Raw genomic sequence first — 72089 nt, forward strand, 5'->3', positions numbered from 1 at the left:
CGACGATGATTCGGAGGAATCCGAGGAAGACGCGAACCCTCGTCATAGGGCGAAAGGGAAGCGTAAAGAAACGGATTCCCAACCGAGAAGGCGTTTTGGAGAAGCATTCAGTCCAATAAACGTGGGCAACAGCCCACGGGACTTCTCCAAAACATTCACGCCAACTGCGGCAAGGGCGGGAATGTCCAAATTCGCAAGGGACATTGCGGAAGCAATCGCCCCAAGAAGTGCCAAACAAATGTCCAACATAGGCACGTACGATGGTATTTCTGACCCTGACGATCACTTGAACAGATTCATCGCGGGGGCGACCGTCAGTAACTGGACGGAACCCACGTGGTGTTATATGTTCCAAATGACGCTGGTCGGGGCAGCTAGAGCGTGGTTCGACCGTCTGCCGGTCCACCACATCTACGACTGGGCAGACTTCCAACAGAAGTTCAGCCAACACTTTAGTCAGCAAAGAAAGTACACTGAGGAGCAGTGGACAATCCTCAAGTGCGTCCGAAAGGAGGAAGAATCTTTGCCTGACTTCATCACTCGCTTCAACTCGAAGAAGCTAAGCCTGGGCAACGTTAGCGAAAATCTCGTTCGCGCCGCTTTCATCCAGGGCGCAAACGACCCGGAACTCATCCGCACCCTAACGGGCAAAGATGGCATGCCATCCACATGGGATGCCATCATGACCGCAGCTAAACGCTTTGCGGAAACTGAGAGGCAACTGGGCAGAGATCTTCCGCAGAGCACGAACCTCTACACCCAGAAGACGAGGGAAAACAATGTCCTTACTGCCCGATTGAACAAAAAACGGAAGCTGGGCATTTGGCAGTCAAGGGTAAACTTTGACACCCCGTCCGGCTTCCAACATCGGTTGGGCGGAAGAGATAACGTGAAACCGGAGAAGAACTCCAGGTGGACGCCACTCACAAAGAGTGTGTCCGAGATATTCGCCACGGAGGAGCTCCCGTGGCCAAAGGCTCCGTTTATCCGACATCGCCACAATGCTGACCGGAGAAAGTATTGTGATTTTCACAAAACCAAAGGTCACAACACTGAAGAATGCCTAGATGTAAAGGACTTGGTCGAAGCATTTGTTAAGGATGGGACACTCGCGCACCTTGTGGCGAAGTGAGCGTCGAGCAGGCTGATGCGTGAACCCCAGCTGGGGAAACGCACGAATAAAATCGCAGCTTCAACGGAGACTACATACTGCGTAAACAACGAGATCCCGAACAAGATACATGTCGGCTCGATGATGCTCCCATCCAAGCCACGTCTAATGGGAACTCAATTACACAGTTTATGTAGATCAATTCCAAATTTGTAAAGAAAAGGCCTAGAGCCACTTCTAATGGAAACGATTCTCCTTCAAATTGAAGCTGATGATTTTACATTTTTATTTTATGAACTTTGCACATGGAGATGCCGGTATCCGCCGCATCAAGTGTAGAATCGTTGCGCAGGGAAGGCGGCAAAACCCGCACAAACCCAAAAGCATCAAACCTTCACGCAGGTTAGTTAATGGGGAAAGGTTCAGCCATCCCACTATGTGAAAGTGCCGGTATATCCGCATGAATCCTGGTAGAGGAAGCTGAACACTAACCTATTAACAACCACGCGTTGAACGGTCGATTCAAACACTAATGCCGGTAGTCATCGCATCAAGTAAACAGTCGTTGCGTGGGGAAGGCGGCAAAACCCGCATAAACCCAAAAAACGACAGGACCTTCACGCAGGTTAGTTAAAGGGGAAAGGTTCAGCCATCCCACTATGTGAAAGTGCCGGTATATCCGCATGAATCCTGGTAGAGGAAGCTGAACACTAACCTATTAACTACCACGCGTTGAACGGTCGATTCGAACACTAATGCCGGTATTCACCGCATCAAGTGAAGAATCGTTGCGTGGGGAATAGGATTTTAATTACTACTTTAAATTTGGGCTGTAAACGAGCCGAACCAGGGTGGGATTTGGCTTGGGTATTTTAATGAGCTGAAATGCTGAGTCGGGCTTGTGTATTTTAACGAGCTGTAAGGTTGAAATTGAGCTAGCTTGTGACTTATGAAGCTGGCTCAATAAGTTGTCTTTTTTACACATATTGATTGTTGATTCGTACAAAAGCTAAATATAATATGTATAACATATACATAATACAAAATTTACAAACTACAGAATTCATAATTTGTGTGTGTATGTACTATGTAGTAGATTAGAATTTGAGTTATAGTTGCTGGCTGTAAATTTTATATATTAAAATTTGGGCTTTACTTTTAAACAAACTGACGAGGGCGAGCCACGAGCAAAGCTGACGTTGACCCGGGTTCTGCATTTTTACAAACAACACAAACTTTTCGAAGAGCTTTTGTACTACAGTGCAAGATTATGTTGATGAGTTCATATTGTTTGCTAATGTGGTCGTGTTTTGATTGCAGAGTGTGTGTTATTGCTGGAAATATAACTCCAATAGACGTGATAACTCATGTTCCAATCCTATGTGAGGAGGCCGACATACCTTATGTTTATGTTACATCAAAAGAAGTAAGTTTGATGTTTCTTCATCACCATGTTATTGCTGCAATTTGATGAAAACTAATGAGGCTGATGGCAAATGGCTATTGCAGGATCTTGCAAATGTGGGTGCAACCAAGAGGCCGACATGTTGTGTTATGGTTCTCCCCAAACCGACTAAGGGAGAACTTGCAGAGGAAGACAAGGAAAAACTGAAAACCGAATATGATCAGGTTGCTACAGAAATCACTTCACTTGCTGCTTCCATGTTTTGAACACAATTGTTTGTATTCATGTACTTCATATTGTTTTAAGTTTATTAGCAGTCTATCATGGTGTTTTTTTTTCTTCCAAACTGTTAAAAAAGTCTATCCAATGTCTTCGTTACTAGATGTCACAAAATGGGCATGGAACCGATGATTAGTAACTTAGATAATTGAAATAAATGAACTGAGTTGGCTCAACGTCATCCAAAATCAACGGGTTGGTTTTATGTTTTACAAAAACCAAATGTATCGTTCGGTGTTGGTTTTGTATGCACTAAAAACCGGAAATACTAAACTGAAATGTAAAATTCAAACCAAGGAAGCACTTTTGTTACATTTGCTCTATTTTTTGTTTTTAAATATCGTGTTTTATGTAATTATAGATTCTAATTAATTTTGAATGTTGAGTAATTTATAAAGAAACTAGGCTATTGACCGGTGTACGACACGGGTAGAAATATATAAATTATGTAACAATCACACGTAATATGAAAGTGGAAAATAAAATGTCATATATACTTGGGAAGATGGCAACATGATTTATAGTTATTAATAATACCGGTAACAAAATAAAAGATTATTAATTAAACGTAAGTTCCAACGAAAATAACATCCATTTTACAATTATTAGATAAACAATTAAAACTTCAAAATGAGGATTTCATAAACTACTAAGTAGTTACTTATAAAACACATTTGTAGTTTTATTTATAACTTTACATTCCTTGTCTAATTAAGCATAACACCGTCTCTATTTTTCACTCGTGATAAGTCCTGTTAAGGCATTTAACCTTATGAGAACACGTTAAGGTGGATTTGAGGAAGTTAACGACAGATCGTGAGAACTTCAACATAGAAATTAATGCTTTCGTTGAAGAGTATTGATGCTAAAACGACCGTACGTTGCTTGTTTTTAAAAGAAAGAGTTTCTAGCTAACATTTGATGAGTCTTTTAGCGCTGAAAATGGCAACCTCGAGTCCTCGATAATGACCACAATTGCTCAATTCCTCCGGTCTAATGGGTAAGTTAGATTTGAACCCACCACTCACATTTTTTGAGAAACAAACACCATACCACGATATGCATATCAATGCATTTACTAAAAAGAACAAATTAAATACACTAATATTCATATATAAAATGATCAAATAGTCTGCTCTTATCCAACTCTATTCATTGATAATAAAAAAAAAAAAAAATTGCTCTATGCATTGAATATTCTAAAACTCCAAAACTGCAAATCCTACAACTAGAGAGAAATATATGAAACTTGTTCAAATTACTTGATGCGCCTTGCCATAATACCTATTTATGAATGGTTCCTGCACACGAATCTCAGTTTCAAAATGGATCCAAATAGGTGACTTCAAAGTAAATGTAAAGAAACACAAAAAGTTTAATAAAAGAAAAATAAGCGAACCTTGACACCGGAGATATCTGGTGTATCAGGTGTGGCAACAGGATAGAAATTATAAAACCTCATGTTCTGAAATGCAGCCACTCTCTCTTCACCGAGTTCTTCTCGCGCCCTCTTTTTGTTTTCCGTTTCCTATACACATTCCCTTAATTTATAAACCACGTCTTCTCATATATGTAAATGTAATACTCCCTCCGTCCCATTATAAGTGTCCAGGTTTGAAAAACACAAAGTTTAAGATGGATTGAATGATTACTTTTTTTTCTTATCATATGACAATAATGCCCTTGAAAAGTGGATCCATCAATATTGTTTATTAATGTTAGTTGTTTGTGTTTAAGGGTAAACTTGAAAATTGACTAATAAATTTTGAAAGTAGACACTTGTAATGGGACCAAATAAAAAAAGAAACGTGGACCCTTATAATGGGACGGAGGGATATTGAATTAGACAAACTACCTCACGGTTAGCTCTCTTTCTTTCTCTCACCCTTTCCTTCACAAATTCCTACATAAAAAAAAGGAAGAAATGTTAATGAAGATAACAAAGTTTTAACTACTCATTTGAGCTTTACCTTGAAGCCATCCTTTTGATCTTCAGGCAAGATTTCCTCAGAAATAAGATTATTAGTGAACTCCTACAATAGATAAAAGTTTTCATGTTTACAAGTAAAACTATACTTAATAAAGCGATAGAAATCATATAAAGAGAATGAGGGCTCACCTCAAGATCATCAAATTCCCAATCAAACTGACAGACAACCTATATAAGTTCATGAAAAGAAAAAAAAAAGAATCAAACATTATGGTATGAATGCAAGGAAAGATAAACAACTAAACAACCGCTTACAGGTGCTGGTTCGGCTGGATACATAATATGCTCAACAGTATCCGGTTCAGCCTCATCTTCCGCTAAGGGATTATGAATGTCTGGCAAGAAAAGAAACACTTGTAAGAAGATGATTTCACCTTCCAAAACATATGTTCCATATTGCAGGGTATAATGTGCAAATTGTATAGTAAAAGTATTTGTCTGCATATGTACTTACACGGCACGCAGTATCCAAACTGCTTGACTCGCTCTAGCTTCAAATGTTTTAAACCAGCCCTGTACCACATCAGATAGTCAACAACATTATCTTCGAAACTGCAAACAAGCATTAAGATGGATCGAATACCTTCTTTGGACACAGTTAAATACAAAGATTTGGGTTTCAAGTCTTTCAGCTGAACGATCCCTGTAAACATAGATTTATATTAATGATGATCTTATTGGAATATGTCAAAAACGGCTTTCAATATGAAAGAAAATGACTACCGTTTTCCTAGTGGAATGTATGGAACCCAATCCATTTTCATCTTCTTCATGTCAACAATTTCTTCACGTGCCATTTGTATGGAGGTATATACAATCTTATCAGAAGGAGGAATACAATCTTATCAGAAGGAGGAAACGGCGACACAACCTGTTTATTGTACAAAGAAAAAAAAATTTAAATACAAAACTAAAAAACGTATAATGAAAATAATATTCTGTTGTACGTAGTACATACCGCAACAATTACAGGTATGTAGGGTATTTTTGAAACATCCTGCAAATGGATCAATTGTGCTGCAACAAAGAAAAAACAAGTCACATATATAGAACCCCATAACAAAGAAAAAAATAATTGATTACTTACGCTCGGTACACTTGAAGATGTATACTTTCTTCCGGTGTAATATCCCACCCTCTTCAAATGCATCCTGGATGATTTGAATAATAATATTTTTTTAACAACGCGACGGTGAAACAAACATTTAAAAATAATGCAATGCGACTGACTTCGAGGTTTGAGAAATTCCAGTTGAATTCAGAGAGGGAGTCCATGTTTTCCCACTGTCAAGATTGATATCAATGAGTGGTTAATTAATATAATATAAACGAATCAATCGACAATAAACACATATATACATACATACATACCTCGGTTCCAACAGGGAAGGCCTGCTTCCATAAATCCTCCTGCAAAACAAACATATTATATTATTTGACATGGATATTATCATATTATATATATAGTTCACTAAGAAACTGATTGAAAAAGATTATATATGGCTGAAAGATAAAGCTGCAAACAAAGCTTACACATCTGCATGCACAAATACAATTACACGTACGCCGTGGGATCGAAAGACTTACCAATTGACGTTGATCTTGGAAGAACTGGGGCTCCGATTCAGGTCTTGAACGTTTGGGTCTCCTACCAGCATCAGCATCATCATTAGCATTACGGCGTTTGGTCATTGTGCGTAAATCTGAGGCTGTGCAAATCAAGCAAAGATTGAATGAATTTATAGGCATAGTTGGTTCTTTGGCGGGGACCGATATTTTTGGTTATGGAGCTTAAACTATACGCTATGATATAAATCGCCTGCGGTGTTACGTATGTGTACCAGCAATGGTACGTATATGTACATATATATATATGTACCAACGATGATATGAACCACCGCCATGCATGTTTGAAAACAGATTCCAACAAACAATAAAATATATATATATATATATATATATATATATATATATATATATTGATAATAAAAGGAAAGATGAGTGAAGAGGTAAGGAATTACCGATTGGGTTTTAGAGACGAGAAATTATAAACGATCGACAAAAGTATGAGCACGACTTAGGGATTAATTAAACGATGAATGGCTATGATGATATTAAACAATTAGGTTAGGTTTTATTTGTGGATTGAGATAAATTACATATATATAAACCCTTTATCAATAAAAGAAAAACAAATTCATCAAATTTTATGATTGGTAGATTTAAAAAAATCTTGATCAAATTTGACTATTCATCACTTCAAAATTCAAACAGCAAATGAATGAAAGTGTGTTACTTGCTATATATTATTGTACAAAATATTTTGTGATTTGAATTTTTTTATTAAATCGAGTAACAAAAATAATGAATAAAATAAAAAAAAATCATTAAGATTAATAATTTGAAAAAAAAAAAACTTTACAACTTTTAATGACTTTTTTCACCATAGGGCTTGTGAGTTTCACATGAGGCCACGGGAAGGAATTACCAGTTACATCAAATTTGCAAGATTCAGTATTCAAAGTTTTATTAGGTATATTCTTCCAATAATTCATATGTTAAATTTTTACTCTAATTATAAGAAATCAAAATTAAAAAATTATGCCAACATTAACGGGCTAAATGGTAGCACCTCCTTTCCTTTTGTAGAAACTAATAATTATGATCAAACAAAATTAGGAAATTATAAACTAGTACTCAAATTTTTAAGCAGACAATATACCGAATCAAATAAGCAAATTAGGAAATCGCATCATCCAAAGTTGTGTGATTAGTATGTCGTCAATTATAATCAAACATGGAAATTAACATATATAATATAAAGGAGGGAATTGTGTTGTACCGGTTAATAAAAAGCTAAGGAATAGGGAAGAATAAGTTTTAGAAACAAAATTAAAGAACAGATGCATGTGTAATCGGAGAAGGAAGAAGGCAAATAGCAATTAGGTTATGTAGCCAGGAGTCGAAGAATTGATATGCAATGGCTTATGTGTTTTATAATCAATTACTTACCGAGTTTAGACTGGGAAGGTTGGTACAGGTTTAACTTTGTTAATTTTTCTTTGTTAGCTCTATCGTGTAACTTTGTTACATTGTTGGGGGTGGGAGTGGGGGTGGGGGTGGGGTGGGGGGGGGGGTTAAGCAATTAAAATCGAAGCACATATCTCCTTTTGATGAACGACCCAAAAATTCAATAATAATATTTTTTAGATTTTGAGACGTTGTAACACAAATTGACAAAAAAATCATACATCATATGCTAGGGGTTTACTTGATTTATAAAATAAAGCTTTCTTTGTTACTATATGCTGTTATATTTTTCAGGGACAAATTCACCTGATTCTTTACACATTATATCATACATGAGTCAGTGTGCTCCCAACATCCTGTTGGGTGTTTTTTATTTGAAAACTTTCACAAGAGGTGGTTACTTTTCCTTTACTTTTGGGAATACAAAGTCCTACACAACAAGAACCCTAACCCACCGATCGCCAACGCTGCAATAATCGGAACTCCAATCGACTCGATCTCGGTGAATCGGTTGGTCTTGTCTGACCGGTCAACGTGGTCCTTTTCGGTCACATAATCACGTAACAGGTTACTTAAGTTGTCCAGTTGATGCATTAGTTGGCGTTGTCCCCTTGCGATTAACAGCACCTGTTTCAAGAAAATTTTAAATATTTGAATAAAAACGACTGAAAATTGGCGTTTGCTCGTCTGGCCCGTTTCAACTGAAGTATATTTGACCCGTTTGAGATTTAACATGACCCAAATTGACCTCATTAATATGTTAATGTGTTGCAACTGTCATATTTGACTGCAAGAAAAGCTAAGGAAATTGGAAAAAGTAGAGTTTTGACTTTTGACCCATTTCAACCCAAGTAGATTTGACCCGTTTAAGATTTAACATCAACACAAGTAGATTTGACCCATTTCAACGCAAGTGGATTTGACCCGTTTACGGCTTAACATCAAGCCAGATAGATTTAACCCATTTCAACCCAAGTAGATTTGCCCGTTTGAGATTTAACATCAACCCAAATAGATTTGACCCATTTGAGATATAGAAAATACTCATTTTTTTTTCTAATAAAATGATTTTAAAGACTGTATGCACTGAAAATAGACTTTTGTCCATTTGATCCATTTCAACTCAAGTAGATTTGACCTGTTTGAAATTTAACATCAACCCAAGTCGAGTTGACCCGCTAGATATATAAAATACTCCTTTTTTTTTAATAAAAATAATTTAAAGATTGTATGCGCTGACAATAGACCTTCGCCCATTTGAACCATTTCAACCCAAGTAGATTTGACCGTTTGGGATAGATTTGACCGATTTGTGATACATAACATGACAAGCAAATGAAATTGGAGAAAAGATGAATGGTGCACCTCTTCCATGAGGGGGGTCTCTCGTGCCAACTGGTGAGAAGAAGCGGAATTAGGCAGTAGTTGACCAGTCAATGACCCGTTTCCTAAACCAGTCATGAACAATGAAGTTGCAGAGCCGTTGCAAGATTCCGCCTGGCCTGCCATGTTTTGAAGGCTCGGTACTTTTCTTTGTGAAAATTTTGATGTCAGCTCTTCAATTCGAGTAGTAAAATCATCCATCCTTTCATTTAGAGTTGAAATTTGTTCTGATAAGTGAGTAATCACTCCCTATAATAACCAAACCGAGTGCTAAATAATGGGAAATAATTAAACCAAAATAAAAATTAGAAATAAAAAGAGATATGGTGGCTTTACTTGGTTTACAACCGTTGCTGGTGAATCTGGGGTCCTCCCATCAAATCGCTTACTATTAATGGAAAGTTTTGTCAACTTTGATAAATTCTTTTCACGGGTTGAAAATGAGTGAGCACCACCCCTGTTCATTTATAACTCACATTTAAAAACCTAGCAAATCAAAGATGCTTAACGGGTCCTAAAATTAAAACTTAAAAATATGTCTATAAAACAATTACATTTAAGTTTACAACATTCGATGTCAATTTCAATTTTAGTTTTTAAATTTTGATATACAATCCCCAATCATCATAAGTTATGACATAATAACACATTTAAAAAAATTAAAAAAATGAAACAGGTCAACCTACGAACCCACTCGTTTAGTTCAACGTGTCCGTGGGTTAGACCCAAACCCACATAAGACTAAAATCCCAAAGCCTCAAATTTTGTGCTAGGTACGGGTTGTGTTTCTATGTCCTGCTAGAAATTCACACTTCTAGCCAAATGGGCAGGTTGGGTCAAAATGGGTATTTGACTGATATGAGTCAGGTTAACCCAAAAACTTTTTACCAAAATTTTGAATAGAAATTATATCGTTTCCCCAATAGTTTTATGAACAAAACAATTATGCACAATTGGGTCTGATTTTCGAGTTCCAACTCGTTTGACCAAAAGGTCAAAATTGCCATTGATGCATACCTGTTAAGGTATTTGGATCTTCTATCAGCAGAAGCACGCGATAAAGCTTCTTTAGGGCTTGAAACCAAATCATCATCTATACTGAGTTTTGTTTTTAGATCATCTGGCAACGCCTGTAAGATTATTATTTGACCAAATCAAGACCATAATAAACAACCACTTATTTAATGTTTGCTATGAAATAATATAAAAACATACCATCACATCGTTTACAGCTTTTTCTAACTGTATTTGTTCTATGTAGGTTCTAGGAACATATGTACCATCTAACTCCAACTGCTCTGCAATATATTTCACATACAAACGATCTCTTCCTTGCACCTTTTAGCCAATTGGATTATACCAAATTAAAATGAGGGAATTAAAAATTAGGATATCGGGCAATTTCATATATGCCCCTAAAAACTTGTATTATATAATATTTACTCAATTGAAAAGTGTAATATCAAGTATATCCATTCAAGATAAATAAAATGCCATATTTTGATAATGGCCATTATATCCTTATTTTCACATTACACCCCAAACTCACATGATGCAAATTTTACAGAAAGGGTATAAATGTCATAAATTTGCAAATGATATACTTGACATTCTGTTCGATAAAAAATATGATATTATCCCAAGTTTGAAGGGGATATGTGAAATTAACTAGGGATGTAAACGAGCCAAGTTGCTTAAGGTCGGCTCTCTAAAATCTCGAGCTTCATTTATTGAGCTCAAGCTGGCTCGCGAGCCTAAACAAGACTATTATTTATATGATTTCTATTTAATAAATTTAATTTACATTTATATGACAATAATTAATTAATTATTACATATAATTATGATAATAACAACTAAATAATACATATATATTATCTATATATAAACTTTTAACTTTTAACATATACAAAAAGTAATTTCAAAAAGTATATAAAAATTTTATATATAAAGCAAGAGCCGAGCTAAAGCTTGAAGAAGCTACTGACAAGCCGAGCTCGAGCTCGAGCGCCCATAAGTTAAACGAGCCGGGCTCAAGCTTATGCGATCTCAGGCTTGGCTCATCTCGTTTGCACCCCTAAAATTATCCCTTATTATTTAAATGACAAGATGGTGCTTAAATAATATACCTGTACATAGGTGCGGTTGAGTTGCTCTAACCAATCGGTTTTCACACACACCTTTTCATCAAAGAAAACATGGCTGCTTCTTTTGAGTATGGCAGCAATTGTGTACCCTAATGCCATTAGCCCGCCAAGAAGACGTACGCTCACTTCAAAGGTGATTCTGGGTGATATAATGAACGGGCTATCCGTCACCCACTCCTAAAAATGCAATATAACACATGTAAATCTATCTATTACATAACATGATTCTGATAAAATGTTAGGTGGAAGCTTTAGATTACAAACGAGCTCAACATGGGTAAAATAAAGGTCTGTTATTGTAATAAATTAATTTTTGTAATGATATGTTAACATTAATTATTTAATGCTTTAACTTTTGGTCGGTCATTGGTCACCGGCCAACCAAACCCAATCAGAACCAACAAATTGTCTATTTTGACCCGTTAACCCCTTTTGCTACATCTAATAAAGATGCATACCTCAAACATAAGGTTTTAATAATTTAGTTTTTGTAATAATATATAAAAACGATCAACCAAACCCAATCAGAACCACCAAACTGTCTATCTTGACCCGTTAACCCCTTCCGCTACATCTAATAAGAATGCATGCCTCAAACATAAGGCTGTAACAATTTAGTTTTTGTAATTATATATAAAACATTATTTATTTATAACTTTTATTTATGGTGGGTCAGCGGTTGATCCAACCCAATCTGACAAGAAGTTGTCCATTTTGACCCGTTAAAATCCCTTTTGCTAAATCTAATAAAGGTGCATAACTCAAACATAAGGTTGAAATAATTTAGTTTTTGTAATCATGAGTACAGCATCAATTGTTTAAAGTTTGATGAGGGTCAACCCGACCCAGCCATTTAAACCCGTTAATCCGTTTTGCTACCTCTAATAAAGATACATACCTCAAACATAAAGCTGTAATAATTTAATTTTTGTAAACATATGTATAACATTAATTATTTATAGCTTTTATTTTTGGAACCCCATCCGACAACAAATTATCCATTTCGACCTGTTAATCCATGCCTCAAACATAAGGTTATAATAATGTAATTTTTGTAATCATATGTAAACATTAATTACTTATAGTTTCACGGTGGGTCAACCCAACTCGGACAAAAAACTTGACCATCTTGACCTGTTAATCCATTTTGCATACCTCAAACATAAGGTTGTACTTGCCATCACGGTTCCTCATCCTGAGATACGATTGACAAGCTTCCGGATCCTCGCCAGGTGGCAGAAGATATATATCATAAGTTTCTTCTTTTCTTTCTTCATGTTCTGGAGATAGAACCGCCTTCAATTGCTCTGGGGTCACAGTCTTTTTAGACTACAGTAAAAACATAAACAAATATTAATTAATTTTAAAACAAGTTTCCTTTTAACAAAAATTAAAGATCAGATAATTAACCTTCAGAATATAACTCGGATTCTGGAATCCAGAGAACGGATTGAACTTGTTGATAATCTTTATATGTGCAGTTTGTAGATCTGGCTCGATAAAAGCTTTGTACATAGGATATACCTGTAAATGTATATTATGATTAACCCAGTAGTGACATTTTTGACCCATTTACTTGTAAACGGGCCAATTTAAAAACGGATCACAAAAAGAAAAATAGTTCGAAGGGTAACAGGCCAAAAGGTTGAAATTGATATATGCTTTGTGAAAACCAATAATATGTTTGTAACTGTAACTAACACGTTAACATTATCCAAGTAGGGGATGGAGAATACAGTTTCAGAGATTTGATGAATAATTTCTTCAGGTTCTTGTCCAACGCGTTGAATGTCTCTCAAAACCCGTTTGACCAGGTCAAAGTGTACCCCACCAGTGACGGAGACACGGAGATCTAAAAGTGGTCTTAGTTTTTCACTGAGTGCATAAATCCCTTCAATAATCACTATGCGAGACGAAGGAACCTCAACTGTTCTGTTATACATAATACAACTAGAATAAATAGAGACACAAATATATAGATATTCGTGTGTGTGTAATGGATCATTAGTAAATAGTAACCTGTAACCAACTCTTGAACTTGTTTTAAAATCATAAATTGGAACTTGAACGGGTCTCCCTTCTTTAAGGCCATGTATGTTTTCAAGCAATGTGTCATAATCTGTCAGCCTTGGATCTGCAATCAAGCAAACAAGGGTCAAAGTCAAAACGTATCGTATCTACATATTTTAACATCAACGAGGACTTTTAACCACAGTTACCAAACTGACTCTCTTTTTCTCACAATATCATCTTTTCTGCCCATTTTATTAATTAGTTATTAGCCAATCAGAATTTGTTAGATATCTAGATTATGATCAATGCGTATCAAATAATCACTTCGAGTTTCAAAACGCACATCCAAACAACCTGTAATAGGATTAATTAGTAATTACAATTACTGAGTACGCTTAATGTTGTAAACGAACTGAAACTTCTGCAAACCGTTTGGTGGGAAGTTCGTTTACATCCGTCCATTTAATAAATAATAAATGAACGAACATGAAAAGAGGTCATGCTCGTGAACGTTCAGTAATGTGTTCGTTCATTTTGCATTCGCTCATGTTTGTTCGTTGACGTTCATTAATGCCCGTTCATTTACATTCGTTCATGTTTATTTCTTTACGCGTCATTAAAGGTATTTTAAATTATTTAATTATTAGTTTATTACGTATTAAAAGATTATTATGTCAAGTACTAAACTTTATATTTATTTTGGGTTATTTTGTGTAATGCTTGAGTTTAAGAATGTTGATATATAATTTTCTAATAAATATATATGTTTGTTTGGGTTCGTTTGTGTTCATTTTTTTTGTTTTATAGAATTAATGAATGAACACGAACAAAATCATTTCCTTCATGGACTGTCCATGTGTCCGATAAATGCTTAATGCACAAATATGAACAAGGACTCTGTCGGTTTGGTTCGTTTTCAAAACTAAATCATGGAAGAATAAATCAAGACTAATTACCATCAAAATTGCCATCAACAATACGAGTTGCATCATTGTAATTATCCATTGTTATGACAGCAATGCTGGGCATAAAATTGAGAACTTTATCTGTAAACACAGTTTTTCCAGCCCCAGATGGTCCAGCTACACCAACCAATAGAATCCCCTCATTCTTTTGAACCAATAACTGGCATGCTCTAATCACTACAAAGAAACCCTTCTCAAACGATAGAGTATCTTGAATCGGTGCAATCTCATAACGTGATGAATCTTTCTTTTTAACCAATTGAACTTGATCTCTTAACAAACCAGACCGCCTTCTAGGTGACTCAATCATGGAAGAATTGTCTTGAGACATGTTTAACACGTAGATTTATGCTGCAAAAGAAATTTTTTTAAAAATTTTAGCAGCATGAAAACTAGCTATATAATAATGAAAACCTTGTAAGATATTTTGTAAATTTAATCAACTATATATGTGTATAGTGAAAATAATTACAAGGAAACCTACTCTAATCACATTTCATCCTAATTATGGTATGAATAATTACAATAAACCCTAATTAATATCCCCTAACACTACTTTTTGATTGAATTGTTAAGGTGAAACCGAATCGGTAGCACACCGACTAGCGATTATGCAGTAGTAAATAATCAACTGTATATATAGATACAATTAGGATGACTAAAAAGTAAAAAGGAAGCCTAATCTGATCATATATCCGTCCTAATTATGATATAGATAATTACAATATATCCATCCTAGCATTAGTTTTGATTGAATTGCACATATAATTTGGAACAGGCATATGAGTGTTTAGATGCTGAAATAATAATGAGATTAAAACTGGAAATTGGAAATAGTATTTGATCTACCTTACAAATTAGCCTGCAGTAAAATAAAAAGCCCTAGAATTCCAGAAACTCGAAAACTAATAAAATTTAACCTAATTTTGAAGCAGTGAGTGAAACGAATAATAATTGAACAGGAATTAAAGTGAAGGATCGCACAGAGAAGTAGCAAAGCACGCAATTGAAGCAAAATAATGATAAAAAGTTGTAGGATAATATTAGTATAAGAAGAAGGAACCTGAATAGCAGATGAAGGATTTGTTGAGCTGAGAGAAGAATAATGAAGAATGTAAAGGAGTGATCTAGAACTTGAAGAATAAGCGTGTGGGGTTGAAGAGAGACAGGTGGTGAGAAGACAAGTTTGTTATGGGCAGGTCAGAAGGCAGTTGAATAGTGTGACTCAAAAGCTGGATGTTGATGGAACAACATATTATTATCATTCTGCGGCAGCCAAATTATTAGTAGTAGCTGGATTATAATAATTCAAATTATTTCGGATATTCTTTTCTCTCTCTTTGATGATTCCTGTATTATAATAATCTAAATCCTAGCTAACTGACGTAACCTAATAGTAAATAACGATCTTATACGTTTGCGATCTCTGATAGTGATGGGTAGATCAAACCCACCACCTTATATTTCAAGAAAACCATGACGGTTAAGGCTCATTACGATAAAAAAGTGTACCAACGTATTTGATCTGCAACGGTCATATTCAACATATACTATTTGAAATGACAGGCCTCACATATCGTAGAGCCGTCATTTGGTGGCATATGGTGGTCAAATTGGCGTAGCATGAGATGGTTGGATATGTCATTACTAATGAAGGATCGTAAATTTTTTACATTAGTTCCCAGGGCAGACCATAAGGGGGCGGGGTGGTCGACCGCCCCTGACTAGACACTCTGCTATGTTCGAATTATATATATATATATTTAAATTATTTTTACGTAAACAAATATGTAATTTTAATATTTAAACGCAACTACACAATCACTAGTTTTGTGTAGCAGTAAATGTACCAAAAGGTTGTTTGTTTAAATCTCATGAAACACAATTTTTTTAACAACCCAAATCATAACCATGTAAGCCCATTTAAAAGTTTAAATATATATAAAAAAAAACAAAAAAAAACCCTTTACTTAAGGCCTAAATCATTATTTTGCCTTTAAACCCCCCACCCCCCAAAAAAAAAGAATAATACATAATAGAGATGGCCCTGTTAATTCCGCCACTTCAAATGACGAAACAACTTTGAATTTTTCAACCCATTAAACAAAGCTGACATGCTTTGTTAACTTTTATGATCCGTCATTACTAATGTCACCACCTAAATTTAATCTCAAAATTTTCTATTTTGAAAAAAATTCTCACTCATGATATGAATCTATGATAGTTAAAAAAAGGCTCAGGGTTATACACACGGAAGGTTATTCACTCACCATGAAAGCCTATACGACTCGTATATGCTCTATACGAGTCGTATAAATGCATAGTCAAGTCATTTTCGTTTATGAGTGTTAAGTTTTATTCTCTTGTACCGTATAGCCCCTATACGAGCCGTATAGGACTATACTACTCGTATAGAGGCTGTTTGACTAGTATAGGTTTTTTTTGGATAACATTAAGATTACTTTAAATATTAAATATAAATTTGAGTTGGTTATAAACTAGAAACATGTTATTTAAAAGTAAATATTTTGCTCCATACCAATCAAACAACTTTCTATATAAGATCATAAATCATCAGACAAATCTATCATGTTTTAGGCTTATATCCGAATATTACAATCAGCCAAACAACTTTTCGTATAATCTTATCAAGCAACACACAAATCTTTAATGCCTGGAGCATGAAAAACTTATACCTAGCATGTACGGGTCGTATATCATCTATACAGCTCGTATAAACCAGAAAATAATTATAAATTTCCTGTCAAAGTACGGGCTCATGCTATCTATAGAGTCGTATAACCCTATACGGTTCGTATAGGTCAAATGATGTAAGTGGGCTATACGAGCCAGAAAACCTATACGGCTCGTATAAATTGTAAAAAGTTGTCGCACTGTCACTTCCGTACGAATGTCAATAACTTACGGACTCAACGCCTTAACCAATTCCACTGCCGAATCTGCTTCCTTTAATTGATCACGCCATAATTCAAGTGAAGGTTAGTGCTGATTATTATGTTAATGCTGTTTCCTTGCTGTCCAAATGTTCGTGGCCCGCTGGCTCAAAAATAGCTCCAATTTAAACAAGCCGGCTCGAGCCATGGTTGGCTCGGCTCGTTTAGATTAAACCATAAATTTTAATAAATGATAAAAATAATAATAAATTTAATAAATGAAAATAGCTACATGAGATCGCTCGCTAAAAGTTCGAATCGACCCTAGCTTAAATGAGCTCGACTCTAAATATAAGCTTAGGTTGGTAATTCAGTAAATGAACTGAATATGCAGTGAACTGTTAGGTGGTAAGTCCGTTTGTTTAATAAACGAACATGAACAAAAAGCCTTGCTCATTTAGTTTAACGAACGAGCATGAACACTTGTATTGTTTGTGCATTTATGTTTGCGAACGTTCGTTTACCTTGGTTCATTTAAGTTTATGTTTGTTCAAGTTCGTTCGTTAATATTTCATTAAAAACTTTTAAGCTCATTACAATATAATTTAGTTTTAATAACTTTCTAGGCCCAACACTAACTTTCTAGGCCCAACACATTGTTGTTCGCATTTACTTTTAATTGGTTTTAGCTCAGTTTTGTTCATTCATTTATGTTTATTCGTTTACATTTGTGAACCTTTTGTTTATTCTGTTAATGAACGAAAGTTAACGAACACGAACATGTTCATTTTCTTAGCGAACAAACACGAACATGCTCCGTTCGTGTTCATTTGGTTTATTTACATCATTGCATGCCTGCTTATCAAGCTCGAGCTGGGCTCGCAAGCCTAAAGTAGCCTATTATTTATATAGTTTTTTTCTTTAATGTATTAAATTTCTATTCATATAATACTTATTATGTATATAATTATGATATAAATAACCAAATAATATACATCATGTTATATCATAACTAAAATATATAAAATTAATAATTAGTTTATATAAATAAATTATAAATAATAAACGAGCTACTCACGAGCCAAGAGCGAGCTTTCGAAATAGAGCTCAAAACAAGCCGAGCTTGAGATCTAGCAAGTTAAACGAGCCAAGCTCGAACTATTCGTGCTTAGGCTCGGCTACTTCACACCCCTAACAAAATTTGATGTCATGTATACATTTGACATCTATGTGCGACTTAGCCATGCATTTATATATAACAGGTATGGTGTTTCTCCATTTGAGTATGCGCTCGGGGAGTCAGGAGGAAGCTCGCAGTTGGCGGTTATAAATGCAGATATAAAGTGGCCAACAACTACCACGGAACCACCGTATCCTGAACTGCTTCATCAGTTTGTGTCATGAATGCTGCAGCCTCAACCCAAGGTTCGACCCCGCATGGATGACATCCAAATTTTTGACAAGTTGCTCCACAGGTTCTCAATGTAGATTTTCTTGCATCTTTTTGATTAATGGTTCATAGTGTCAATTGCAAATGAAAAGATGTTACAGTTAGTTTATTGTATATACTAGCTATGTGATGTGTCATTTTGACTAGGTGTATTTATCTTCATTTTTTGGAATATTTAACACCAATGTTTGGACCGAATTAAACCTGTTTACATAAGATATAAGATTTAGGACCTTATCGAATAAAATTATAGCTAAGAATTGCAAGAACCGCATAATGGACTCTGTACACAATGCACTGGAGATGACAACGGTAGGGGTAGAGAGAAACTGTGGCGATAAATAGTCATCTTATGTGTTACATGCAAGCACTGTGTACAAGTGTATTATATGGTTATTTTAGTTATCAAATTCTACTCTCTCATTCTAGACTTGCCAGGGTGGAACTTCTTATCACCACGCTAGCACTTCCGAGTTGAACCACTAGACGGCTATTGAACCACTAGATGGCTAGACCCTGTTAACCCTGGCCCAAGCTGGCTTGTTTAGTTTCGAGTCCAAGCTTGAGTTGAGGCAGTTGGCTCACAGCTCGCTCGTAAGTAGCTTCAGACTCCTAGGTTAAGCTCATGAGCATTTAGCTCGGTATGCAAAGCTCGAGATCGTACCTATTTGTTCAATGAGCTTTGAAATAAGCTCGAGCCCGGTATCAAGCTAGCTTATGCTCGGCTCAATTAAAGCGTTTTAACAAACTGATGTTAACTTATTTACACTCCTGATACCCAACCTCAAAATTAAATATGATACAATGGTATATAATATGCTTGGCCCAGTTCAAACTTTTATTCATTCGTGCGTGTTAACAATTTATCAAAAAGAATATTAAACATTTTATATAATATAAAACTAGAATAAAATATTTCAATAACGTATTTATTTTTTTATATAAGAAAAACTGAAATAAAAAATTTCATTTGACATGTTGAAAATTTAAACCAAAAAATTGTTAAACGAGGTTGTAGAAATAGAAGTTGGGTGTACCTCGTTTTGATGAGTCACATGTTGTGGCGTTGAATGGTTGACCCAATTAGAATTAGAAAGTTGGCCCACACCTTTTGTATTTTACGAGAACAATTACATTTTGTTATTTGATTTTTAATCTACTTAAATAGCGCAAATAGATAATTTAAGAGAAAAACATAGAATAAATTACATGGTTGAGTGACCTCTGGGAAGTCTTTATCAGAACAACAAAAATAAATCCGTAAACTCTTCGTGAATAAAACAAATAATATTGGTGATACAAAAGGCCATATGTTACCTGGGATGACATAAAATCATAATGCTCATATCTAGGGTGATAGACAATTAATTGTTACCAATTAATCCTATAAAATTATTTATTTGAATGGTAAATATTAGTCGTAAACAAAAGGAACAACCGGATAGTTCATACGAGAATATTGAGTATATTATGGTAGTCAAAGTTGCAAGTTAATTAAATATTATAAAAGTTATAGGTAGACAAGGGTAAAGTTAATTAACATCTTCACACCTATATGTGGATGTGTAAAATTTGATTAAGTAATAAAACATGGCAGCATTTATTGAATATTATGCATGGGTGGATGTGTAAAGTTTGGTGCCTCGTAGCATGTATGACGGTAGACATCCGTATCTTCAAGTCCACGTTACAACGACTATTTTCTTCTATTTGTTCTCACTTTGAATGGCAAGTAACTATTTTGTTTCTACTATTTTTATGCACTCCTTTTTAAAGTTATTAATTTGTAGAGGCAAAATATTATTATTTCGTACAAATCACCCAATAAATCGGGGTTGTGTGTCTTTTAATTAAAATTTAATTTAATCAGAAAAAGTTTGTTTATTTTTCTTTAATTATTATCTATTTATTAAGCCCATTATATTGTCCATAGATACTGTAAATATATAACTATGTAGGTTTATTTACGGGTGAGATGTTCAAAGACTTCAATTTAAAAGGAGAAGATGTTGGGTTCAAGCAGAGCCATCTCCAAGAATTTATATGTCTCGGCCGAGCCGAAATAAAAAGGCCTATAAACTTTAACGAGTAATGAAATAATATAAGAAAATAAAAAATAAAAAATTAGACCTTATGTAAATGGTGTTTTGTTTGGTTAAAACAATTAAAATTTTAAATAAGCTTACTTGTTTATGATTTAAGTTGTGTAAAAAACTTTTTGTATAAAAATAAGCTTAAAAATGTCTCAAGTGAGACTAGAGCCTATAACCTTTTGATTGGAAGTCAAACTCATTTGCCACTACACCAAGCTAGTTATTGTATAATGAGAGTAAAACATTATATATATATATATATTCATAAAAATTTATTTAAAAAAAAAAACTGTGCCCCCGAAAATTAAGTACCCACGCTGGTCGCCCACATTGCCCTATGCTCGAGCCGGACCTGGGTTCAAGTCTCACCTACAATCAAAATAAAAATAGAGGTTTTATGTTGGGGCTGAGGATTTTCTCACCTATGGTAGGGTTTCCTTCTGAGAGTTGAATGAAAATAATCAATTGGCAAATGGTCTGTTAGTGATCCGAATGAACGTTAAATATAAATAAATAAAAATCTATGGGTGTATTTCATTTATCTTTTTTTTTCTTAATGATTATATATTCTTTAAAAAACATGAAATAATAATTCCTGTGGTCAACTAATTGCATAATTATTAGTCATCAAAATATTTTATGTGCTTGTCTTAATTGTTTCAACATGATCACGTGAAACACACTTTTTAATTCTTTTGTTTTTCCAAAAAATTAATTTGAATTTAAAGAAGTAAATCTTAGTCTCCAAAAAGTGCTTCATGTTCCCCCTTTCATATATTTTAATTGGATGTAAACTGAAAAATTATGTCTTTGACTTTACTTTGACTCTGACTAATCTTGGGTCTATAAATGATTGATATTCTTTCTCCCTCCAATTCCATTTTCACAATCCCATTCTGTTAAAAAGCATACATGCAAAGAAAGACACAAAGAACAAAATGGTCTCCACAAGGTATAATATCTTTGGCTATGCAATCATCTTCATGTCACTTCACTTTGTGGCATATCCTCTTCAAGGTATTCTCAAAACAATCTTTTCTTTTATTCCCACTACTTATCAATTAATCTTTACATATTTATACATATATAATGTGAATGTGAAATTTAAATATATGTGTCGCTTATACTTGTCTATAGATATAGAGATGAAGGTGATGTCTAGAAACAAGATCGAAGAAGAACAGGTCATGTTATCTCAACCAGAAAAGGTGAATCTTGCAATTAGGGATGACGTTTTGAAGTCACGAAAGAATGTTTTCTTTCATATTGTAAGTTTTTTTTTCTAGATTTTTGTCATTAAATCTAAGGGTTTTTTTTTGTTTTCCTTTTTAAAATAATTTTTGTCATAAAATCTATGGTTTTTCTGCATTTTTGTCATAAAATCTAAGGCTTTCTAGATTTTTGTCATTTAAAATGCAAGGTTTTCAAAAAAGAAAATGAATTTGACCTTTAGTCATAGTCGGTAGAGAAGAGACCTTGTGATACCCATCAAAAAATTTTATTCGCCGCTTTGACAATAAAAAACAAGTGTTTTATTTCATATATGGAATAATCTTAATACATTTTTTCAAAACTTAGCTTATTTCACTATAAAGTATATTAAATATTCATTCTATAACAAACTAACATTAACAAATTTGTTTAGGAAACTCCGAATGTAGTTCCTGTCGGTTCTAAAGTGGCGGTAAAGGGTGGACTGGTTGGTGGGAGAAAGATGGCTAGAATGGTGAACGAAGAACGTATGAACATGAAAGATGAAGAAACTGCGAGTGTTCCGTCTTCAAGTGAAAACCCTAGTAATAATGACCACAAACCGCACAAGCGAAGCAAGAAGATGTATCATGATAATCATCAAGTTAAAGCCAAAATGAGTTCAACATTCATGGTTATGAATGCTGATTACCATGTCCCAAGATCTCACCCACCCAAAAATAACTGACACTACTAGAAAACTGGATATTTGTGACCGAAACTCTGGTCTTAAATATCTATTTGTGTACTAGTGTGAGTTCACATACATAGGATTAACTGTTATTATAAGGGAAGCAATTTTGTATCACTAGCCCTCCCTTTCATTTGATCTTGCTGACAACTACATAGGGAAAATATGTAGAATCTAATATAGTAATATAACTATATGTTACCATACATATATACAACTAGGATTAAAGAGATTAAGAGAATATTTTTGTTTATGTATCTATCTATTACTTGTTTAATCAATGTAATATTGAAATTTTGGGATGTTGTTCATGTTTTGTTTAAGTTGATTGTCATTCTATATTTGGATGTTAAGAGTTAATTTCCAGATAAATATGGTCGAAAGAGGACGGGTTCTAACTATACGTGGGCAAAAAGAGCTCGGTTTTAAAATGATAGTTGAAATGATGTATACTTGTATAGTATAGTGAAATCCTTTTTGAAAGTAATACACAGAATTAGACGTGCACAAAAGAACCGGTTCCAGACCCGACCCGGAACCGGACCCGACCCTACCCTACCCGCAGCCCGCGGGTACGGACCAGGTTTTGGTTTCCCTCGGAGCAGGGCCGGCTCCGAGAAAACAAAAACAAATTTGGCCCGAAGGCGAATATATTTTTTTTGGGCCTTAAATAAATGAAGTATTTGTTGGGTTTAAACAATTTAAATTTTATATGGGTTTACTTAGTTATAATTTGAGTTGTGTAAAAAATTTTATATAAAAAAGGATTAAACATGTGTCAAATAGGACTTGAACTCATAACCTTTTGGTTAGAAGTAATACCATTTGCCACTAGACCAAACTATTGATTATGAAATTAGATTTAAACATTAAATATACATATTGTATTTCATAAAAATACAACAAATTTTTTTTAAAAATAAAAATTCCGGGCCTAGGGGGTCTCGGGCCTGTGGCCGTCGACCACCTTGCCTCACCCCAAGGCTAGCCCTGCCTCCGAGAACTGCACCCGAACCGGAACCGACCCGGACCCGGTGGAACCGGTTCCGCCAATACCCGGTCAAAACCCGACCCTACCCTACCCGAAACCCGAAAAAACCCGATGGAACCGGTCAAATACCCGAGTATACCCGGAACCGGTTCCTACCCGGACCCTGTTTTGACTTTTGTTGACCATACCCGGTTCCGGTTCCAAACAGGTTCCGGGTTTTAAAAATACCCGATTTTGCACACCTCTACACACAATGACATAAAAAGAAGAACACAGATTGGTTACTTTCATAGTGAGGGAATTGACCCTTTATTTTAGTCACTTCCTCTTGCAACCTCAAAACATAATGAAATTTGATGCAGTGGTCAAAAGATGCGTCGATATAGACTACTTGTGCGTTACAGTTACAGTTATATTTCTGGAATTTAATGAGTTTTGATATATGTTTACAATATGCGTTAAAATACACTACAGCGGGGCATGAAAAATTTTGCATTCGGATGTTTTGCTGGATTTTGATATACGATACGTCATAATACTACAACAGTGCATTAAAACTTTACGTTTTGATGCATAATTGTAATGCATTTTGATGCACGGCTTTACTACGAATCTACGATAAGTCAGAATGTATTACATATGCATAGTAACACATGCAGTTTGATCAAAGAAACTAAAAACTTGAACAAATCCACAAACATCAGATAATAATCACTCACAGGGTACTTCATGTTAAATCCGCTATATATATTGCACTTTATGCAAAAATATACAAAACCAAACTCTTTCCAGTTCATGAAAAAATCATGTTTTTAGCATCTTATTATATGAACTACTTGCTTATATTCGTCTTAAACGAGCAAAAAAAAAATCAAAAAATAATACTATGAACTAATACTATGTTCCTTAAAGCTACTTACAACCTTTTTAGGCTTGTCAAAATTGGCAAGAACTCCCGATCCTAGGATTGTTTCTCATGCTTACACTGCTCGAGATCTTCCTTGCTGCCATTGGGGGTCCCACAAGCTCCTCAAACTTCTCCAAAAATAACCACCATTCGTCCTCGTTCATATCCGTCACCTTCACAAAACTAGTTGGTCCACCAACCGACTCTTTCGCACTTGACCGGACCCCACTCGCCTTCACACGCCCTTTCTTGCCCAAACCCACTTTGTTACAAGTCAAAGCCCGGGTCTGGACCACCTGGTCAGGACCCATTACTTGTTTCATAGCTTCTAAACATATTACTTCAAGCTCACTTGGTTCTTGATCAGTGAATCTGAATTGTCTACTCATCATCCCACCAATTTCAGCTAAACACAGCCCAAAGCACGCAGCTTTTTTCAAAAAACTGGTACAAAGACGTGTATACACGCTTCGCGTATCATGGGTAACTCTCTTCTCAGCATTTTAGCATCAAGTTTCGCGTCTAGTGATTTGATGTATTCAAGCTCAGTTTCTGAAAACGGGATCGATGCTTGAGGCCAATGCATCCACTCAAAGTAAGGATCTTCCAAACATTCTGGCAACAAAGACCATGATCGATAGGAATAAGTTCAACTTGACCAATTGACCATCACAAACCTTTACCAGTATGTTTCCAGCATGCCGGTCCCGTGTTAAAGACTCTCACATCTAATATCCCGATTCTGTGCACATCAGCAACAGAGAATCTTGAGCTTCCATGATCACTCGCATCAAAATCGTGTGCGATGAATTGTTGTAATGATGCTATCTTGCTAACCCCCTTCTCAGTTTGAATCGTGTTCTCGATTACATGATCGTTTAGATTAAAGATCGAGTGAGTGATCTAGACTAATGAAGTTAATGGCACACGAGCAAAATGGTCATGGTCTAGAAGGTAGGCTGCAACTTCTCTAAAACCGGTTTCGCCTACTCTAACAGATTGTTTAAGGCCCGGTTGACCGAGAACCTTTCCAATGAACCCTTTCGGGTTATTCGGTGCAAACGGTTCCTCATCTGTAGGCTTAACAATGGCTGCAAACTCACCTTTAATGTTTCTAAAATAATAAGCACCACCTAAACCGCCATTCACAGGAATTGGTTCTATATTGGTTTTCAACGCGTTAATAATCTCGTCCACGAGCTCTTTTATTTTGGTGAAATGACCAGAATGCCCTATGATCTCCACGATATTACTTTGAATTTGATCCTTTTGATCAAAAGTGTTTGCGGTTGGTGACAAACAAGGGGTCGATGAGCTTCGGTGCATCCAGTTCTTGGTTAACAGAAGTGCAGAATCAGCTCGAATGGAACTAAGATCGTTGGTCAAGACCGTATCGCCAAAAGTCAGTGAACTTTCGCCGGTTGGAACGTTTAACGTTAGCTGCATTCGTTTTCTGACCGTGTGTGCATCGTCTTTTCTCTCGAGTTCCATACCTAAAACACAACCGTTTTTGGTTTGGACAAAAACGCGCCGTTTGTTGGGAAGTTTTGATTCATAATCAGAATGGCATGGGCCATTGAGAAGTGACACAGATATCTTGTTTGACATCGGGCTTTCCATTTTGAAGCGTTAAAAAGACCAAGGAAAACAAGATTCTGCTTGTTAACCACTGTGATCACATTGGGTAACAATCAGCCAATTTGAGTTGCAGCAGTTTTGGTTACATCAGATAAGCTTTCTGATGCGTTCCAACATTTTGACCAGCCAAACCTGAGTCAGATTGACCAAGCAACAGTCAAACATCACAATTCAAAACATAGATAATTAATTAAAAAGGTTCAGAATCTTCAACTGTATGACTATTTCAATGAAACTTTAACAAGATTATTATTGAAATATTTCAGATTCAGAATCAAGTGCAACAAGAATTCAACATTTTGACCGAATAAGAGTCAAAAGTCAACACATACAACAATGATACCTCAATGACTGAATGGTTCAGAAGCTTCAATTATACTACTACTATTCAAAATAAATCCAACAAGATTATTATTATTATTATTATTATTATTATTATTATTATTATTATTATTATTATTATTATTATTATTATTATTATTATTATTATTATTATTATTATTATTATTATTATTATTATTATTATTATTATTATTATTATTATTATTATTATTATTATTATTATTATTATTATTATTATTATTATTATTATTATTATTATTATTATTATTATTATTATTATTATTATTATTATTATTATTATTATTATTATTATTATTATTATTATTATTATTATTATTATTATTATTATTATTATTATTATTATTATTATTATTATTATTATTATTATTATTATTATTATTATTATTATTATTATTATTATTATTATTATTATTATTATTATTATTATTATTATTATTATTATTATTATTATTATTATTATTATTATTATTATTATTATTATTATTATTATTATTATTATTATTATTATTATTATTATTATTATTATTATTATTATTATTATTATTATTATTATTATTATTATTATTATTATTATTATTATTATTATTATTATTATTATTATTATTATTATTATTATTATTATTATTATTATTATTATTATTATTATTATTATTATTATTATTATTATTATTATTATTATTATTATTATTATTATTATTATTATTATTATTATTATTATTATTATTATTATTATTATTATTATTATTATTATTATTATTATTATTATGGAAGCATTCCAAATTCAGCAGTTTTCATTCATCAGAATGCTTAGTGTTGGTGGCTTTTTTCATTCATCAGAATGTTTTGGTAATATATGTTTTAGGTTGTTCATGTACATAAGTAATGCATATTAAATCACATAAATATTATTATAGCTAAATTTACAAGACACATAAGCACAACGAGCATTAGAAAGAACAGTACACTTTGGATCATCATGTTGCCTCATCAGGCTTCTCGCCTTCTAAAACAAAGTTAAAAACAATAGGAAACCAAACCAATCAAATGTCTTGATACCTGAAATGCCCTTGTGTGGTGATGCTCCTGAATATGATATCACCAGGAAAGAAAATTGATTGCAATGAGAATGTGATCAAGGTAAGGGTACAACCGTCATAAACCAACAAATCAAAAGTACACTATAAATGCTTAAACTAAACAAAATAAACAAAAAATACTTGGAAAGTTACAAATTACATGCTAAAAGAGCTTTCAATTGCAAATACATTACATCCGCCACAGAACACATTTTTCTCCAACTAACTCGGTTTTCATTTGAATGTCGACAGCCTGGGAAGCTTGTCACGCAAGTAATACAGCCGGGCTCTTCGGACTTTCCTGTGCTTAACCACCTTTATTTCCTTGATGTTTGGAGAATATCTGTACAAGACATACACACATTATGAAATTGCATATTGTCATTAACATCAATTTGTTTTCCTATTTCTTTTTGTGACAATATATTTATTGTCTCAATAATATCAGTAAATGAATGAAACTTACATAGGGAACACAATTTCAACTCCAACTCCCGCAATGATCCTTCGTATACGAATTGTGGTGTGAATACCCGCATTCTGCTTCGAGATTATAATACCCTTGTAAATGGATAACCGACGCCTGTTCTCGGGCACTTCCTACAAAATTAAATTAAATTCCGGTGTCACAAATTCACACTCTTTTTATATCATATAAATCCAAATTACATTCAACATCAAACTTACCAATTTGATTTCAACAATGTCTCCGGTTCTTAGGTCGGGCACTGGCCTTGAACTATCCGAAGCTTCAATCGCTTGCTTGTTAAGAATCTAATTACAAAGCAAAAATGGATATTTCAGTTCCGAATTCGAATTCAATTGAAAAACTTTCAAATTTGAATAGCTAAATCCAAATAATCCGACGAATAACCCTAAAAAAGGTAAATGCATCTCCAAATTTGAAAAAATGATCATGCTTCAACTTGTTCACAATATATCAAACAAAAATAACCTAAAAGATGACCCATATGAACAAGTTATCATCAGTTTTCACAACAGATAATAGGGGTGAGCATAAACCGATTTAACCGAACCGACGTTTAAATTTTTTATTTTTCGAATAACTGATTTTTAGGTTCGGTTTCGCTTAACCATATATTAGTAACCGATAATAACCGAACCGACGTTTAAATTTTTTATTTTTCGAATAACTGATTTTTAGGTTCGGTTTCGCTTAACCATATATTAGTAACCGATAATAACCGAACCGATTAACCGAAGCCTTGAACATTGATTGGTGATATCGGTGTTTATTAAATTATTTTGCAGCGGAATATTTCATCAGAACCGTAGTTAGGAAAAATGATCAGAGTTATAAAAACACCATGATTATTATTATGATACACTGAGAATTTAATCCCTTTTGATTCAAACATAAGTTTTTATAGGGATAAACCCTAATTTACAAAACAGGTTTTTTATTCTGGTGACAAGCCACTTATTTAAGCTGGAAGCCCGCAGGCATCATTCCTTGGTCTCTAACAAGTCACCTGAAACATGTTTAAAATATTTGATCAGCAAGAAATACTAGAAATACTGGTGAGTACATTCATTTGAAAATGACACATTTTACAGTTACAGCATTAAGATGTTTTTACATCTGCCTGCTTACAAATTACCGAAAGGTACTTGTCACTCGACCGTATTTATGACTGTCGTCATATTACTTATTGACTAACACTTGTCCAATAAGTAACGTGTAATAGCCCAGTAGGCAAGCCTTGTATACAAAACCCCACAATACTAGTAGTAACCATCCCATAAGTCTACAGAGACTTAATCACTGTAAGGTCAGGCAGATGGGAAGGAGACAGAGATTGGCGAGAAGCCCCATGCATACCTGAAGGATCGGCCGTCGTTGCCGATGACGGAGGCATGGTAGAAGCCGCCGCGGTCGCCGCCGCGGAATCCGCAGCAAAAGTAACCGCCGGCTAGGTGAAAGATGCGGTAAAAATAGCACTCACAGCCGGCGGTGACGTCATCACAGCTGGAACAGTCGGCTCAAAGGAGTAAGCAACTGAACCAGCGGAAGCAGGCGCAGGCGCCTGGGTCGTCGCCTCAGGTAGGCTGACCAAGCCTACCGTCATGGGCGGAGGGATACTCTGCGCTCCACCCTGGAATGCGTCAACATCCATGCCTGCACAAAGAAGATAAGCATTAATGATGGAAAACTATGAAGTTAAAGATAAAGGAAGTTTGTACTTACGGGTTTTCTTGAGCCTGAAAGTGCGGACGGGCGGGGATGAACCCGATGGAGCCGGCCTCTTCACGCCGGTCACCGTTGTCATCCTTGGCTCTCCGGAGGTGACAATCGTCGCAGCCTCCGGAGCGGCGGTCTTATCACCACCGGGATTCCCCGCCACCTCTTCGCTCTCGGTCTCCGAATCAGACCGAGGCGCCGGATCGGCAGTGGAGGCCACCTTCTCCTTCCCCTTCCCGCCGGCAGCCTTCTTCTTCCGCACCAACGGAGGACCATCTGCGGATTCCTCATCAGAACATACGATTAGAGGAATTCCAGCAGAGGTTTCAACATTGAGGGGTCGAGGGTCGAATAGCGCCTTACCTGGCCGCCTGGCGCTAAGGATCTCGTGACCTAGCGGATAGACCTCCACGAACCGATCCGCCGTTTGTTCTAGGATGGGCAACTCGTTCTCGTCTAAAGCGCGAGTACCCATCCGAGTGAGACCGTCAGCCTCCCGCGGGTACATGAGCGACTGCAAGTCGTTCCCCTCTGGAATAAACAGGAAAGTTAGAAGAAATTCTAAATCAACAAAAAGAAACAAAGCATACCGTAAGGAACAGAGTTCGAACCGTATTCGAGGACGATTGGGATCTTTAACGCATCCGCATCCTTCCACACCCGGCTCATCCCGAGCATCACCATCCCGGACTCCGCAAACCGGTAAACCGGAGATTGGACTCGGGATATCTTCGAAAACCATTCCGCCTCCTGGTAGTTGGAGGCGTGAAGGCTGGGAAGTGCTTGCCCATTCTTGAATTTCAGGGCAAGGGGGATGGCGCGAGCCGAAATGTAGAAGAACTCCCGCTTCCACGAGCGAAGACTGCGCTCGGTTGCGCAAATCTTCAAACCCTTAATCCGGGTTATCAACGTATACCACCCCTGGATGCACCTCCAAGAGTAGAAGGTCATCAGGCGGTCAACATAGGGCTCAATGCCCAGAATCCGGCACACCCACTCGAAGTGGCGAACCTTGGCAATCGCCATCGGATGCACCTCGGTCAGGTGCACACCGTGCCTCTCAAGGACACGGTAAACAAACTTTGTCAATGGGAACCTAAGATTCCCATAAACAAAGAATGCAGCATATACCCCGATCTTGCCTCTGGGGGCATTGTACACCGTCTGATGGGGTTCAGGAAACTCAGGCTCGAGAGACTCGAGCATGAACTTCCTGACGACGTACTGATACAGATCGACAGGCAGAGCACACTGGCACTCGCCAGCAGTACTCTTGTCATCGGCTGTAGATTCGAGATCACGTGAAGACATCTTGCAGAAAGAAGAAAACGATTTCAAGGGAATGCTCGACTGAAAAGATGAGTATTCGCCGGAAATCGTTTTGAAGATGAAGAGTGAAAGTGTGGATTACAAAGAACCCTCTCCCCCTTTATATACTAATCGCAATTAATGCGATGAATTTAATGCGGAAGAGAGAGAAATCGAAGGTGCAATGAAACTATGACACGTGGCAAAAAGCAAGCTGGCAACAGCTGTTGAAAGGACGCGTACCATTAATTTCGCGGCCACGCGCCTGAAAAAGCGTCTGGAATGACCATGTACTGTCACGTCACCATAACTTCCTGCACGCCCTGACACAGTCAGAAGAAACCGTCGCACGACGTTTCAGAGGTTTGGACTGTTCTTATCCTTTCACCAACTCTTCGAATTTCAAAAAAAAAAAAAAAAAAAAAAAAAATTCAAAAAGATTCAAAAGTAAGCGGGAAAATACCCCTTACCTTGGCAACCAAGTAACCATAAGACGGGTGCGGGTACAGTGTAAAGGCAAAACCCTTCACATACCTAGCACCCGCAGGGAATTGAAGCCAAGAATACCTTGGCAACCAAGTAACCATAAGACGGGTGCGGGTACAGTGTAAAGGCAAAACCCTTCACATACCTAGCACCCGCAGGGAATTGAAGCCAAGAATACCTCGGCAACCAAGTAACTATAAGACGGGTGCGGGTACAGTATAAAGGCAAAACCCTTCACATACCTAGCACCCGCAGGGAATTGAAGCCAAGAATACCTTGGCAACCAAGTAACCATAAGACGGGTGCGGGTACAGTGTAAAGGCAAAACCCTTCACATACCTAGCACCCGCAGGGAATTGAAGCCAAGAATACCTCGGCAACCAAGTAACTATAAGACGGGTGCGGGTACAGTGTTAAGGCAAAACCCTTCACATACCTAGCACCCGCAGGGAATTGACGCCAGGAATACCTTGGAAGTAAAGTAACCGTAAGACGAGCGCGGGTACAGTGTTAAGGCAAAACCCTTCACATACCTAGCGCTCCGCAGGGAATTGAAACCAAGAAGGATCTTCTGGGCAATGCTTGCGGAAACGGAAATAACATCCCCGCATAGCGGGAACGTCGAGAACTACATTGTTTGAAGCTCCATAATGGAATTGGTGGTTTTAACATAATTGATTACTATGTTCAAAACTACCAAAACCTCATGGAGAATCCACACAAGTGGGACTCAACGCTCCTGACTTGCGAGGAGGTTACAGACCTACCCGCATCATACCCAAAGATCAAGCAGGAAAGTTGGGAATTTCTGCAAGTGACAAGGACTTCCGCGGGAAGAATCCCCATGGAAAACCTTAAAACTAAACCCTTTTCAAAACCCTTTGCTTAAGTCCAAAAGTTCACCTCACTTTATTAAACATTCATGAGAAGAACATTGGACTGGGGGGACTTGAAGAGGTAGGTCCCAGCAGAGCCCAGTTGGACCCGCAAGACTCACCTTGAAGAGAGACGTCTGCGCAGAAACCAACTGGATCCGCAGGACCCACCATGCTCAGAGACGTTACGTCCTTACGCGCAGTACGCAAGCTGTTCCCGCAGGAAATGCCTCCCAATGGTGAAGGACTCTGCCTGTTCCCGCAGTTGCGGATACAAGCCATCATGGAAGGCCACCCGCGCAGCAAGGCTACACGCACAAGGCACTTAGCTCTCAATCATTCAGTGTCACCTGAAGGAATGAGCAAAGCCGGGAACAATCCCGCACAAGGGCGGGAGGGGGAATACTTCCGCCCAACTAAGCCAGTCCGTACGATACGGGAAGATCTTCTGTACTGTACCTGACGAGGTATGGGCAAAAGATCTGACTAAAGATACGACAGCTTATTGACAACAGTATGGCGAGCAGCATGCTCCTGTACTGTATGTCACTATTAGCCGCTGCCTACTCACCAACTCCTGTCATACCACGTGCATAGCCGGCAGTTGGTGGAAAAGGAATAGTACACAGCAGGCCTGGTCACTGTCAGCCGCTGCCTACCCACCAACTACCAGCAGGGCACGTGCGTAGGCCACAGTTGGTGGAACAGGAATACTATTCAGCCGGCCACACCTCCTTGGAAACCTACCTTCGGCTATAAATACCCTAAATGGTATGATCATCTTATCTTATCATATCTCATCACATTACCATCATATTATACCTGATATCTGCTCTAGCAATCTCTTAATATACATTTATATTTAAAGAGCAATCTAGTCTGATTCTCACGCCGGAGAGTGGTCACAAGGAGGAACCCCCCCCCCTTCTCAGTGACAAGCTCACGGTGTCTGTTTTGCAGGTTATCAGAAGAACCATATTTTCTGGGTGTAACCCCTCGTGGGAAACATCTATCTAACCCCCAGGTTATCCGTAATCTGCCCGGGGTCCGGTTAGTGTTTCTTCACACTGTAATGTATTTTAAATACTGTATAAATACATTTGAAAATATTTAGACAATCTATCATGGGTTTTATAGGTTTTGAAATCACCATGACAGTGTCGGAAAAATAGTTGTCTCACGCAAATGTGAGTTGTATAAAAACTCGAATGTCTCACCTTGCTAGTTTACAATTAAGCAAAATGCCTCTTGGTATTAAGCATCTAGGATAAGCACAATGTAGTATATCTAGGTTAGTATAAAACCGATAAACATAACGATAGTCACGAGAGTAGAAACTTTACACGATAACACAATGTCTTACCTTACAGTACACCCCTAACAGAGAAGCAACAAAAACATCAAATTACCCCCAGAAAGTGAAATTAAAAACCCTAGATTTTAAAAAAAAAAAAAAAGAATAATTGACGAAATTACCCCCATGATATCACCAAGCTTGACAATGGGTTTCTTAGGCGCTCTCTCTTCAACAGCCTCCTTCTCTTATTCGTTAGTATTTTCATCTACAACATCAACTGCGGCTCTAACAACAAACGAATTCCGACTACGAGTACCACAGCCTAAACGGCATCGTGTTGAAACCGATGATGATGTGAATGGGGGAAGAAAGGATAAGTCTCCTGGATTGGAAAGTTTTAGGTGTCGTATACACTGCCTGCGAATTTCAGTTTCGGATGGTTATAACATTTGGTATATTATGAGACCTTTACCTTTACCTTTACCTGAGGAGGAAGAACAACGGAAGCCATGGGTGAGCTCACAGCCTTATCTCAATTGCCAGATAATATCCTTATATGGGTTGAATTTCGGGTCGGATACGATATGGGCTTTGCTTTTTTTTCATAAGGCCACGTCATGTGAGCAAATGTGGGTTTTAAGTCTTATTTGTAAAACAAAAAAAACAAAAAGAATAAAATATGGGGTTCCATGTTAGGACATATATTTTTTCACCTATGCTGAGTTTTCTTTTAAGAATGGGATAAAGATAATCGAGTGATAAGTGACATGTCAGTTATCCACATGACCATTAAAAAAATAAATAAATAATATATGAAAGTGGGAACATGAAGCACTTTTTGGAGACTAAGATTTACTTCTTTAAATTCAAATTAATTTTTTGGAAAAACAAAAGAATTAAAAAGTGTGTTTCACGTGATCATGTTGAAACAATTAAGACAAGCACATAAAATATTTTGATGACTAATAATTATGCAATTAGTTGACCACAGGAATTATTATTTCTCACCTATGGTAGGGTTTCCTTCTGAGAGTTGAATGAAAATAATCAATTGGCAAATGGTCTGTTAGTGATCCGAATGAACGTTAAATATAAATAAATAAAAATCTATGGGTGTATTTCATTTATCTTTTTTTTTCTTCATGATTATATATTCTTTAAAAAACATGAAATAATAATTCCTGTGGTCAACTAATTGCATAATTATTAGTCATCAAAATATTTTATGTGCTTGTCTTAATTGTTTCAACATGATCACGTGAAACACACTTTTTAATTCTTTTGTTTTTCCAAAAAATTAATTTGAATTTAAAGAAGTAAATCTTAGTCTCCAAAAAGTGCTTCATGTTCCCACTTTCATATATTTTAATTGGATGTAAACTGAAAAATTATGTCTTTGACTTTACTTTGACTCTGACTAATCTTGGGTCTATAAATGATTGATATTCTTTCTCCCTCCAATTCCATTTTCACAATCCCATTCTGTTAAAAAGCATACATGCAAAGAAAGACACAAAGAACAAAATGGTCTCCACAAGGTATAATATCTTTGGCTATGCAATCATCTTCATGTCACTTCACTTTGTGGCATAATCTCTTCAAGGTATTCTCAAAACAATCTTTTCTTTTATTCCTACTACTTATCAACTATTTTTACATAAATAATGTGATTGTGAAATTTAAATATGTGTCGGTTATACATTTTGATAGATATAGAGATAACGGTGATGTCTAGAAACAAGATTGAAGAACGGCTCATGTTATCTCGACCATAAAAGGTGAATCTTGCGATTAGGGATAACGTTTTGAAGTCACGAAAGAACGTTTTCTTTCATATTGTAAGTTCCTTTTCTTCGGATTTTTGTCATTAAATCTAAAGGTTTTCTTTTTCTTTTTTAATAATTTTTGTTATAAAATCTATGCTTTTTCTGCATTTTTGTCTCAAAATGTAAGGTTTTCTAGACTTTTGTCATTTAAAATGCAAGGTTTTCAAAAAAGAAAATGAATTTGGCCTTTAGTCGTAGTCGGTAGAGAAGAGAACTTCTGATACCCATCGAAAACTTTTATTCGCCGCTTTGACGATCAAAACAAGTGTTTTATTTAATATATGGAATAATCTTAATATTTTTCAAAACTTAGCTTATTGCACTATAAAGTATATTAAATATTCATTCTATAACTAAACTAACATTAATAAATTTGTTTAGGAAACTCCGAATGTAGTTCCCGTCGGTTCCAAAGTGACGGTAAAGGGTGGGCCGGTTGGTGGGAGAAAGATGGCTAGAATGGTGAACGAAGAAGAACATATGAACATGAAAGGTGAAGAAACTGCTTCAAAGAAAGTTCCGTCTTCAAGTGAAAACTCTAGTAATAATGACCACAAACCGCACAATCGAAGCAAGAAGATATACATGATAATCATTAAGTTAAAGGCAAAATGAGTTCAACATTCATGGTTATGAATGTTGATTACCATGTCCCAAGATCTCACCCACCCAAAAATAACTGACACTACTAGAAAACTAAATATTTGCGACTGAAACTCTTGTCGTAAATATCTATTAGTGTAGTAGTGTGAGTTCACATACATAGGATTAAGTGTTATTATAAGGGATGCAATTTTGTAGCAATAGCCCTCCCTTTCATGTGATCTTTCTGACAATTATATAGGTAAAATATGTAGAATCTAATATTACTATATGTTACCATACATATATACAACTAGGATTAACGAGATTATTTTTGTTTATGTATCTATCTATTAATTGTTTAATCAATGTAGTATTGAAATTTTGGGATGTTGTACACGTTTTGTTTTAATTATCATTCTATATTTGGATGTTAAAGAGTTAAATTTCTAGATAAATTTGTTGAAAGAGGACGGGTCCTATAAGCAAGTAAATAGAGCTCGGTTTTAACATTGATAGAGGGAATGATATATAGTATAGTGAAATCTTTTTATAAAGGTAATACACACAATGACACAAAAATAAGAACTTAGATTGGTTACTTTCATGGTGAGGGAAGTGACCCTTTATTTTAGTCACTTCCTCCTGCAGCCTCAAAACATAATGAAATTTGATGCAGGGGTCTAAATATGTGTCGATATAGACTACTTGTGCGTTACAATTACAGTTATATTTCCTGAATTTAATGAGTTTTGATATATATGTTTACAATATGCGTTAAAATACACTACAATGGTGCATTAAAATTTTTACATTTGGATGTTATGGATTTGGATGTACGGTACGCCATAATGCTACAACAGTGCATTAAAACTTTACGTTTTGATGCATATTTGTAATGCATTTTGATGCACGGCTTTACTACGATAAGTCAGAATGTATTACAAATGCAAAGTAACAATGCATCAAAACATTAATTACATTTTGATGCCCGGATTTACAACTATGCCTCAAAAACCACATGCAGTTTAATCAAAGAAACTAAAAACTTGAACAAATCCACTAACATCAGATAATAAACACTCACTGAGTCACAGGGTACTTCATGTTAAATCCGCTATATATATTGCACTTTATGCAAAAATATACAAAACCAAACTCTTTCCAATTCATGGAAAATCATGTTTTTAGCATCTTATTATATGAACTACTTCCTTATATTCGTCTTAAACGAGCAGAAAAAAAAAATCAAAAAATAATACTATGAACTAATACTATGTTCCTTAAAGCTACTTACAACCTTTTTAGACTTGTCAAAACTGGCAAGAACTCCCGATCCTAGGATTGTTTCTCATGCTTACACTGCTCGAGATCTTCCTTGCCGCCATTGCGGGTCCCACAAGCTCCTCAAACTTCTCCACAAACAACCACCATTCTTTCTCGTTCATATCTGTCACCTTCACAAAACTAGTTGGTCCACCAACTGACTCTTTTGCACTTGACCGGACCCCACTCACCTTCACACGCCCTTTCTTGCCCAAACCCACTTTGTTACAAGTCAAAGCCCGGGTCTGGACCGCCTGGTTAACCGTTAAAACTTGTTCTTCAGAGTCAGAACCAGGACCCATTACTTGTTTCATAGCTTCTAAACATATTACTTCAAGCTCACTTGGTTCTTGATCACTGAACCTGAATTGTCTACTCATCATCCCACCAATTTCAGCTAAACACAGCCCAAAGCACGCAGCTTTTTTCAAAAAACTGGTACAAAGTGTTAACACGCGTATACACGCTTCGCGTATCATGGGTAACTCTCTTCTCGGCATTTTAGCATCAAGATTCGCGTCTAGTGATTTGATGTATTCAAGCTAGGTTTCTGAAAACGGGATCGATGCTTGAGGCCAATGCATCCACTCAAAGTAAGGATCTTCCAAACATTCTGGTAAACAAAGACCATGATCGATAGGAATAAGTTCAACTTCACCAAATTGACCATCACAAACCTTAACCAGTATGTTTCCAGCATGCCGGTCCGTGCTAAAGACTCTCACATCTAATATCCCGATTCTGTGCACATCAGCAACAGAGAATCTTGAGCTTCCGTGATCACTCGCATCAAAATCGTGTGCGATGAATTGTTGTAATGATGCTATCTTGCTAACCCCCTTTTTCAGTTTGAATCGTGTTCTCGATTACATGATCGTTTAGATTAAAGATCGAGTGAGTGATCTTGACTAATGAAGTTAATGGCACACGTGCAAAATGGTCATGGTCTAGCAGGTAGGCTGCAACTTCTCTAAAACCGGTTTCACCTACTTTAACAGATTGTTTAAGGCCCGGTTGACCGAGAACCTTTCCAATGAATCCTTTCGGGTTATTAGGTGCGAACGGTTCCTCATCTGTAGGCTTAACAATGGCTACACATTCACCTTTAATGTTTCTAAAATAATAAGCACCACCTAAACCGCCATTCACAGGAATTGGATCTATATTGGTTTTCAACGCGTTAATAATCTCGTTCACGAGCTCTTTTGTTTTGGTGAAATGACCAGAATGCCCTATGATCTCCACGATATTACTTTGAGTTTGATCCTTTTGATCAAAAGTGTTTGCGGTTGGTGACAAACAGGGGGTCGATGAGCTTCGGTGCATCGAGTTCTTGGTTAACAGAAGTGCAGAATCAGCTCGAATGGAACTAAGATCGTTGGTCAAGACCGTATCACCAAAAGTCAGTGAACTTTCACCGGTTGGAACGTTTAACGTTAGCTGCATTCGTTTTTTGACCGTGTGTGCATCGTCTTTTCTCTCGAGTTCCATACCTAAAACACAACCGTTTTCGGTTTGGACAAACACACGCCGTTTGTTGGGAAGTTTTGATTCATAATCAGAATGGCATGGGCCATTGAGAAGTGACACAGACATCTTGTTTGATATCGGGCTTTCCATTTTGAAGCGTTAAAAAGACCGAAGGAAAACAAGATTCTGCTTGTTAACCACTTTGATCACATTGGGTAACAATCAGCCAATTTGAGTTGCAGCAGTTTTGGTTACATCAGATAAGCTTTCTGATGCGTTCCAACATTTTGACCAGCCAAACCTGAGTCAGATTGACCAAGCAACAGTCAAACATCACAATTCAAAACATAGATAATTAATTAAAAAGGTTCAGAATCTTCAACTGTATGACTATTTCAATGAAACTTTAACAAGAATTCAATATTCTGACTATACAAGAGTCAAAAGTCACAAGTCAAAACATACAACAATGATACTTCAATGACTGAAAGGTTCAGAATCTTCAATTATAGTACTATTCAAAATAAAATCCAACAATATTATTATTATGGAAACATTCCATATTCAGCAGTTTTGGTTACATCAGACAACTTTTCTGATAAATTCCAACATTTTGACCAAAGAAAAAGTCAAAATTCAAAACATACAACATTATTTGTAAGGTTTACAGTACTATATTAAAAAAATTCAACAATATTATTATAGAAACATTTCAGATTCAGAAACAAGTATAAGAAGAATTCAACATTTTGACCTAATAAAATTCAAAAACGACAATTACAACGAAACTATTTCAGATTCAAAATCATCTAAAAAAAGAATTCAAAGAAAACCTAATGAATAATAATAATAATAATAAACCAAAACAACAATACTCATCAATCACATGATCAACTTATATCAATATTACTCTTCATCATAATGACAGAAACATTAACAAATTAATCACATGATCAAAACCTATATCAATATTCTTATATAAAATTCGCACTCGTTTGAATTTCAACTGTACGGCCGGTTTACGATCATGATTCCGTCAAATTCCGATCAATTAAACATACACCGTTCATAATAACGTAGAACTGAACGAGTAAACACAAATATTGACGTAATTATTATTATTATTATTATTATTACCGGCGAGAAGAAGGAGGTTGAGTGAATTGGTGAATGAAAGATGAACAGAAAAGAAGATTCAAAGGAAAACCGTCCTTGTTTTTCTTCTTCTTCTTCGATCTCTTTTAACTTTAATAATAAAATAAACAAACAGTTAGTAGAGGGAAATCTAATAATAACTACTACTTTTACATTTCTACTCCCCATACTATTCTTGTTTGATAGCTATTGTACGAGGTCTCGTTCACGTTTGTTCGTTAAGCTTTTATTGAAAAAGTGAACGGTTTATGAATACCTAACTGAGTGAAATTTCTTGTTCGTGTTTGTTCGTTAAGGAAATGAACTTGTTTGTTAACGTTTCACGGACACAAATGAACATAGGTAGTGTTATATTTCATTTGACTAACTAAGAATTAATAGTTTCAATGATTCTATCCGGCTAGCATGTTTGTGTTGGTGATTTTTTTTATCATTCATATTCGTAAGCTAAATCTAAATGCGAAGTAATCACATAACACTCTTATATTTTTGTTGTATTGTTAATAATTTTGCTCAAATCTATAGATAAAGATTAAAAAACTCATAAAAAGTTTATAAAACCTTTAATGAACAAACGTGAACGAAATGGACATTTTATCAAACATTCATGAATATGGTCTTTGTTCGTGTTCGTTCAGTTAGTTAATCGAATGAAATTGTTTGTACATGTTCATTCATTTATTAAACGAACTCCCGGATGAACAATTTGTTGAACGTTTTATTCATTTACAACCTAAAATAACACATATTAACATGCATTCATTTAGGTGTATCAATACTTATTATACTGTATATATATATTCGCTACGTGGTGACTATACATGTCAAATGAACGTAGTAGGGTTTAGAAGGTGAACATTGTTTTTAAGTTCGTACGGTGTTGGATCCTATGAGTTATATTATTGGTTGTAATAAGAACATGGTTATAGTGGGTGGTGGCATGTTATTCATGTCAGATGAAGAGATTTGAAAGGAAGATTAAAAGACGAAAGTTTAAGAGAATTATAGGAGGCTTCAACCCACTTCACATTAAAACATTATTATTGTCTTAAGCATCAAGATTCAAGTTAATCGGCAATAAATCTTCATACTTTGTTCTAGTGTTTATTTATTTTACAACATTATGTTTTGTAACATGGTGATCTATTCGATGTTTAAATTTTTTGTTATTTTCAAAACATCTCATCACTCCGTTTGTTTGACCCAGATAATGAAAGATTGAATTTGAAAATCTTTTTATTTAGAAATATTCCTTTTAGATTTTGTGTGTCACGGTTTTATAAAAACTTGACTTCTGTAAAATATCTTATTAAACTATTACCACCCCCTTCAACATTTTCTTGGTGGTGCATAATTTAATTCTTTGGCTTTGATATAGTAGTTGAATGTTGACATAAATTCTTAGAATTTATTTAATCTTGAGATTTTGTTGAGAGTTGGACAGTCAATGTGGTTGTTACATGACGTCGGCCACGAAATTGTCATATGTGGTTCTTCCCCTCATGTTTGAGTAATTTTTTTTTGATGAAACGGCTTTGACGGTCAGTCATAGTATTTGCCCTATTAACTCTTGTGTGTGCATGTCCTTACTTTCCTTTTTTAAGCTTTAATTGTTTATCTTAATGGCATTTTGACTCTCGGTAAGCACTAGACCTACGAATCAGTGAGACATGCGTTCGAGCCTTGTGACGTATTTGTTTGTTAATGGTTTATATTGAAAAATTTGATTACAAACATAAGTACATTTTTATTTAGGCATTCAACTCATGACTAACATGTTTAGCCTTTTATTCGGAATGAGCATTTTACTGAATACGGGTACCTTACCAAACTGATACCAACTGAACATCATCGATACCGATATCCGTTTTTCATGTTTTCGGTATTTTCAATTATACTAGTACCGAAACAAATAATTTGATATGGTATTTGGCGTATACTTTCACTAATTTTTCTTTTTTGATTTTCGATAATGTATTATGATACGATATTAATCTCATCCCTAGCATCATCAGGATAGAATAAGACGGTTGTGGGACAAAACTAAGAGGCGAGATGAACCTCAAGACAATAGCTCCTTTGTGTCAAAGCCATGAAAAAGAAAGGGAAATAGAATGGATTAGATTGAAACATACATAAATGTTAACTTTTCATGAATGTTAGAGTGCCTTCAAATTATTTTATTAAATCACAACTCAATATAAATATATAAAGAAAAATGTAGGCCCAAATCAACATTAATGTGGTGGACCGACGAATCCAAGATTCTTAGCCCACGGGCCACAAGATTGGACACAATAAAAAATAGTGACGACACGAAATAGCAACGGTCAAACGGTCTCACTAACAGACAACTAAATAATTTTATAACTTTTTTTAAAAACTATTATATAAAATATAACTCAAACGGATCCACCAACCAATAATTGATAGGAGATTTATTATGATCTGCAAAAGAAGGTTAATATTATGAATTTGATTGTGATATGAAGTTACTATGAACAGATAATCAATATGTATAATTAATTAATTATATAGAGATAATAGGATGTATATGTATTAAAAATACTAACTTGAAAACGGTGTACTACTCAGTTAAAAAATATCAATACATAAAATTCTTAAATTTTTCTGTACATCTTGACTCCAAAAAGAGGTATAATAAAAGTTTTTGTCAACGATTAAACATAGTGTTTACATTTAAATAGAAAGTTACCGAGCAACAAAATGTGTTATTAGCTCTTTTTAGATAGCAAAACTAAGAGGCTGTTTGGTAGCCTATCTCTTAATGGTTCATAGCCTCTTAATGGTTAAGATGTTATGAATTATTAAGAGAGAACTTTTTAATGACTGTTAAGAGCCTACCAAATAGCCCATAAGACTGTTGATAGTTTTTAAGGAGATGAAATATGAAATTGACTTTTTGGTTTGGAATGTATACTCTCTTCGTCTCATTTTAAATTTTATGGGATCCAAAACACACAAATTAAGAAATTTTTGATCATTTTATTTTATGAGCTGTAAAATGACAATAATATCCTTTAAGTTATTATGACTAAAAACAATTTTTCTTTCTTGGCCAAAAACATCTAGTATATGTAGCATTTGTCCTTTTATTTACAAAGAAATCATTACATGGGTTAAACGACCTATCAAGGGTTGAGTTCTTACTTACGATTAGCTATTTAAATAATAATTAAATAAAAAATTAATGCATAACTCTTTATATATTAAAGAAAGAAAATAAAAGGACAAATGCTATGAGGTGTGTGGGGTCACGTATATTCGACGAGAACCATGAAAAGAAAGCACGTGACCATGCCACGTAGGCAGAAAATAAGGTTACCCGTTCCTTGCCTTTGCTTTTTAGTTTTTTCATGTTTTTAATTTTTAAGACTAAAAGGTGTGGATGTTATTTTAGGGCTGTTTGGCAATTTCTGAATGAGTAAGTGTTGAATCAGTAAGAGGTCTGAATCGTTAAGTGCTAAACCAATAAGAGGTCTAAATCATTAAGAGCCAATATAATGTTTAAACATTCAAAGACAAATGCCTGACCAATTCAGATAAGAGGTCTTAACCATTCAGACTCAGTATAATGCTTACCCATTCAGAGGCAAATATCTGAATGATTCAGAAATTTGTTCGCGAAACAAACAGTCTGAACCATTAAGTGCTGAACCAGTAAGAGGTCTGAACCATCAAGAGCCTTATTAAGAGCTAAACAAACAGCCCCTTACTTCTCATTTTATAGTGACATGTCAGCGTCACATCATATCTCACTTTACTTCACCATCTTTCATAAAACCATGGAAATAGTTACCAATTCACCATTTTCCCCTCTTTTCAAATAAAATAATAATATCGATATAAGTAAAATTAACTTAATATAACTTAAAAATATTAAATTTTGAGTACTAACGTAAAATTAAAACAATATTAAATTTCAAGTGTCCATTGTTGTCGGGTAGCTAGTAAAAAAACATAGATATATTTCGATAAACTTATCAAGGTCGTTTACGAGACAAAAAACTTTTTTTTTCAAAACATATATGTTTTCGTTAAAATTTATACCAGGGTGTTCATAAAAAAAATATTACAGAAACCTATGTATTTAGTTATTTTTTTTAAATTAACAAAAGCATGTTATTAACTAAAAGTTATTTAACCTACTCATAAAATTTTGTCATAAGTTTTTCTTTAAAAAAAATTACAATTAAAATATTAAATAAAACCCATCATGTTAAAAAAGTACATCTTCTTCTCCACAACTCCAACCCCATCAACTTGCAACTTCAGATCTGTAAAGTCTTAACCCCATCCTCAAATTCCAATTTTCAATCTTCTTCTCTATGTGATGGATTCAATAAATTAATACCCAATTTAAAAGATGGGAAGATTTTAAAGTTGGCAATTTCAGCGGGGAAATCTCCACCAAATTGTTACCGATTTATGAATTTGGGCGGCGCCAACAACAACGGGATGGTGTTTGCCGGCGGCACCGCCCGCCACCTCATCAGTTTCTGAGGCGAAACGGTTTCCACACCATATAGCCTAATGATTTGTAATTTAATTTTAAACAAATTCTTGTCCATAAGGCATTGTCGTATTGGAATGAAAACAAGTGTTCTTTAAATATCTTTAAAGAAGGTATTCTATAAATTTTAACTATACAATTTTATATACAGCTTAGTTTAGTAAAAAAAATATATAAATAAACCTAGAAAAGGTATGAAATAAATGTATATTTAGATTTTTCTAAATATTAGAGATTGTGAAGAGGTAGGTCCCAGCAGAGCTCAGTTGGACCCGCAGGACTCACCTTGGAGAGAGACGTCTGCGCAGAAACCAACTGGATCCGCAGGACCCACCATGCTCAGAGACGTGACGTCCTTACGCGCAGTACGCAAGCTGTTCCCGCAGGAAATGCCTCCCAATGGTGAAGTACTCCGCCTGTTCCCGCAGCTGCGGATACAAGCCATCAAGGAAGGCCACCCGCGCAGCAAGGCTACACGCACAAGGCACTTAGCTCTCAATAATTCAGTAGTCACCTGAAGGAATGAGCAAAGCCGGGAACAATCCCGCACAAAGGCGGGAGGGGGAATACTCCCGCCCAAATGAGCCAGTCCGTACGATACTGGAGGATCTTTTGTACTGTACCTGACGAGGTATGGGCAAAAGATCTGACCAGAGATACGACAGCTCATCGACAACAGTATGGCGAGCAGCATGCTCTTGTACTGTATGTCACTATTAGCCGCTGCCTACTCACCAACTCCTGTCATACCACGTGCATAGCCTGCAGTTGGTGGAAAATGAATAGTACACAGCAGGCCTGGTCACTGTCAGCCGCTGCCTACCCACCAACTACCAGCATGGCACGTGCGTAGGCCACAGTTGGTAGAACAGGAATACTATTCAGCCGGCTATACCTTCTTGGAAACCTACCTTCGGCTATAAATACCCCAAATGGTATGATCATCTCATTTTATCTTGTATCTTATATCTTATACCTGATATCTGCTCTAGCAATCTCTTAATATACACTTATATTCAAGATCAATCTAGTCTGATTCTCACGCCGGAGGGTGGTCACAAGGAGGTACCCCCCCTTCTCAGTGACGAGCTCACGGTGTCTGTTTTGCAGGTTATCAGAAGAACCATCTTTGCCGGATCTAACCCCTCGTGGGAAACATCTATTTAACCCCCAGATTATCCGTAATCTGCCTGGGGTCACTTAGTGTTTCTTCATTGGCGCCATCCGTGCATAAAAGCTAGAACTTAATCTTTTTCAGTTTTCTCAAAACTTCTGGAAAGATGGTTAAAGAAACTCCGGTAACCACAACCCCAGCTACTGCGGGGAATACCGGCGACTACACAGTTTTTATGAACACTACCCCGGTTACCCAAGCCGGGGCAAGTGCAGTAAATTTTACGAACACTACCCCAGTTACCCAAGCTGGGGCAAGTGCAGTAAATAATCGCTCACTGGGATTCACCGATACCCAGTTAGAGAGACAACGAACGAGGCTCCCCCGCCAAACACTCGATGAAGTTAAAGCGTGGGCGGAAGCACGTCAAAAAGAATTCCAAGCTGAGTTGGATGAACGCTTACGTTCACTCCAACAGCCTGAGGAATTCGGAGAGTACTTGGACAATGATTCGGAGGAATCCGATAGTGACGCAAACCCTCGTCATAGGGCGAAAGGGAAGCGTAAGGAAACGGACTCCCAACCGAGAAGGCGTTTTGGAGAAACCTTCAAACCAAAAAAAGCGGGTGGAAACCCACGTGACTTCTCCAAAACATTTACACCAACTGCTGCAAATGCGGGAACGTCCAAATTTGCAAGGGACATTGCGGAAGCAATCGTCCCGAAAAGTGCCAAACAGATGTCCAACATCGGCACTTACGATGGTATATCTGATCCAGACGATCATTTGAACAGGTTCATAGCGGGGGCAACCGTCAGTAGTTAGACGGAACCTACGTGGTGTTACATGTTCCAAATGACGCTTGTTGGGGCAGCTAGAGCGTGGTTCGATCGTCTACCGGTCCACGACATCTACGATTGGGAAGACTTCCAGCAGAAGTTTAGCCAACACTTCAGCCAACAAAGAAAGTATACCGAGGAGCAATGGACAATCCTCAATTGCATTCGAGAAAAAGATGAATCTTTGCCAGACTTCATCACTCGCTTCAACTCAAAGAAGCTAAGTCTGGGTAATATCAGCGAAGATCTTGTTCGCGCTGCTTTCATCCAGGGCGCGAACGACCCAGAGCTCATCCGCACCTTAACGGGTAGAGATGGCATGCCATCCACATGGGATGCCATCATGACAGCAGCTAAACGCTTTGCGGAAACGGAAAAGCAACTGGGTAGAGATCTCCCCCAGAGCACAAACCTCTACACCCAGAAAACAAGAGAAGACAACATCTTTACCGCCCGACTAAACAAAAAGCGGAAGCTAGGCATTTGGCAGTCAAGGGTAAACTTTGACACCTCATCCGGCTTGCAACATCGGTTAGGCGGAAGGGATAACGTACAGTCGAACCAGAACTCCAGATGGACGCCACTCACCAAAAGCGTCACCGAGATATTAGCAGCTGAGGAGCTCCAATGGCCAAAGGCTCCAATAATCCGACATCGTCACAATGCTGATCGGAGCAAATACTGTGACTTTCACAGGACAAAAGGCCACAACACTGAAGAATGCACAGACGTGAAGGACATCGTCGAAGCATTTGTCAGAGATGGGACGCTCGCGCACCTCGTGGCGTAACGAACGCTGAGCAGGCCGATGCGTGTAGAACCCCAACTGGGGAAAACACGAATGAAATTGCAGCTTCAATGTTGGAGACTACATACTGCGTAAACAACGAGATCCCGAACCAGGTGCATATCGGCTCGATGGCACTCCCATCCCAACAACATGGAAGGGGGCTCAATTACACAGTTTGCATGTAGATCAATTCCAAACTTGTAAAGAAAAGGCCCAGAGCCACTTCTAATGGAAATGATTCTCCTTAGAACATTGATGCTGATGATCTTACATTTATACTTATGAACTTTCCACACTGATATGCCGGTCTTCACCACATACATAAGTGGGGAAGTCGTTGCTTGTGGAAGGAGGCAAAACCCGCATAAACACAAAAAACGGCAAACCTTCACGCAGGACAGTCATAGGTAAAGTTGGGTCATCCCACTAAATGAAAGTGCCGGTCCTAATCGCACAAATCATGATGGAGGAAACCGAACTAACCTATTGACAACCGCGCGTCGAACGGTTAATTTATTCAAAACACTGATGCCGGTTTTCACCGCATAAATAAGTGTAAAGAAATCGTTGCTTGTGAAAGGCGGCAAAACCCGCATAAACACAAAAAACGGCAAACCTTCACGCAGGTCAGTCATAGGTAAAGTTTGGTGATCCCACTAAATGAAAGTGCCGGTCTTAACCGCACAAATCATGATAGAAGAAACTGAACTAACCTATTGACAACCACGCGTCGAACGGTTACCCTATTCAAAATACTTAGAAAATTTCTAACAGAATGATGAGGAAAACCTCCACGCAGGTCAGATATAGGTGAAGTTTAGCCATCCTACCAAGTGCAAGTGACGGTTTTATCCGCACAATCACGAAGGGGGAAGCAAAACTTCAACCTATTATCTACCACGTTCAAAGGTTAACTTATTCTAAACACTTAGAAAATTTCTAACAGAAGGATGAGGAAAACCTCCACGCAGGTCAGATATAGGTAAAGTTTAGCCATCCTACTAAGTGCAAGTGACGGTCCTACCCGCACAATCACGAAGAAGGAAGCAAAACTTCAACCTATTATCTACCACGTTCAAAGGTTAACTTATTCTAAACACTTGGAAAATTGCTAATTTAAACTAAAGTATGCATGAGCAAGTCATATAACGTTTATAAAGCAAGTCATCCAGTGAAAGTAGCGGTCTTACCCGCACAAAGATTTATATTTCATAATATTCATTACAAGAATGGCCGGGTAACTACCCGCCTACAAGAATATAAATCTATACAAGCTAAACCTATCCTAACAGTGGGAAGGGATCTTAGGGTTCAAGCTTCAGGACCACTCCCTCCAAACCCACTTGTACCCGCACCATCAGTTGGCTGTGGCAGTTCAAGGAAGGTCTTTAGAATGGCTAGCCCATCATCAGCAGCAGCAACTTCGTTCACCTTCTCCACCACCGGATGCGGGAAGGCGGCATACTGATTCACTGCTTGGTCATATATAGCTTCAGTGTCAACATCATATAAAGGGAAGTTGGAAGGCGGGATGCCTTTCTCAACGAACCCTAGACCAAGCAGGAAGCCGGCCTTTTCCCCATCCTCGTGAGAAGCGTTGAGGGCTGCGCTCATGGCGTCGTCGTATGATGTGTCCGTGAAGACTCGATGCACAACCTACAAGAAAAAATACAAAGTATCAAAACCTTTTCTAGTTACAAAGAAAAGCGTGAAGACATTATGAAGCTAAACTTACCTGCGACAACGCTTCTCGAAGAAGTCATTCCTTGGTAACCAGAGCTTCCTGGAGGGCAGCTTGAGCTTGGTTACGGGCGCGTTCGGCTTCACTTTTGTTGAGGTTGGCAAGCAACACTTCTTTAGCCGCTGCCTCTTCAACGCCCTTTAGCTTCCGCTCAGTGTGGTCAAGCACCCCCCTCTGGTCCAAGATCTCTTGGAGCTTCTTGGCGTCTTCCATCGCCAAGGCATCATGAGCCTGTTGGAGCGCCTCTAGTTTGGCTTTAAGTTCCTCATTCTCGAGGCGTAGAGGCTCAGCAACAGCTTCAGCCTTGGTGGCCCTCTCAGTTGCGTTCCGTGCAGTTTCCTTAGCCAGCTGAAGCTGTTCGTTAACAGCTTGGGCAGCCTTGGAACGGGCCTCGAGCCGGGCCTGAACTTCAACCTCGAGGGCCTTGAAGGCCTTCTCCTTTTCCGCAGCCACTGCGGTAAGCCTCTTGTTCTCCTCCCGGACAGCCCGCGCCTGAGCTACTTCTTGGATGCGAGCTGCTTTTAACTTGTCGTTTTCACGACAAAGCAGCTCGACGCGCGGCTGCATCCGGGCCAGGAGAATCCGAAGCTCATTGGTTAGCCTACCCTCCTGGTAGCTAGCCATTGCTTCCCCCAACGCACCACTGGGAGCTGCGTGACGAGCCCACTCCACGCACTCCACAGGCGTGCGAAGGGTTGTTCCTCGGCGGATGTTCCAGCGTGGAACATACACTTCATTGGAATCCGACACTGTAAAAAACAAAAAGCAGTTAGGAAAAGATGATATAAAAAAAAAAAAAAAGAAGGCCAAAAGAACCCTACGCACCTGTAGGGTCGACAACAGGCCGATAGCCGCCAAACCCATCACCTGAACCCAAGGGAAATCCATCCAAGAGGTCAGGCAGATGGGAAGGAGGCAGAGGTTGGCGAGAAGCCCCAAGCATACCTGAAGGATTGGCCGTAGCTGCCGACGTCGGAGGCATGGAGGCCACCGCGGTAGAAACCAACGGAGGTGAACTCACCGGAGGTGAACTCACAACCGTGGTCGCCGCTGCGGAAGTACCCGCAGAAATAGTCACCGCCGGCTCAGTGAAAGATTCAGTAAATATGGCACTGACAGCCGGCGGAGATGTCATCACAGTTGGAACAGTTGGCTCAACTGGGTGAGCAACTGAACCAACAACTGAAGCAGGCGCAGCCGCCTGGGTCATCGCCTCAGGTAGGTTGACCAAGCCTACCGTCATGGGTCCGGAGGTGCTCCTCCCCGTTCCACCCTGGAATGCGGTAGCATCCACGCCTGCACAAAGAAGATATAAATATAATGGCGGAAAGATATGAAGTTAAAAAGCAAAGTTTGTACTTACGGGTTTTCTTGAGCCTAAAAGTGCGAACAGGTGGAGACGAACCCGATAGAGCCGGCCTCTTCACGCCGCTCACCGTCGTTGTCCTGGGCTGCTCGGAGGTGACGGTCGTCTCAGCCTCCGGAGCAGTGGTCTTATCACCACCAGGGTTCCCCGCCACCTCATCGCTTTCGGTCTCTGAATCAGACCGATGCACCGGATCGGCAGTGGAGGCAACCTTCGCCTTCCCCTTCCCGCCGGCAGCCTTCTTTTTCCGCACCAACGGAGGACCATCTGCGGATTCCTCATCAAAACACAAGATTAGAGGAATTCCAGCAGAGGTTTCAGCATTGAGAGGTCGAGGGTTGAATAACTCCTTACCTGGCCGCCTGGCGCTCAGGATCTCGTGGCCTGGCGGGTAGACCTCCACGAACCGATCCGCCGTCTGTTCAAGGATGGGCAACTCGTTCTCATCTAGAGCACGAGTACCCATCCGAGCGGGACCATCACTCTCCCGCGGCTGCAGGAGAGACTGCAAGTCGTTCCCCTCTGAAATAAAAAAGGAACAGTTAGAAGAAAAACCTATATTAACAAAGAAGACAGAGCATACCGTAAGGGACAGAGTTCAAACCGTATTCGAGGACGATGGGAATCTGGGACGCCTCCTTCCACACCCGGCTCATCCCAAGCATCACCATCCCAGACTCCGCAAAGCGGTACACCGGAGTCTGGATCCGGGAGATCTTGGCGAACCATTCCGCCTCCTGGTAGTTGAGGGCGTGAAGGGCTGGGAGTGCTCTCCCATTCTTAAACGTCATCGCAAGGGGGACGACGCGAGCGGAGATATAAAAAAACTCACGCTTCCACGACCGAAGACTGCGCTCGGTAGCGCAGATCTTCAACCCCTTGATACGATTGACCAAGGTGTACCACCCCTGGATGCACCTTCAGGAGTAGAAGGTCATCAACCGATCTACGTGGGGCTCCACGCCCAGAATGAGGCTCACCCACTCAAAGTGGCGGACCTTGGCGATCGCCATCGGGTGTACCTCCGTCAGATGCACGCCGTGCCTCTCCAAGACACGGTATACAAACTTCGTCAATGGGAACCTGAGATTCCCATAAACGAAGAATGCAGCGTACACCCCTATTTTGCCCTTGGGGGCATCGTACACCGTCTGGTGTGGCTCCGGAAACTCAGGCTCGAACGGCTCGAGCATGAACTTCCGGACGATGTACTGAAAAAGCTCGGCAGGAAGAGCGCACTGGCACTCGCCAGCAGTGCTCTTGTCGTCCTTATCGGAAGTGGACGACGGATTCTCGACGAATGTGACATCTGCCCCGATCCGACCCGACCCAGGTACCCGTTTCTCTGACCCGATCTCTTTCTTTTATGATTTAGTATTTATTTATACTTATATTTTACTTTTAATTTTCCTTCCCGCCTCTTTCTCTCTCTTTCTTTCCGCCGTCCCGTCCCTCTTCCTTCTCTCTTTCCGCCTTCTTTTCCCTCTTGTCGCCGTCCCGCCCTTAAGCCTTGTTTCCCTCTTTTTCTTCTAACTCTTTGCTTGTCCTTTGTTCCTTCCCGCCTAAGGTTGTCTGCGCAGCTCCACACGCCAGACTCCTTACAAGGAAGCCTGCGTGAAGACCACCTGTTACAGCGATTCGCGAGACGAACTCTTCTCGCAGCGCGCTAAGAATTGTAATTCTTCTCGCAGCGCGCTAAGAACGGTAGTTCTTCCCGCGACGCGCTAAGGATTTGTAGTTCTTCTCGCAGCGCGCTAAGAATCGTAGTTCATCCCTCGACGCGCGAAGAATTATAGTTCTTCCCGCGGCGCGCTAGGAATTTTAGTTCCTCCCGCGGCGCGCTAAGAAATGTGATTCTTCCCGCGACGCGTTAAGGTTGGTTCTGTCTGCCTTCGCGCTCGCGCACTTTTGCCTTCGCGCTCCAGCCTTCTCGCGCTATGTCTTGAGTCTTTTCTTCTGTTTAATCTAGCCGTTTGCTTTTGTGATGTCTTATCTTTTGAGCCGTTGACCTAATCTGCTTTATGTCTGAAAAGTTACTTTCGGCGCAGCATGCGCACCAACCCCATTGGTTGGCAGAAAAAGTGACTGACATTATCTTTGGAGATCTGCTTTTCCATGCTTGACCAGTACCTTTATCTGATCTGCCCATGCCTTTTTACTGTTCCTTGACAGCTTTATCTTGCCCCCTGCAGCTGCCATATCTTTTGATATCTTTTGCTTTTGGAATCTTTTGCTTTTTGAGATCTTTTCCCCTTTTTCTAGGGATTGTGTTCCCTAGGGTTTCTCTATAAATAATAATGATATTTTCCTAACACTACACACACAAAACACTTAATCTCTCCTGTTCTCCTTGCTCTCTCTGCCGCCTCCCTCTCTGCCTCCGTCTTCCTCCCTGTTCTGTCCTGCTTTTCCGGTAATATATATATATATATAATAATTTACTTATGCTAACTTATATCAAGACTTAAAACCGATCATTAAAACAAATAATCTTATTTATAGGTTAACTTGTGCTTGTTTAAAGTTGGTTCTAGCTTTATCTTACACCGCATCATTTATCAAGTGAGTAATCTCGTACCTAATCCCTTTTTGCTTTTAATGTTTTGGGATGTTCATGTGTTCATACAAACTTAGAGTCTTAAACTGTTTATCAACTTTAGTCGCGCAGTATCCCATGTGTTGAGGACGTAGACTTGGCTGTTTATTTGTATGTGTGGATCATTAACCGTCTTGTCGGTCTATTCCGCAGTTCTCATGGTACCATTAGATGAACACGGGAGAACTATCGTTTATGATTTTCTCTTTTGTTTGCACATGCACAGTTTGTCTTGTTTGTGAGCTCAATTGTGAGCACTGGCAGTCTATGAATCTTAGAGTTGGTCCCGATCAGATTACACCCTTGTTGAAAACCAGACATACACATGTTGCGCGCAGATTTATTTTTATCTATGTATTGTATTAAACTTGATTTCTCACCAACACGCAAGTGTTTGACGTTTATTTTAACACATGTTCAGGTTTGCAGTAGCTGTTTTTGGAGCTTGTGGACGCATAGGACGTTTTTACTTTTGGACCTAGATTAAAATGTATCAAGACAAGTTATTGTTGTCCGAATATTATGATTTATAATATATTGATTTATGATGTTTTTATGTTATCTTGTGTTTTCTCTGCGCGTGCGCGAATGAATGTATTTATTAAATATTGACACCCAATAATGTCACGAGTAATGAAACAATATGTGGCGCCCCGATGTATAATCCGCCTTTGGTCGGGGTGTTACAACGAACACGTCAGACTCCTCGGCAAAAGAAGACATGTTTGGATGTACATAAACGATTTCAGAAGAATGCTCGACGGAATAGTGAGTATTCGCCGGAAATCGTTTAGAAGATGAAGAGAGAAGTGAAAGTGTGAATTACAAAGGACCATCTCCCCCTTTATATACTCATCGCAATTAATGCGATGAATTTAATGCGGAAGAGAGAGAAATCACAGGTGCAATGAAACTATGACACGTGGCAAAGTGCAAGCTGGCAACAGCTGTTGAAAGGACGTGTGCCATTAATTTCGCGGCCACGCGCCCGAAAAATCGCGCCCACGCGCCTGAAAAAGCGTCTGGAATGACCATGTACTGTCACGTCGCCATAACTTCCTGCATGTCCTAACACAGTCAGAAGAAACCGTCGGACGACGTTTCAAAAGTTTGGACTGTTCTTATCTTTTCACCAACTCTTCGAATTTCAAAATTTCAAAAAGATTCAAAAGTAAGCGGGAAAATACCCCTTACCTTGGCAACCAAGTAACTATAAGACAGGTGCGAGTACAGTGTTAAGGCAAAACCCTTCACATACTTAGCACCTGCAGGGAATTGAAGCCAAGAACACCTCGGCAACCAAGTAACCATAAGACGGGTGCGAGTACAGTGTCAAGGCAAAACCCTTCACATACTTAGCACCCGCAGGGAATTGAAGCCAGGAATACCTTGGAAGTAACTATAAGACGATTGCGGGTACAGTGTCAAGGCAAAACCCTTCACATACCTAGCACTCCGCAGGGAATTGAAACCAAGAAGGATCTTCTGGGCAGTGCTTGCGGAAACGGGAATAACATCCCCGCATAGCGGGAACATCGAGAACTAGATTGTTTGAACCTCCAAGATGGAATTGGTTGTTTAAACATAATTGATCACTATGTTCAAAACAACCAAAACCTCATGGAGAATCTACACAAGTGGAACTCAACGCTCCTGACTTGCGAGGAGGTTACAGACCTACCCGCATCACACCCAAAGATCAAGCAGAAAAGTCGGGAATTTCTGCACGTGACATTAGGACTTCCGCGGGAAGAATCCCCATAGAAAACCTTAAAACTAAAACCTTTTCAAAATCCCTTGTTTAAGTCCAAAAGTCACCTCACTTATTAAACATTCATGAGAAGAACATTGGACTGGGGGGACTTGAAGAGGTAGGTCCCAGCAGAGCCCAGTTGGACCCGCAGGACTCACCTTGGAGAGAGACGTCTGCGCAGAAACCAACTGGATCCGCAGAACCCACCATGCTCAGAGACGTGACGTTCTTACGCGCAGTACGCAAGCTGTTCCCGCAGGAAATGCCTCCCAATGGTGAAGTACTCCGCCTGTTCCCGCAGCTGCGGATACAAGCCATCAGGGAAGGCCACCCGTGCAGCAAGGCTACACGCACAAGGCACTTAGCTCTCAATAATTCAGTAGTCACCTAAAGGAATGAGCAAAGCCGGGAACAATCCCGCACAAAGGCGGGAGGGGGAATACTCCCGCCCAAATGAGCCAGTCCGTACGATACTGAAGGATCTTTTGTACTGTACCTGACGAGGTATGGGCAAAAGATCTGACCAGAGATACGACAGCTCATCGACAACAGTATGGCGAGCAGCATGCTCTTGTACTGTATGTCACTATTAGCCGCTGCCTACTCACCAACTCCTGTCATACCACGTGCATAGCCTGCAGTTGGTGGAAAATGAATAGTACACAGCAGGCCTGGTCACTGTCAGCCGCTGCCTACCCACCAACTACCAGCATGGCACGTGCGTAGGCCACAGTTGGTAGAACAGGAATACTTTTCAGCCGGCTATACCTTCTTGGAAACCTACCTTCGGCTATAAATACCCCAAATGGTATGATCATCTCATCTTATCTTGTATCTTATATCTTATACCTGATATCTGCTCTAGCAATCTCTTAATATACACTTATATTCAAGAGCAATCTAGTCTGATTCTCACGCCGGAGGGTGGTCACAAGGAGGTACCCCCCCCCCCCTTCTCAGTAACGAGCTCACGGTGTCTGTTTTGCAGGTTATCAGAAGAACCATCTTTGCCGGATCTAACCCCTCGTGGGAAACATCTATTTAACCCCCAGATTATCCGTAATCTGCCTGGGGTCACTTTGTGTTTCTTCAGATTGCTTTAACTTAAATCTTAAATTAAAATTGAAAAATATTTATATATAAAATGTAGTTGTAAGTTGCTACCCATGTCAAACAAATATTAAAATGACTGATGCTATCATCATATTTCAAGCATTTTGCTTGCGTTGGACGAGTTTGTCCTACCGATCAAGAGGGGTGTGTACGGAAAACCAAGCTTAGTCAAAAGAGGGGTGAGCCTGCTTTGTTCTACCGGCTGTTCACGAGTCGTGAGCCTAGGTAGGTTCTAGCTCGGGCTTGAAATTAAACAACTAGCTCAAGCTTGAAATTAAACGAGCCTTATAAGATCGAGCCATGCCCTGAGCCGAGCTTAGGTCAAGCTCGGTTCGGTTACAAAAACGAGCCAGCTCGACTTATATCGTATCAAAATAAAGTGTTTTTAGCTAGTTATCCGATGAGGAATTACTAGTAAGCGTTAGGTACATGCATTTGTTGATCTGGTACCAGATCGAAGCATCCAAAAGCAATGTGTATTTTAGAAGTGTCTCCGACTCTCCATTATTTTATGTGTTACGAACATGTTGGTGCTCAATGATCCGTCAACAACATATGATCACATTTTCGCATGATTAAAACACCATTAATTAGATTATGTAGTGTGTACAACCGCATTAAATCACAAAAGAGAAGTCGCCGTTCTAGTAACCAAAGTATGGCAATGGCTCGGAGGGAGTAGTCTTTGAACAGTGGAATGATCAAGCTAAACGTAACATGAAATTATTTATGTAGTGTTTGTTGTATGTTATTTTGATTTTTAATTAGTATATTCTATTAATTTTAACATGACAGGAAAATAGATTATTATAGAAAAAAATGTGATAAAATAAGTGTTTGGTTATAAGTTATAACATTTATGAGACATGTGAATAGTTCGCTTTTATTTTATCGTCCGTATATGTACTCCTAGGTGTCTTTTATTCAATTGAATGTAATTGGCATAGAGAATTCTTTTATTTCTTCTACAATTATTGCAGCTTGGTGAAGAGTCAAATCAGGCAACCATGGTGATGAAAGGCGATGAAGATCCAAGAAATCGAGAGGAAGATCCAACATGTTAACTTTTACATATGTCCCCCAAGTCACTATCAGAAACCAAACACAAACACGTAAAGATAAAGTATTTTTTTGATGAGTAGCAACGGTTCATCGTTAAACCAAAGAACACCCCCCCCCCCCCCCCCTCTTTCTCCCAACACACACAAAAAATAAAGAGAACAATTTATAATGATTTGATGGCGATCACTTTCGGTGCAAATAGCTTACTGCACAATAAAAATAAAAATATGATTTATTTAAAAAAAAATTCTATGCGCTTTGTCAGGGAAAAATAGATAATTTGTGGCGTATTTGTTGAAATTTTTTGTTAAAATTAATATTTTCCAGACTTCTGTATTTTCACATTATTCGTTTTCGATCTCTATCTGATGATAATTTTTTATAGTCTATACCACCTAATATTAGTTGGAATCAGTATTATCATAACTAAAGTCTACAAATATGTTTTGGATCCTTCATTTGCATGCGTTGGAACTTCCGCATGTGTGCTTATGTTGTGTGACATAAAAGTTCCACATGCATGTACGTAGTTACAAATTACAATCGATTATCTCAAATTATGATTGCCCCGAAATGGTTCCATTTTTTTTCTCAAAATTTGGATATTTGGAAACCACTAGTTACAAGTATACCCGCGTTTGTTTTTATAACATCTGCAAAATCTTTAATTGTTTGATGTGTTTCTAGATGAAATAAAGAAAAATATTAATTTGTGTATTTTTACTCTCATAAAGGTTATAAAGGTTTGAGTACATCACTTTTCCTCACTCAAGTATAATGCAAAATATTTGTATTTAAAATTATGTCATTGATAATCTATAGTATTTATTATATTAGATTAAGTGTTAAGCAATACTTTGCATACATTTATGTATGGGTTGTATATATCTTTGTTAGTATGATTTAGTAAAACATATATAGTAGAACTCGTTAGCATATGTTAAGGCTCATAACGGTTAATTATTGGATCTATCATTAACCACGAGTCGTTAGTAAAATCTCACATGTCAATTCATAAAGTCCACAATAATCCAACACATGTAAACATGCTAGAATTATATAATATAATATGTGTTACCCTATTCAGATATTTTGGGCATAATTCTTAAGTAATGACTTGAATATTAAACAAATAACCCATTATCATTGCCTGGTGTTATGGTTTTCGTCCATTTAAAATTAAAGCGGTTTCTTGCAAGTGCAATGTTATAGTCATGCAAACGAACATAACATTCAATGAATTATTTGTGAACTGCTCGACAGAAAATTCGTTCATGTTCGTTTATATAATACGCGAACGGACATGAACAAAAATGTTGTGTTCGTTTAATTAAACAAATGAATGTGAACAAATGTTTTGTTCATTCATTTTTTGTTTAAAAGTTTGGATGAATCATCTACTTGATGTTTATATTTGTTCGTTTATGCTTAGTTAAGCATGTTTATTATGTTTGTTTGTGTTTACATACGTCTGTTCATATATGTTCATTTATGATTTCTTAATATTTGTTCAATTATGTCCGTGAACTGTTCTTTTCGATTTTAAATAAACAAACACGAACATTCACATTTTTTAGACGAACGGACACAAACATAAATATATGTTCGATTAAATACACTTGTTCGCTTAAAGTTACATAAACATATTACATGTCTTTGTTCGTAGTCGTTCGGTTCGTTTAAAACATGAATGTTAGGGTACATTTTATTATGCAAAATAAGTAAGTAAACCACATGTGACATGAACAATGATTGAGTATTCGAAACTGAAGGCACATGCCATCGAATGAGATATTGGTAAGATTATGAAATGAAATTAAAGGGTAAAATAAAAGGACACAGAGAGAGTTGCAATGGGCCCATGATGTCCTCAACAGTTTTGATTGTGGGCCCAAAACTCACGTCAGCCACGTGACAACCTCACGAGAAAGAGTGAGCAACGCACCGCCTAGGACTCTTAACGCACATGCTCTCTTACTGGCCCATTCCGTTACATGGGCCCATGATAACGACGTCTCCCATGCTTTCACTGAAGTTTGGTCCAATTAGATCAAACATCCCTCACCGTTCATCTTCCCTACAAATTAAAATTTCTTCTTCTTATTATTTTTTATTCGGCAAACACACCTTGTCCTGTAAAGGGTACCGAAAAAAATACACACTCTTGAACTTTCGGTTAGCTGTTTTGGATCAAACTTATAATCATAATTCATATGTCGGTTAATGGATAACAAAATCGATCTGTTATGACAGTTTCGGTTAATCAGTTGTGGGTTGATTAACCATAATCAAAAGAGTTTAACTGTGCCTAAAAGTTTGGTCTTGATTTTTGCCATTTGACCCTTATGCATACTAGAATATTATAAAAATACAACTTATATGACATAATGCAATGAAATATATCCATAATGTTAATATCAAATACTCGAACAAAATGGCATGATACAATCCAACATGAAATTCAAGTTTATTTGATAAATAAAGATGTACATTTTATGTTATAGACTTTTTAGTACATTGTACAACAAACACACTCATGATGCATCATTTCCTTTTATATGGCACTTGTTTAGTACCTTAGCATTCCAAGCCCATCCCCTATAATTTTGTGAGAGACTTTTGTAAATTATAAGATGGGATTAACGACGATTATTTTAATATTTCTTGAACTGGTTGTAAATATAGGAGAAAGAAAACTGTAATGAAAAAAATATTATTTAATTAAACATGAAATAAATGTAGTATGGAATATTTTTTAGTGTAATTTATAGATGAGGATGCGTGACGTGTTGCAAATGCTCTTAAAGCATTCATAATGGGTTCCATATATTATGTGAGCGTGTTCTTTATATTTCAGGTGTGGTTAAAATGGTTGTGAATGGGTGAGAGAAAAAAAATGTTGCAAATCATGATTAATTTTGAAGAAACACCAATCATCCTGTTAGAGCATGTACGTTATATTATAAGAAAAATATTAGCTTTCATGAACGTACCTTGAGTTTTTTTTTCTTAAAATGGGTCGTGTGAAAAAGTATTTACCAAATTAACTTTTTCATAAAAGTATTTACCAAAATATATAGGTAATAATTAATGGAATTTCAAATTTTAGTGTATGAATCCTAATCTTATTGGTTGACTTCAATTAAACAAATAATTTTGATTTTTTATTTTAACAACCATCAAAATATATTTATTAAAATGCTAGCAACCAACATATCCAATAGACACGAATCAAAGCAAAATACCATGGAAACGCACCGAACACCCAAATAACCCCAACGCACTAAAGGACATTACAACCGAAAACAACACCAATCCTCCCAAACAGGGCCATCCAAACCGCTCGTCGCTCGCTCGGAAATTGCTCGGAAAATTCTCGCTCGTTTTTCCGCTCGATTGAAAACGAGCCACTCTGCTCGGTTCGGTTTGCAAACGAGCCAAGCAACGAGCAAATGTCTGCTCGGTTCGGTTCAGAATATTTTTAATTTATTTTATATATAATTATATATGAACTAAATATATAGACAAAACACATAAATATAAGCTTACAATTATTTTTAGCCTTAAAATTTTTCATATTTCGTCAATTTTATAGTTTTATTTGCTCGCTTCAAGTTTTTACAATACTTAAAGTTTGTTTCTTATTGAAAAATTTTAAATAAAAAAGAAATAAATAATGCTCGAAAGCGCTCGATGTTCGATCGAAAAATGCTCGATTCGAATTTGGCTCGTTTCGGTTTCGCTTGGTTCGAATTTCAGCTATTCGGTTCGGTTTGGTTGTAAATGAGCCAAGCAACGAGTAAGCCATCGCTCGGTTCGGCTCGGCTCGTGAACATCCCTACTCTCAAGAGAGCCCATCTTTTTTCCCCTATTCTTGATCCAGAGAAAACCTAAGACTTTTATCTCTTCCACCAAGCTCGACACTTGAATCGGTGTCCCGGAATGTACCAACGCGTTCCTCTTTTTCCATAAACACCACGTCGCAATCAAAATAAAGCTTGGAGAACATTTGCTTTCTCTCTAGGGAAGGCCGAGAACTTATGAAGATTTACCACATCCCGAAAACTAAAAAGGAACAATGCGGGCAACGAAAACTAAAAAGGAACAATGCGGGCAGCTTACACCATTGGGCGATCACACCCCACATAGTCTGAGCTAAACCACACGAGACAAATATGTGTTCAATCGACTCCTCCACTTCACCACATATCGAACAACAAGACGAACTCACCGGTATATTCCTTCGAATCAGAGCTTGAACGTAGGTAACCAACCCAGAACCGCTCTCCAAAATATTCATTTTTCCTAAAATATTCATTTTAAGATCAGGAATAAACAAATACGTTTATCTGAAAACTATATTTCCTTTTAAGATCAGGAATAAACAAATAGTTTCTCTGAAAACTATTTTTCCTAAAATAAAACCAAAATATTTTATCTTTTTGTAAAAGAAAAAAATAAGAATAATACTAAATTTATAAATTTATTTAAAAAAAACACTAAAACACGAAACCAACATGGATCTATAATTTAGCTGTTATGGTTTCTAAATTTGTTCTCGTGTAGATGAGTCCAATCTTGATTCGAACCTAAAAGTTTTAAACAAACTCAAACATCAAATGAACCAATCACATAAATTAACTTATAAATTATGAGTACTCACATTTTACACAAACATGACCTATTTGACCTAAAAAAATAATTATTATTTTACGTTTTTTTTTCCATATTAATATACTAAAAGTAGAAACTTACAAGTTACAACAAAATAATACAAACGTGTACAAAGCAATTATTTGTATACTACAAAAGCTTATGTTTGTTTCTTCTTGTTAATCTTTCAAAATCTGACATAATATAAATGAGATTTACCCATGAACCCGTCTGGCTAACCCATGCATGTTATAGCTCAATGTTTAGTCTTGTTTAATTTGAATCTGATTCAAACCATGCACAACACCTCCTCCATTAGTTTTAAATTTTAGAAAAATGTAATTATATAAATGTAGAGAAATTATGGTTGATAGAGATTAATATACTTTCTGTTACTATATATTTCCAATAATATTTTTATTTTGTGATTATTAATTTATCCACCATGTAGCAATCATGACTAGACCATTACAACGTCAGACATATAATACGTGCGTTGTCAAACAAACGTTGGATAACACACTTCCGTAACCACATGGATGTTGGACGGTACAAATGCCTTAACGCCGTTTTCCACTATCTAACGATCGTTAGTTAACGGCACCTTGTTGCGCCGTATTGAAACAAACGAAGCCGGTTAGTTTGAGGGGCCGACCGCACGCGACACGGCAAGTGAAGTTGGAAGATGGAAACTGCAGTGGATGGTCGCACTTAATGCCTTCTCTCACGTGACTAACTTACACTTCATTTACTTTACGGTCCATGCAAAGCAATTTTGCAAACAAACAAAATAACATGTACATCATGCCTGTTACCCTCTGATTATTACACTATTTGTGTGCATATATGACATGTATTAATGTATTATAGATTTATAGCAAGTTCTTTTAAATAATATTATTACATAACAAGTCAATAAATGTAAGCTTTGTGTATCTTTAAAGATAGCACGTATTTAAGACAATAATGCCTTTTTTTTCACTAAATGAGTCATCATCTTCGTCACCAAACGAGAATTGTATCTGGATCGTGGACTTGTGAGATAAAAAGGGTATGGTTGTTTTAGTTGTAACAACATGACACCGTCTTCCTATCATCATGAGTGATAGATACATGAATGTTTTTATTTATTTAATTTTTTTTTTTTTTGCATTTGCTACGTTGAAAGGAAGTTCCTTCAACAAGTTTCAATATTCAAATTCAACAAGTTTCGGTCAAATATGCAATACCTAGCATTGCATCTTTGACCGAAACTTGTTGAAGGAACTTCCTTTCAACGTAACAAATGCAAAAAAATAATAATAATAATAAAAAAACATAAGTATCTATCACTCATGACAGGAAGACGGTGTCATGTGTTACAACTAAAACAACCATAACCTTTTCAAGTTAGGCTATTAAAATTTAAAATCTATTTAACTATATATTAAGTGTACTGATTTAGCAAGTTGTTTACCTTCAGTATCTCCTTACACAAACTTATTTTGTTAATATTCAGATTTTATGTTAGTTTAGTTTTATATGATAAAATAGTTATATTGGATTTTTAAAATTTTAGTTTATTAATATGGTTAAAATGATGAAGATTCTATATATTTTTTCAATACAGCCTTTTCTTTTGTTATGTAATAATTTCGATGACTAATGAAAGTGTTTCAAGAATCCTCTTTTAACCCTTCCGCCCTGTATACGTTCACAACCAGTAAAAAAATTTTGCACAGTAAAAAAATTGTATTAGTTCACAACCAGTAAAAAAAAATATGCTGGGGTAGGGAATCGAACCAAGGTTCTTACAATAGAATAGAAGCATCTTTACCACCAAATCATTAATCCAATCTATCTATGAGTTCACTCATAATTTATATATGGGTTCCCTCTCATATTTTGTATACGCGTTTTATATAAAATCTGAAACTCAGTGGGTTCCCGTGAACCCGCACCCATGTACATAGATCCGCCCCTGGTATTCAAAAGATGAAAACTCGTAGATGACAACTATAGAATATTTTTTTAATTCGAAAATACCATCATATTCATATTACATGTTTTTTTAGTTACTAAGGATGATGTTTGTTTTTGTAATTGCATCGTAATTTTATAATGTGATAAACTTTAACCGACCCGAATAGTCGAATCGACCCGAACAGTGAACCGTTCAACCGATCCGAACAGTGAACCCACTAGAAAAAATTTTTGGATCCGCCACTAAGTACATGGTAACAAATATTTCTACGTGTTATAAAAATGTCACACCGTATAGTAAATAAGTGAAACCTAAAATAGGACCGCTTACGAGAAGCAAAATGCCAAAAAAGTACAAGAAAAGAACATACAAAAACAACTACCAATACAAAGACTTAAAGCAGAAAATTCATAAAATTAAATTTACACTATATCTCCCAATTTAAGATAGAGGGATTACTTCTATGTTTAACCCATAGAAAGGATGCCGCTTTGACATCATGCACCGCCTTAGACATCGAAAAGGGGGCTCTCTAGAAAATATCCTAATTTCATGAATTTCAAATTATCCAACATGTGATCGTCGAGATTGATGTGCGAAAAGCTATATATAAATATTAATAACTAATTCTCACAATTCAACACTAAGTCTTAAATTTATAAAACCAAACAATCCTAACTAAGCTTCACACAAACGGCAAGTGTACCGGTCGCTTAGCAGCACAGTCTAATGGAAGTCCGGATGTCGAACACAAAGACACGTGAGAACGGCTCAGATAATTAACCCTAATCTAAGTCCTGCCTAAATAATATATTTCTTAATCTTATTTATTTAAAACTAATTTAACTAACGGTGGAACTTAACGGAACTAACGATAATAAGAAAACGAATCACCTAGGTAAGATGACTTAACGGGTATAGGATGGCTCAGGTGCTAACAAGTGTTTGAAACCGGCTTCTAAAGATGAATTAAGATAGATGGAATCAAGGCAACTGGGTCCCTACGGTCAGTTTTACCAGAAATCTTAACAACGTCTATTTAGCTTTTAATTTACGGTTGTTTATTTACGTACCCCAATGATTTATTACATGGTCCGTATCAAAATCACAATCCTCACTAAGGCTCGAGCTAATTACAAACCTAGGAAGAGAGGGGTAATTCAATATTAAGGATAAAATAACTCAACTTACAAACTAACCTAGTCGATAGCTAGAAAATCGCACATGGTCTCGCAACGGGTAACTAAATCAACTAAAGCAGAGAGATAAGCTAACCCCTAAGGTTTTGGTCCAACTCAAAGAGTATCATCCTACTGACCTAAATGATTCAAGAAACATAAACCCAAATGGCACGCGTCTACCACGATCAATCAACACATTAGTATTAACCGAACTAGCAATTAACGACCACATGAAACAAATTCATGCAATAATCAACTACTCGGGGCTCATGCAACCTAAAATACATCTAATGGCAGCAAGGTTCATGGAATAATATCACAAATTATGAACTTTACAATAACTAAACAATCAAACACGAAATCAGCACCCGAAAAGTGATAAATCAACCGTTAAACATCAAACCTAAGCGATTCAAACAAATTTAGCCAACCATATTGAATGAGCAGTAGATAATAATGATAATTAAGCTCAAAGTATTCATTATAAACTGATCGGAACTTGTTTCAAAGTCTAAAACTCAAAAACGAACTCACAAACGTTAAAACAAGAAAAACCGACAACCGGTTGATGAAACTCCGATCTGGAAGCTCCTCCTCTTTGGTATTTCGACTTTAGTAGATGTGATTGCTGGAAAGATGATTTTAAAATCGTTCATAGGGTTTAGGATTTTTAAATATATCATTAAACACCCCTTCCTAATATAAAACAGGTTTAAAAAAACCCACAAGGCCCACTAGAAGACAAAATAGACGTGTTAGCTAATTCTTGAACATTCTTGGCAGCCTTGGAGACATTTGGGACTTCTCATAGCGCGGGCATGGATGCCTCACCTGGTCGCGTAGCGCGGCCAGGTCCTGGGTGCTCGTTTCTTCGTTTTCTGACTCGTTTAAACTTCGTTTGTGCGTATCGGCTTCATCCGAGCTCCGTTTTAGCTGAATCTTTCCCCATTTAACTCGTTTTCTCGCTCTCTTCAACATGGGACCTATCACATACACAAACATGTAATTTCATGCAAGAAAAAGTTATATTCGTTAACGGTTTACGCACAAAAACGGGATAAAACGCTATGTGTTTTGCAGCACATCAGAGATGGATTAAATAGCAAGGCATTCTTCCTTGTTCGAAGTGTACCGGGTGGGATACGAGTAGCTCCTTCACCAAACCAAAGTAATTTAATTTTGGTATCTTAACTCAATCATGTACGATAGATCACACCAATATAGCCACTTTGCATTTTACAAATAGGTGTTGTGATATTTCAACAGTCACTCCACAAAGAGCACACATGCAATCACCCATCGAAATACCTCTGTACGATAACATAATTTTTGTCATGATGCTATCCATTAACAATCTCCAAATTTAGCAATCCTATCCTCTGTACCGATGCATACATTGTACTGTAGATTCTGAAACACCACCCTAGATTTTGAAAACTTTAGTGTATTTGCTAGTGATTACTTTTTTATTCTTATTGATTGTGTTCACTAATATAATGTGGATCCCTCTAATATGTTCCGGGGTGGGGTTTGGGGAATATCCGAGAATTTCTTTCGCGATCCAAGCACATTGATTCCAAGTATGGTCTAGTTTATGCAATGTTAGATAAAACTTTTGAGTTCTACACATAGTTCCTTTGCAATTGAAATATATATGGCTGGAGATTTTTAACGGCTCAATGATCAATTGTAAGTTGGCATGATCTCTTAATTAGGAAATGATGAAATATTGTTGATCCTAAATTTTTTCTTAATGAAATATTTATTTTTCTAACAGTTAAGCGTGTGTATTGGTAATACAAATAAAATTTAGTGTATACATAGGTGAATATAATACTAATACATTCTAAAAACTTCTATGCATTAATGCATCTTCTGGATTCGGTTTGGAAGTATGGATACTGTCACACCCCAGGTTTTGGAATTAAGTATGGATATATGATTTATAGTTGGCGCCCGATACTTTATAAGCAACAGAACCATATTTGTTTGAATTTAATAAAAATCATTTAATTTAAAAAAGGATAACAAATCCTAAGTTTATTACAAAACAACGACTATGAAATTCATATTACACTTAATTTTCTAAAACGTACAAAGGTTAGCAAAAACTTTTGTCTGCAAGGTTTTATCGGATATATGGGAGTCAAAATCCTTTCAACTTATATCTACCCTTATTACTCTTTCTATCCTCGTATACAATCACTTGAAAATGCTTTTAAAAGAATGCATTAACGTATAATAGTGAATAACATTAACAGATGCAAAAATATGTATAACCGGTTAAACTTAATAGTAAAATAATATGACCAAAGTGGTAGTCTAAACACTCAGTAGACCTAAGAGTACAACTACCGAGCACACTAGTATCACACCCAGATCACTCATAAGTTTAACGTAGGACTACAATTGATTTTGTTACTAGCTCTGTTATAGCATCTCAACTGTAACACGTGTATAGATTGGATCTAACTTTACGCGCACTTATAGCGTGAATGTTGTTTTGTTAAATTAGCTTATGCACTAAAAGGTATCTAAATTATATATTAAAACATTTTAAAGATATAAATCGTTGTAGGTTTTGAAAGAGTTAAAGGTATTAACCCGGTAATAAATCTTAATTGACTCCTCGTGGAAATCGTTTATGTTTCTTGACGTATAGTTAAATCACAGGTTTGGTATTAATCATCTAGATCTTTACATGATCTAGTTTTATAATTCTAGAACTTTTGAGGGTCTAGCCTAGGGATGAGATTGGGACCATACCCGTACCTTTACCCGTACCCGTACCCGAAAGTACCCGTACCTAAAATCAGTAAATCTTGGTACCTATACCCGTACCCAAATTATATGGTACGGGTACGGGTACAGGTACTTTGGGTACGGTACTCGCTTTGGTACCCCTTTGTTTTTTTTTAAATCTCCACTAAACTAGGTAACAGTACGATACCGACAATCAATTATCTGTAATACCAAAACCGTAATACCATAACGAGAACCATAATACCGCAACCAAAACATAATACCAAAACTAAAAATGAAACAGATCAACCATGATATAAAATCCATTCTCTTTTCCTTTTATTTGTTTATTGTTTCTTTAATTTCTATAGAAAAACAAGAGAGATTTTTAATACATGTAATTTAATGATATACACAATTACACATATAGATTGATAATGAAGTTATTCAACAAATATATATTATGTTTTGAAAATCTCGCTTGAAAGTTAAGTTATGAATGCTAGAAACCTAATAAAAGCCCCTACATATTTTAAACGGGTACCAGTACCCGTAATACCCGTGCTTGTACCCGTACCTATACCCTAAAGTACCCGTACCTAAAATCAGTAAATCTTGATACCCATACATGTACTCATTAAACATGTACGGGTATGGGCATTCGGAAAAAAATGCTCATCCCTAGTCTAGCTTTATATATAGGCTAATTTCTTGTATAAAACATTGGATTCATTTATAAAAAGTAAAATTTTCCATTTTTGACTATTATATAAACCGTATAGGGTTTGCTTAGCTCTAGACGGTTCGTCTAATACTTATGCAAAATTGGTTCTGAAGCAACCTTTAGACGGGTTGCCAAAATGATTAGACGGACCATCTAATCATCCAAACAGTCACAAATACTTAAAAGCTTTGAATCCTTTCTCCTCTTTTGGTTCTTATCTTTAGCAAAAAAAAAATTAATAATTTAGATTTATAAATACATGGTTTAATAATAACTAACCATAATCGAAGCTTACTTTTCAAGAAATTAATATAAACACCAAATCTTACCTCAAAGTTACTAACAATTAGCATAGAGATTTTATTTTATTACTAGGCTTGGATCCTTTGGGCAGAACCTCTACTTAGAACATTGTAGTGGATTCTTAATGTGACGTTATGTGCATATTTGATGTTCATTTATGTATTCATTCAATCTGCTATCCATCGTATGTCATTTTTATTGTTATTATTTGATATGTTCTGATTTGATTTATTTTCTTCCAATCCATTTTCATTGGATTTATTCTTGTTCAATTTTGTTTTAATTTCAAATTAACACGTTTAAATGTCTAAGGAAGAAAAATCGATTCACATATTCAATTTAGATTTAGTTGTTTTAGTTCCATTATGTTCTTTTTGACATACGATAGGTGTTTTTGCAAGATGAGGTTTTTACTCTTAGTATGACAAATATGATGGATTTATATGTCCAAATCGAAACATATGGCGATGTTCCATTGACATGCAATCCTAAATGGTCACAACATAAGCAATTCTACCATGTGCGTTCTTAAATGCAATTTATATGTGGACAACCAAGTCAATATTATTATGACATATTTTGTCACACCCGAAAAAAAAAATATGTTTTTTGTTTACTATTAATAGCAACTATAATCGAACCAAAAAATCACGCTTGATTGAAAACTATTATGGGTTGAATTAGTTTTATTTTGCTTTTGAATTGTTTATGAAGTTATGTTGGTTTATTATTTGATTATTTACCTTATGAGCAAAGAAGAATATGTATTTATTTTAACATTGTAGTTTTTAAATTTTGTTTGTTTGTTTGTTTTTTTTTTTTTTTGGTTTGCAGGGTATTCGAAATCCGATTAACCCAACTTGAAAAAACCTGAGCTTGAATTACCTGAATCCGAAAAACCCGTGAGAGTTTTGGTTGGGTTTCGGGCCAAAGTTTAAAACTTTGAAACCCAAAAAATCCGACCTTAAACCCAAAAAAAAAAAACCGATGAACACCCCTAGATTCAATCCTTTTAGATGGTAGAGTTAATACTTAATAGTGTAGCACTTAATTGTTTTAACAAAAAAAAGAAGGAATTGACTTCTTAATTAAAAACTCTCCAAAACTGTATAATGTTAATATATATATTTTAGAATTCTCGCCACACCACACCACACCACACCACACCACACCACACCCCTAATATTTGGGAGAAGATTTGTATTTTTGTGTTGTAGATCGTGATTTCAGACAATGAAAAATTTATCTCTAATATACTTTTGATACTTCGTTTCCTTATATTCAAGAAACGAGGTTTGTGATAAACACCATAAATTTATCTTTAAAGTTCTTGATTTTTCAAAACTCATTTTCCTTCTATGTTGGAAATAATACTCTTTCATTAAATAGATTTGATACAAAATTACAAATTTTGTCATTTAAATATAATTAATTTATGGATTGAGTCATTTAGAAAGTTTATTTTCACTCGCTATCATTTATATGCGAAAGCGTTTCGATTTTAGTCATTTTGACTAACGGTCATCTAAAAACTTAGTTAAGTCTTGGCATGTGTCAAGCGTGTTAGGGCATAAAGATCATCTACAGCTATACTCTCTAATAAAACACTACAACGTTTTAACACTTGTCACCTCCACATTAATCCTCATAATTTAAAACCAATTTATTTGTTAATTAATAAAATGAAATCTTTTTTTGAACAACTAATTTTTCTGTCCATGTCTCAAGTGATACTAGAACCCATAAACATTTGGTTGTAAGACATACATCTTTGCTACTATATCAAGTTAGTGGTTAATAACATTAATTTTTTTTATTTTTATTTTTATATTTATTTTATTTTTTGCCTTTTAGAACAACGACTTTCTTGTACTTAGACTACCGCACAATCCAAATTTATAGAGCCTCGATGCCTCACTCTGACCGTACTATGTTGTCTTAATCGGGGCCCCTCAGGAAACCATACGCCGACTGCCACTTGACAGTCGCTGTGCCACCACAAGAGCAAAAATCTCTGGCGTAACACACAGTGAGACGAAAACCACGTGGGCTTAGGGTTTGAACTGACAAACTTTGCATAATGCATAACTCAAATCATTCATTGTCAATATCCACACAACAGTGACACAAGTGGGATTCGAACTTGAGTCTTCACTGAAAAACTCAAGCCTCCTACAAGGCCACACGTGAGGGATGGTTAATAAATTAATTACTAATTTGAATGATTGAAATAAATAAATATCTAAATTGTGTTAAACACTAATGTACAACGGTAGTTTCTTAAATGATAGTTTATTTATTTATTTGTTTGTTTGTACTTTTCTTAATTAGTAAATATGATATTTTTATCAATTGTCCGCTCAAGCTAGTTTTCAATATACCTTTATATTTAAAAAAGAATGAAATAAAATAATACATACTCTCATAAGGACCGAATTTGCTTGGTTGGGAGCAGGCCAACACGAATATGTGGTTATGTAACCACATTGAATTTCATCTTGAAAAATTGCATTATTCATTATGCATGGTTTGGAATGAGTTTCAAAGCCACATAGATTATTGAATGATTTCAATGCTTGATCTTGTATGTTAGTATTTGAGTATCTGAAACATATAAAACAACAATATTTTATCTAACAATATTTGTTGTGGAATGTCAAGAATTTGATATGAATCCTAAGATGGTTTTACTTGTCCATCGATCATAGAGTTACTTATTAAAGATATTCATGCTTCGTGTAGAGGTCTATCTAGGTTTTTCGATTAGGACGTTCATGAAAGGGATGCAAATTTAATACACGACACAACATAACATGTTTAGCTTAAACGGGCATAGGTTCTCTTCATGTCAACTTCATAAACATGTTTAGCTAAACATATTGAGTTTTAGTCAAGCTGACGAATCCACTAATTGACCTACTTAACCTAGTTTATTTTCATAAGTGTATTAAAAATAAGTTTTGTATCATAAGTTAACATGGTGCTGTATCCAATTTACAAGTTAGAAGAGAATAGAACAATCAACTTATATGTTTAAACATAGTCGATATAACTATTTTTATTTTTATTTATTATTATGCCGAACTAGATTAGTTTAAAATCTTACAAAACAAAAAAAATTGAATAGTTTATTTAGAATGGTAATTGACAATAAAAGATTTGAGCTAACTCTTTTATAAAGGATGTCAGTTCGACAACTGTGTCTAACCGGGTTTTCGTCCCACCGTGTGTTACGCCAGAAAGTACTGTTCTTGTGTTGGCATAACGATTGTCAAGTGGCAGTCAGATGTACGGTTTTCCGGGGGAACTATCAAGCCAAACTCTGAAGTCAGCATGGACCCGGTTAAGACAAGATAGTCTGGCCAAAGTGGCGGAATCTGCCCTAAGGTGGGGCTGGGTGGTCGACGAC

General features: G+C 36.8%; 3 protein-coding genes and 3 pseudogenes across 5 annotated transcripts in view; 1 reads left to right on the forward strand and 5 right to left on the reverse strand.

Moving 5' to 3' along the window:
* LOC143552787 (H/ACA ribonucleoprotein complex subunit 2-like protein) overlaps positions 1-2853 on the forward strand; it is a 4892-nt gene extending 2039 nt beyond the window's left edge. The window contains exons 3-4 of the mRNA XM_077042931.1: positions 2432-2537; positions 2621-2853. Coding sequence (XP_076899046.1) covers positions 2432-2537; positions 2621-2782 — 268 coding nt within the window. The 3' untranslated portion in view covers positions 2783-2853. The remainder of the gene's footprint in view (positions 1-2431; positions 2538-2620) is intronic.
* Positions 2854-3899: 1046 nt separating this feature from the next.
* LOC143555871 (protein HEAT INTOLERANT 4-like) lies at positions 3900-6477 on the reverse strand (annotated as a pseudogene). Its single transcript, XR_013139274.1, has 14 exons — positions 6373-6477; positions 6157-6195; positions 6016-6069; positions 5873-5936; positions 5744-5802; positions 5509-5656; positions 5369-5428; positions 5240-5298; positions 5041-5120; positions 4915-4953; positions 4766-4828; positions 4651-4698; positions 4195-4323; positions 3900-4096 (listed from the first exon to the last, which is right to left on the reverse strand). The product of XR_013139274.1 is annotated as a protein HEAT INTOLERANT 4-like (transcript).
* Positions 6478-8034: 1557 nt separating this feature from the next.
* On the reverse strand, positions 8035-14709 carry LOC143554165 (inorganic pyrophosphatase TTM1-like). Its single transcript, XM_077044005.1, has 11 exons — positions 14315-14709; positions 13365-13479; positions 13082-13277; positions 12756-12869; positions 12501-12674; positions 11328-11522; positions 10414-10536; positions 10216-10328; positions 9535-9655; positions 9181-9447; positions 8035-8442 (listed from the first exon to the last, which is right to left on the reverse strand). Exons 1-11 carry the CDS (start codon positions 14652-14654, stop codon positions 8224-8226), a joined length of 1977 nt encoding a protein of 658 aa, XP_076900120.1. The 5' UTR covers positions 14655-14709; the 3' UTR covers positions 8035-8223.
* Positions 14710-24629: 9920 nt separating this feature from the next.
* LOC143554174 (phosphatidylinositol 4-kinase gamma 7 pseudogene) lies at positions 24630-26220 on the reverse strand (annotated as a pseudogene).
* A 1683-nt stretch (positions 26221-27903) lies between these two features.
* Positions 27904-34218, reverse strand: LOC143554186 (large ribosomal subunit protein bL19cy). Its single transcript, XM_077044017.1, has 4 exons — positions 34026-34218; positions 28365-28451; positions 28144-28277; positions 27904-28020 (listed from the first exon to the last, which is right to left on the reverse strand). The coding sequence occupies exons 1-4, from the start codon at positions 34029-34031 to the stop codon at positions 27912-27914; spliced, it is 336 nt and encodes a 111-aa protein (XP_076900132.1). The 5' UTR covers positions 34032-34218; the 3' UTR covers positions 27904-27911.
* Positions 34219-37382: 3164 nt separating this feature from the next.
* Positions 37383-40276, reverse strand: LOC143552798 (phosphatidylinositol 4-kinase gamma 6 pseudogene; annotated as a pseudogene). The gene is made up of 2 exons (XR_013138713.1): positions 40188-40276; positions 37383-39351 (listed from the first exon to the last, which is right to left on the reverse strand). The product of XR_013138713.1 is annotated as a phosphatidylinositol 4-kinase gamma 6 pseudogene (transcript).
* Positions 40277-72089: the final 31813 nt, after the last annotated feature.

Source organism: Bidens hawaiensis, unplaced genomic scaffold (assembly GCF_021521415.1).
Source record: "Bidens hawaiensis isolate Kalapana, Puna unplaced genomic scaffold, B.hawaiensis_p1.1 tig00001032_1, whole genome shotgun sequence".
Lineage (NCBI taxonomy): Eukaryota > Viridiplantae > Streptophyta > Magnoliopsida > Asterales > Asteraceae > Bidens > Bidens hawaiensis.

Coding starts and splice junctions, on each gene's coding strand:
- LOC143554165 (XM_077044005.1), bottom strand. CDS start 14,654: ATGTCTCAAGACAATTCTTCCATGATTGAGTCACCTAGAAGGCGGTCT. Junction 13,480..14,314: donor TGTTGATGGCAATTTTGATG/GTAATTAGTCTT, acceptor GCTTGATTGCAG/ATCCAAGGCTGACAGATTAT. Junction 10,329..10,413: donor AAGCTGTAAACGATGTGATG/GTATGTTTTTAT, acceptor ATAATCTTACAG/GCGTTGCCAGATGATCTAAA.
- LOC143554186 (XM_077044017.1), bottom strand. Junction 28,278..28,364: donor ACATTGTTGAAATCAAATTG/GTAAGTTTGATG, acceptor TTAATTTTGTAG/GAAGTGCCCGAGAACAGGCG. Junction 28,021..28,143: donor GTTGAAATTGTGTTCCCTAT/GTAAGTTTCATT, acceptor TGTCTTGTACAG/ATATTCTCCAAACATCAAGG.